This window comes from Chelmon rostratus, chromosome 2, assembly GCF_017976325.1.
Source record: "Chelmon rostratus isolate fCheRos1 chromosome 2, fCheRos1.pri, whole genome shotgun sequence".
NCBI lineage: Eukaryota > Metazoa > Chordata > Actinopteri > Chaetodontiformes > Chaetodontidae > Chelmon > Chelmon rostratus.
Genome location: NC_055659.1, coordinates 5,597,943 through 5,659,800, shown reverse-complemented (window position 1 = coordinate 5,659,800; position 61,858 = coordinate 5,597,943). Strand labels below are relative to the sequence as shown.

General features: G+C 41.7%; 5 protein-coding genes and 1 pseudogene across 5 annotated transcripts; 2 read left to right on the top strand and 4 right to left on the bottom strand.

Moving 5' to 3' along the window:
* Positions 1-12,630: 12,630 nt before the first annotated feature.
* lmcd1 (LIM and cysteine-rich domains 1) lies at positions 12,631-28,250 on the bottom strand. Its single transcript, XM_041957016.1, has 7 exons — positions 28,077-28,250; positions 19,946-20,022; positions 18,778-19,033; positions 16,239-16,388; positions 15,692-15,943; positions 15,159-15,377; positions 12,631-15,044 (listed from the first exon to the last, which is right to left on the bottom strand). The coding sequence occupies exons 1-7, from the start codon at positions 28,101-28,103 to the stop codon at positions 14,934-14,936; spliced, it is 1,092 nt and encodes a 363-aa protein (XP_041812950.1). The 5' UTR covers positions 28,104-28,250; the 3' UTR covers positions 12,631-14,933.
* Positions 28,251-30,335: 2,085 nt separating this feature from the next.
* LOC121612275 lies at positions 30,336-31,277 on the top strand (annotated as a pseudogene).
* An 862-nt stretch (positions 31,278-32,139) lies between these two features.
* Positions 32,140-42,348, bottom strand: gmppb (GDP-mannose pyrophosphorylase B). The gene is made up of 10 exons (XM_041950307.1): positions 42,248-42,348; positions 40,588-40,781; positions 40,331-40,411; positions 39,407-39,455; positions 38,443-38,585; positions 37,852-38,010; positions 37,606-37,684; positions 35,933-36,060; positions 35,668-35,850; positions 32,140-34,872 (listed from the first exon to the last, which is right to left on the bottom strand). The coding sequence occupies exons 2-10, from the start codon at positions 40,714-40,716 to the stop codon at positions 34,741-34,743; spliced, it is 1,083 nt and encodes a 360-aa protein (XP_041806241.1). The 5' UTR covers positions 40,717-40,781; positions 42,248-42,348; the 3' UTR covers positions 32,140-34,740.
* Positions 42,349-45,162: 2,814 nt separating this feature from the next.
* On the bottom strand, positions 45,163-50,498 carry pde12 (phosphodiesterase 12). The gene is made up of 8 exons (XM_041954295.1): positions 49,193-50,498; positions 48,356-48,783; positions 47,386-47,491; positions 46,998-47,142; positions 46,678-46,756; positions 46,448-46,570; positions 46,104-46,309; positions 45,163-45,814 (listed from the first exon to the last, which is right to left on the bottom strand). The coding sequence occupies exons 1-8, from the start codon at positions 49,759-49,761 to the stop codon at positions 45,695-45,697; spliced, it is 1,776 nt and encodes a 591-aa protein (XP_041810229.1). The 5' UTR covers positions 49,762-50,498; the 3' UTR covers positions 45,163-45,694.
* Positions 50,499-51,351: 853 nt separating this feature from the next.
* On the bottom strand, positions 51,352-54,145 carry atp6ap1la (ATPase H+ transporting accessory protein 1 like a). Its single transcript, XM_041945041.1, has 6 exons — positions 54,077-54,145; positions 53,752-53,820; positions 53,021-53,175; positions 52,559-52,609; positions 51,838-52,075; positions 51,352-51,609 (listed from the first exon to the last, which is right to left on the bottom strand). The coding sequence occupies exons 1-6, from the start codon at positions 54,143-54,145 to the stop codon at positions 51,352-51,354; spliced, it is 840 nt and encodes a 279-aa protein (XP_041800975.1).
* A 5,040-nt stretch (positions 54,146-59,185) lies between these two features.
* Positions 59,186-61,341, top strand: rps23 (ribosomal protein S23). The gene is made up of 4 exons (XM_041957107.1): positions 59,186-59,271; positions 60,281-60,440; positions 60,874-60,994; positions 61,152-61,341. The coding sequence occupies exons 1-4, from the start codon at positions 59,268-59,270 to the stop codon at positions 61,296-61,298; spliced, it is 432 nt and encodes a 143-aa protein (XP_041813041.1). The 5' UTR covers positions 59,186-59,267; the 3' UTR covers positions 61,299-61,341.
* Positions 61,342-61,858: the final 517 nt, after the last annotated feature.

The window sequence follows — 61,858 nt, the reverse complement described above, 5'->3', positions numbered from 1 at the left end:
AGCTGTTTTGACTGTTTTGGTCCTCTCTCACTGCTCTCAAAGCATCATTTATGACCACGACAGAGCTGATCTTGTGCAAAAGCTCTAAAAACTGACTGTACACACCCTGCAAACTGCAAACAAACACAATCAGCGGCTAGCTGGTCAACAAAGTGCATTTGGCAAGTAAAGCACCGTATATTTCCCTCTGGATTGGGTAGAGACCAAAAACAGAGCTAAAAGATAGTGATTTGTTTACATTGGCTTGCTTACTTTCATCAGATGGCCAGAAATACGACTCCAAACGTATGATAATGTTACTTAATAATTTCTGGATGGGCTGGTAAATAAACAACTGTTGACACAACACACTTATACTAAAATTTTGTGAAAAGAGATGTTTTTAGTGTGTTTTAAAAGAAGATCCTGTTGTAGCAGACAATTTCGAAAGAGCCACGGGTTGCCGACCCCTGGTCTAATGAGACTCTGCAGCGGGAGGCAAGTTAAGTTCACTGAGGTTCGGGTAAAGTCTGCATCCCTTCGTAGGTACCAGTCACATTAGCCCATGGCACTGGCTAGTTCATTTCTTTACACTTCAAGTCTGTTTTGCCTACAATGCATGCACAAACGCCAGATTCATGCACAATAAAATACATTTAATCAACAAATTTATCTACATTTTGCAAACTAGTCAGAGCAGAGTGTGCTGCTCTCTGGACAGACAGCAACACACACACACACACACACACACACACACACACACACACACACACACACACACACACACACACAGTTTGTGACTGCTCAGGGATTTTACAGGTCAGCTCTGAGGAGTTGTTCAGCACATCTTCAACATGAGCCTCAGCCTGGAGAGAGTTCCTGCCCTGTGGAAAACTTCCTGTGTGGTTCCAGTGCCAAAGAATGTGCATCCCAGGGAGCCCAACCACTTCAGGCCTGTAGCCTTAACTTCCCACCTGATGAAGACACTGGAGAGGACCATCTTCAACCATCTTCTTCACCTGGTGGGCAGCGGGCTGGACCCCCTACAGATTGCATATCGACCAGGCATTGGTGTGGAAGACGCTATCATCTACCTGCTCCATTGCTCTCTTTCCCACCCGGAGAGCTGGTAACACAGTGAGGATCATGTTTTTTGACCTCTTCAGTGCTTTCAACACGATCCAGCCGTCGCTGCTGAGGGGGAAGCTGGAAAGTGCTGGAGTAGACTGTCACCTGGCTGCATGGACAATCGACTACCTCACCAACAGACCACAGTATGTGAGGCTTTCTGACTGTGTGTCGGATGTGGCAGTTTGCAGCACTGGGGCTCCACGGGGTACTGTGCTCTCTCCTTTCCTCTTCACCCTCTACACATCAGATTTCAGACACAACACAAGTAGCTGCCACCTCCAGAAGTTCTCCGACGATACAGCCATCGTTGGATGTGTATCGCAGGGGAACGATTTGGAAAACAGGGAAGTCATTAACACTCAACAAAGTCACTAACTTTGTTGAGTGGTGTGGACTAAACCACCTGCACATTAATGCCGGCAAGACCAAGGAGATGGTGATAGACTTCTGCAGGAAAGCACCACAAACTACACCGGTATGCATCCAGTGATTTGACATTGAGATTGTGGAGGAGTACAAATACCTGGGTGTACACCTAAACGATACACTGGACTTGTCCACTATATAGAAAGGGCCAAAGTCATCTCCATCTCTTGAGAAGACTGAGGTCCTTTGGAGTATGTAAGACATTACTGAGGACTTTCTATGACTCTGTGGTTGCATCTGCAGTCTTTTACGCAGTGGTCTGCTGGGGCTGCGGAAGCTCTGAGAGGGACAGAAAGAGACTGAACAAACTGGTCAGGAGGGCTGGGTCTGTCCTGGACTGCCCTCTGGACACCACTGAGGATGTAGATGAGAGGTGGCTGTCCTTCATTCCAACAGCTGCCAGATTATTCAATTCCAGCATCACTTAACATAAGACTTTGTTGATGTTTGACAAATTACACTCATATACTCCATACTATTTGTGCAATATTAAATTTTTCCGTTTACATTTTGTGCAACATTACATATCATTTACTGGTTTGTATATTTTGTTCTCCTGTGCAATAGTAGTAACGCTATTTATTATTATTTTTAATATGAAGGCAGCATACATTGTTCGTTTTCCACAGCTATTGGGGAAATAAATACTTTTAACTTTTTTTTCTACACAGCTGATTTTTCTTTTATGTAATCAAATTTCAGTTTGCTCGTATAACATGTACATATACATAGTCTACTTTTTATTTTGTCTTTTTTTTTTAAAGTTCACTATCTCTGCTGCTATTTTTCTTAACGCTGCTACACATGCTGCTGTAATGCCCAAATGTCCCCGGCTGGGGATAAATAAAGTCTGATCTTCGCCTAACAACAATGGCAGCAATACAGCCACAATTACATTCCAGATGTCACCTTGAATTTCTATTGCAGAAAACACAAGACAGCCACTAAAAGTAAGCTATATTGTGATATTAGATATTCAAGTAAATACTGCACATACATATATAATAAACAGATTGTTTAATTCATTCATGAGGATAGGTCATCAGTGCATCAAGTAGGAAGTACAGTAGCACTGATTCAAGCTGAGTGGAGGAAAAGTAACTTCAACTAAAGCTATCAAAGCAACATAAGGAGCAGAATTAAAGTGAGTGGACATCCTGTGGTGTGGAAAAAATAACTCAAAACGACATACAAAGCATGTCTTGAAGAAGTCTGTGTTCTCATCTCCAAGAATGACAGGAAGGCCACGGAGGACTGCTGTTCGCTTCGCAGGAACATCTGTATTCTGATAAAATCACATCAAGCAAACATCACTCCTGTAGTAAAAGACAATCAGTTCATAGCTCTGCATACACAATGGGCTTGCATTTTATTGTTTCCCACATGATAAAAATGAATTACTTTGTATCTGAGAAACTTTGACAAGTTATTATTCAAGATGTTGTCATATTGGACCTACTTTAAAGAATAACAAAATACTAGGAATCTGTATCTAATCTTTGGAGGCCAGTGCAATACCGTTTCTGACCATGTGATTAAGTGTTTTCTTACTATTTGATGAGAAACTTCAGAACTCAGATTTACAACGATTACTTTCTAAAATCATGAAGTCACCCTCCACTCTCACAAATGTTTTTCTTATTGTTCTTGTTGACGTTGAATGTTTGGGCTTCACTGTGCAGAGTTCGATGATGAAAGGCGGTTTTCACATTCATCTGCAGAAAATATTGGGATTTCAATGAGTAGGAGTAGAAATAATTTGAAGGACTTTATCAAGACCGTCTGCTTTTTTGTGTAAAAAACAGAGAAATTATTATTCAAAGAAGAGATTTTATATGCATCTTAAAACATGTTTGAAGGGAATCTTTGAAATCTTAAGACTACTTTTCACTAGCAGGAAGCTGATGCTAATTATGGAAGTTAATCAAAGATATGACAAAAAATGAATTACATGAGAACTAAAAAACCTAATGCATAGAAGATAGAAAGAGTTTTATATTTCCTGACCCTCTGTGAAGAGTGCCGGCCGAAGTTTCTTCATCTCCACGACAAGTTCCTTTCGTTTGGACTCCATACTGGTCTCACCTTCACCATCAGGGAAATTGGATCGAAAATTGATTTCAAACCGTTTGGGTCTTTTGATGCTTCTCCGAGGAGCTTGGCCTTTTCTTTTCCCTTGATTTACAGCCACATCTGTACATCCAGCTCAACGTAGTTTGGTGCAATAGTTTCCCATTTTGTTTGTGATGTTGGCGCAAATGGGAAAAAAGTTAGTTCTGGGCAGGGTTCTTCAAAATTGCAAAGAGGACAATGGAATATCATAGAGATTTCATCAGCTCCACTCATCTGCCCATCATGTACTTCATGGGAGTGACTTCTTGTTAGATGCAATTTTAGACCATTAAACGACTTAAATGAACGCAGACAATCTGTGTGGAGGCATGGAATTGGAGTAGTTCTGGCGTAGCTTCCATGTTTTAAGCGGTAGTTGCTGAATAGTTGAGCCCTCTTTCCACAAGAAAACAAGCAGTACTTACACTTTCAATGCATAGCTAGGTTTCTGTCTTCAGAAATCAAAACCTACAAAAGAAACAACAAAACAAATCCATTAAACTGTTACATACGTGACCAGAATAAAAACGGACAACACTAAACTCTTCTTCCTCTTGGCAGTACCCCAAGAGGGGTACTGCCAAGAGGAAGAAGAAGCAAGACCTCCAAGTGGATTTAATTACAGCAAGTAGTATTCTGACTGAAAAGCACAGACTCGCAGCAACGACAGCAAAACGCCACTAACTAAACTTCATAACTTCGGCTACAGTCCCAGACATGGCTAAATCAAAAACATAAAGTTCACCTCCAAACCTGGACTAACAAATAAATTATATGACAAATATGTAAACTATACGTTTGCTACGTATAAAACCAGTGAAACTTACCATGCAGCAAGCATCTCCTCCTCCTGCTTGTTTGCCTCATTCAAAACATTTTGGCAAGTGCGCATGCGCATTCAACGACGGAGCCGAAAGCTGCCGAAAGCTGCCGAGTTTAAGTGACCAAGATCAAGGTACGCAATTATGACGTCAGAAGGTCTGTCTACGAGTCTATGACTTTATTAGTCTATGTTCAGGTAGATCATCTCTAACCTTTCTACACAAGTGACAACACCGTGAACAAAGGAGAGAAAGCAGTCGAGGCAAACCACTGACAGACAACATCATCATCTGTTCATCAGAGGCAAACTTCTACTGCACACAAAAGCATCTTTTGAGACTGATGGCGGACAGGAGACAAAGAGGCGAGGAGAGAGCGGCGGGAGCATGCAGGGCCCAGAGGGGGCCTCGCCGCCTTCAAGAAGTTGTTCAGGAAGCCAACAACCAGCTGGATGCAGAGATGGCCAACACTTCCAGCGAGGCGAGGACAACAGTGGATCTTGTCAAAGAGCTGGACAGGACCACAAGCGAGTGGCGCAGACAGAAAACCCTGAAAGAAATGTACATCAACAGGGGAAAAGAAACAAAGAGAGAGCTGGAGAGGCTGGAAAAGTACAGCAATCCAGAAACTCTGGACACTGCAAAGATTGCCACAATGGCAAGAGACACTGCCAAGAGGAAGAAGAAGCGAGACCTCCAAGTGGATTATGAGGAGCTACAAGTGGCTTACATAGTCAACGAGGAGAAATTCGCAGCTGAGCTCCAGGCAGAGAAGGAGGAGAACAAGGCTCTCCGCGAAGAACTGGAGAGAATCAGGGCTTCGCACCAAGAGGTCAGCCCAAGCTATCAAACTGATCTCATCACCGCCAGACAGCAGGCTTACACCCTTCAGTGTGAGCTTTGGAAGGAGCTCCAGCAGAAGAATCTCCTCCAGAAACACTGTGAGGAGATGCAGTTGGTGTATACTCTCAGCCATCAGAGGTACACAGCTGAGCTCCAGGAGGAGAGAGACAAGAACAAGCTTCTCCAAGATGAACTGCAAAGGACCAAGATTTCACACCAGGAGATCAGCAAATGTTATGAAGCTGATCTCATCACCGCCAGACAGCAGGCTGACACCCTCCAGCGTGAACTTGAGAAGGAGATCGAGCAGAAGAATCTCCTCCAGGAACAGTGTGAGGAGCTGAAAGTGGCAGATATAGTCAGCCAGCTGAGGTCCACAGCTGAGCTCCAGGAGGAGAAGGAGAAGAACACCCGTCTCCAAGAAGAATTGGAAAGGACCAAGATTTCACACCAGGAGATCAGCAAACGTTATGAAGCTGATCTCATCACTGCCAGACAGCAAGCTGACACCCTTCAGCGTGAACTTGAGAAGGAGATCGAGCAGAAGAATCTCCTCCAGGAACAGTGTGATGAGCTGGAAGTGGCAGATATAGTCAGCCAGCTGAGGTCCATAGCTGAGCTCCAGGAGGAGAAGGAGAAGAACACCCGTCTCCAAGAAGAATTGGAAAGGACCAAGGTTCCCACCAGGAGATCAGCAAAAGTTATGAAGCTGATCTCATCACCGCCAGACAGCAGGCTGACACTGAGCTCAAGTCTCACACTGACAAAGTGTCAGAATGCCGGCGTGTGATCGAGACCTTGAGGGCTGAGCAGGACGCACCTGATGAGAAGCTCTCAGAGACAACAAGGACTACTTCTATCTGGAAACGAACACGCCACTTTTTGGGATTAAGGAAACCAAAGAAGTGGAAGAAGTAGGAGACTTCACATCAGAGAGGAGAGGTTCCATTGAACGAGACAGGAACACAACATGAAAAAACAAGGCGGGCATGGTGGTGCACTGGTTAGCAGTGTCACCTCACACACCCACCATCTGGTTGGTGCCTTTCTGTGTGGAGTTCATATGTTCTCCCCATGCCTGTGTGGGTTTACCCCGGGTTTCCTCCCACATTTAGAATATGGAATTTAGAAAATTGTTATTATTATTATTATTATTATTATTACTTTGTTGTTATTATTATTATGTTTAATATATAAAATATGTGATATATTTTATATATATATAAACTGAAAATAAAATAAAATAAAATAAAATTCCTGCATATATAGTTGTATTTTATCGTTGTATAACCGGGTTTTTTAAGAACCTGCCGTAAAATGTCACACTACGTCTCTCACATTATGACTGCTGAGCCGATTGTAAATATGACTTGGGCCTGACGACTGATCGGACCAAGTTGGACCGGGTCTGTTCCAGTGTGGGCCAGTTGGTGTTCAAAACCACACAGCGTGTGATCTGTAGAGGTTCTCATCTGAAGTTTTCACATCCAGTCACTTCCAGCAACATTTTTACTGGCATCCACGACTGATCACATCACATATTTCACCCAAGGTAGACATACCGGTCAATAACAGCTTTAGCCGACCTGATGTTAGGTAAATGGTTGCTGAGGAGCCCTTCAATGGCATTTCAGTTTTTGCACATGGTCAGCCAGGTCTGTGCATTATCCTGGCTAAGAGGGACACACAATATATTTATTTTATTTAACATGACTAAGTCATATAAAGGGGAAAATGGGATGGGTACATTTCAAGCTTGTTGAAGTTGTTTGGCCTATTGACACACCAATTAGCGTTCGTTAAATGTTCTCAAAATTAACAAAGTGAATTGGACTTAATAGGAGGAGTGCATATAATTCTAGTCAGTCATTCTGCTGAGTATCAGCTGCGCTGGGTATTTAAATCAGCAAGGCACTGTTCTGATACCACTCGGGCCAAAAATCCGGACAAATGTCACTTTGATCCAGGAGCGATCGATTCTCAGTTGAGATCAGCTGATTTTGCACAGTGTGTGCCGATTTTTTTATTGCGATGTTTGATGATCATTTTCAGCTGTTTAAAATAGGTAAACGTAGTGAAAAGCAAAACTTCCGAACAGCCTATTTATGTTGTAAAGGCAATTAAGCTGAGCAGGCAGGCAGATCTTTCATTTTAAACGTTTTTTTTTAAGTTATTGTTTAATTTATTTAATATATTTTGAAAACTGGGTTAACTGAGCCATCTCCGTGACAATGGAGCAAAATAAAGATGGTAAATGGAAAAGGTAAAAAATACTTTTTTCCCCCCCCAATATTTATTATGACAATACAATAGGAACATAAAGACATACATCTTCTTGTAAGGATTTGAACATTTAGAGCAATCACATGTTGCCAAAACGCAAGGAAGAAACGAAAAGATTAGAGACCAAAACAAACGAGAAAAAGGGGGGGCCCTGATGCAAGGAACAACCAGAAAAAACACAGTAACACATTTGTAACTCACCAGACACCCATAAAACAAACAAACAAAAAAAAAAAACAATAAAAATAGCAAGGTCTTTGAATCAAAAAAGCAAGAATTCAGAGATATCTCTACTGTCAGGCCGGGACTCAGACGCAGAGACACACACAGATCTTTATTAGCGTAACCCAGGAGCCCCTTCGCTGAGTGTTAAACAAACAGGCTATGAAATTTACACTGGAAACAAGATGCAGACACAATATATACGAGAATAAAAGGAAAACAACAAAGTAACAAAAAACGCTCAAAAAGAGGATAAGAACTAAATCATTACGGCTACAAAATTAGAAAACTAAAAACGCTCCCGAAGGAGGAAAAAGGCTATGAAAAGGGAACTGACCAACTGAAAGCTAGATTTAAAAACTAACAACTCAAAATACACTCCAAATAACAAAAGTAATCAAACAGAAAATCACTCTTAAAGAGGAGAACCAATCGGCTACGCTATAAACTATGAAAAGAAAACAGAAACTAGGTTATTAAAGTTACAAACAACAAAGAAAAACTCACGAAGAGGAAACATTGGCTTACGAAAGAATGCTGTGGCTGTGGCAAGGGCAGGGGAAAAGACAGGTTCGGGTGAACCGACCGACGGACAAAGACACACTGGCACAAGACAAGGGAGACGCAGACTATTTAACACGTGGAGGGTAATCAGGAACAGGTGGAGACAACAGGTGATCGGGGCGGACACACAGGACACATGAGGAAGAGCAAGTGCTCTGAAACGAGAGGAGAATTAGACCTTCAAAATAAAACAGGAAATGACAAGACAAAACCCCAAGACGAGACAGACCTCACCACGGTGTGACATCAGCAGATCTTTCTAGCTATTTTGCTGGAATGCAGTTTTTTGAGGGACAGAAAAACAGTTTAAAATCATTAATAAACTAGAGAAAGGAAGGTTTACTATTTCTCCACTTAGTACAGTGAATATGATATTTACCCATTAAAATAATTAGATTTATCATATCAGAGATGTTTGACTTTAAATTATCTACATAAAGGAGTATGTGAGAAGATTCAAAATCTGGGACATCACTTATTCTAAGTGATAGCCAATTTTTTATTTCTAACCAGAAACTTCTGGACACAGGGCATGACAAAAACATATGCTCTAATGTTTCATCTGCTGAATTCAGAAGGTACTCAGGCCAATTTCAAACTTAAATCTGTTTTTTATAAATTCTGCAACCGGGTAGACTTTGTGGAGTATCTTAAAGTGGGTTTCTTTGGGGAGATGGGCCACTTAATGTATTTAGAGTGTGCTTTTTCCATCATAAGCACAGTCACCTTATCAGACACTTGAGCTGTAATTCCTCTGTTATAATCATAGAAAATTGTAGATTTCAGAGCACCACTAATCACTTTGTTATTACATGTTTTATCACTTAAGTTGCAATCATTAATAATCAGTTTTGGCAGTACCGATTCCACATTCGAGTATAGTAGGACATTCTGTATTAATTGAATCAGCAGTAAGGGGATTGCTTTACATATTTTATTATATTCTCTCTGAGTACAATTTATATCATATTTTCCTAACCAAGCCCTGTAGTCCAGAAGTCTTCCATCAGAATCCATTACATCCTTTACAAACAAAATACCTCTCTCACACCAATCTCTTTTGAAAATCGATTTCCTATTTATGGTGATCACTCCAATCTATCCAATTCCATAGAACAGATCCATGATGGGAGAAATTATGAGTAAATACCATTTTCCAAAATTGTAGAAAGCTTAACAGGAACCTTGTGTACATCAAAATCACATTTTAAAAGGAATTCGAGCCCTCCCATTTTTTAAACACAGAGTTTAAAAAAACTGTTCTGTGATTGTCTTTTTTTGGTGGGGCAGCTGCCTTGTTCAACAGTAGCTCCCCCTGGTGTTAAAACTAAGAAATGCAATACACTCGGGCAAAATGTGATTTCATGTGTTTCACATTGTGTACAGTGTGGAGGAAGCAAGACAGACAGTTTGATTCAGTCAAAAGTCAAAAAACTGACAAGTGTCAAACGAGCAGTCATCCAGAAAATCAAATATGAGCAGCAATCCAGGATGATGTTTGAGGTACAGTGGTGAACACCCAGAACATCTGCAGCAGCTGGTGAACACCAAGAACATCTGCAGCAGCTGCTGAACACTAGAACACCTGCAGCGTGTGACGGTCAAATTGAACAATACAGAGTGGTTCTGTCGATGTGGGTTGTTAGGTTGTTGTTCTGTCGGGTGTTTGGGATGGATCCAGCCTCCTGAATTTAAGCTTCATCTCCACGATTCAGCTTGGCCATCTTCGCCCGGAGGATCTGGATCTCCTGGCTGAGCTTCTCCCTCTCCAACAGCAGGTTTCCTCTCTTCACCTCCAGCAGATCCTCGTCCACAGCCACAAGCCGCTGTGGGTCCAACTCATGCTGCTAAAATCCAGACCTGCAGAGAAAAAACGCATAATCCACTGAGTCCTACAGAGCTACATCAGCACACGTTAGCAAGGCTGGCTTCTAAAGGAATAGAGCAACATTTTGGGAAAAACACTTATTCACTGTCATTTCTTCAGTTACATAAGAAAATCAATACCACTCTCATGTCTATCCGTAAAATAAAAGACTACCAAGACCAGGCAAATAGCTTAGCTTAGCAGAAAGACTGGACACAAGGAAACAGCGGGCCTGGGTCTGGGTCCAATGGGAACAAAATCAGCCAGCCATGCCCTTTTTTAACACATTCTTCAAATCATCCTAATGAAGACCCTGCACCGAAACACATGAGCAAAACATCAATTCTTCCAGTTAGTCAGCTAGTGTTGCCAGCCATCATTTAACAAGAACTAAACGTTAATTTTACAGCTGTTCGTCATAGTATTAGCACACAATCACACAATGATCAATATGTATGATTGTGCTGGTACCATCCTCTTCATGTGTTATCTTACTCATGGACTTGAGTTCCACCTCCACAGGGTAATGGTCGCTCACTTTCAGAGCCTGGAAAATGAAATAATTCATTGATTAGCAATAGCTGTTGTAAATTGTGGGCTTTTATATAAGTCTGGATGAATGTGAAACAAGTTGTGTTGGACAGGATCAAACCAGGTGCCGCTTGCACCGGCTGTTCATGACTTCAAACAGCATAATAATTCATTTCAGGCTTTGTGGAATGAAAGCATTAAAACAGCCACAGACCTTCTCCTCACTGAGTCTATACTCCTTCTGGAAGTTGAAGGGTTTGGCAGAGTTGGGTACCACAGCCTGGAGCATGTCGTCTCCGTAAACCACGATCCTGGATAGAAGATACACAGTAGTCAAGTCTATTTGTACAGCACAACAGACTCAACGTGCTTTGAAATAAAATGCAAACATGACAACAACTTAAGAAGATAAGAAGGTATTATTTTTAAAAAGGAAAAATAATCAAAGAAATACTGAATCTAAGATAAAGGTTTTACCCATTAACCATATCAACATAAAAGGAGATGATTTGTCAGCGCTGTGTTCAACTGCCCCCATGTGGCCCACAACTCATTTTCGCTCAATGAGCTCATTTTCTGATGTGTTTTATAAAATGATTACATTTGTGAGGATTTGTTTGTTTGCTTATTTGTTAAAGTTGTTATTGCTTTTATTTTGTTGTATTTTACCAGAGTTGCACAACAGGCAACACAATGCATTTACTTCAGTTTGTTTTATTTTTCTTGTATATGTAATTATGTCTATGTGCCTCCTGGGGGCTCATGGAAGAATAACTCCTAGCTAAATCCTTCAATCCATCACTGCGGACACACAAATGAGAATTTTCCATGTTCAATAAACTGGATGGATGACAGATGAGATTTTGGATGTACAATATTTCTAAATGTAGCTCTTCATAAACCAGGTCTAACAATATTAGGCCTTACAATCTTATAATCTGTGTATAAGAGGAAGTGCTCTTACTCTCACAGATCCTCTGAAAACCCGCCCTTATCATGCTGGGTGCTATTAAAGGCCATAAACCTCTGCTAACTAAATAAATTTGTCTCAGTTTGGAACTAAAAATATCCTTTTCTGGCTTTTCTTTCATGGTTCAGGAAGCGGTTGTCAGACGGTCAGCTGGGTGATGCAACTGCCCAGGAACGCTGGCAGAGAAACCACAGGAATACGTAACATTCCTGCTGGGAGTAGGTCAGCACACACGTACATCAATGGAGGTTTGCGATCCTCCTTCTCAAACTAATTCCCAATTTTCCTGACTTTAAATAAGAGCTCTGCTTTAAAGCCGTTAAACGTTTTGCTCCAGCTGGATGGATTCAGGTGAAGCTGATCTGAAACTGCATCACCTGATTTCTTTCTCTGAAACCTGCAGTTGTTAGAATTAAAGGAATGATTTTTGGACCTTAATCTTTGGATATTTGGTCCTCATTGAAGAAGATACTTTGAAATTCAACAATGCAGTGCAGTTTATCTGTTTACATTGTCCACAATTAACATGAATGTTTCCTTAATTTGAAAAAGTAGGGATGGGATAAATGTGTTTGAAATGACACTTCATGGCATGAGTTAGTACTTTAAACAATTAAAGCATATTCATATTTGTGCTTACAACTACAGTATAGATTATTGGATGTTGTCATTGTTGCTTATTAATGCTAAATGTGGGGGTTTATTTTGGCTCCAAAGTTCACCGAAAGGGGTTTTCATTTTTTTTATTCAGAAATGCAGGCAACTTGTCAATGGAAGAAAGCGTATATTGCTTCTCATATTAAACTTTTATTAGAAATATGCAAAGTTGCAACCTGTCTCTCTAAATAAAGATGATACACAACAGGAAGTTCAGTCAGAAGTCAGTTTAATTCCAACCAATCAGCTGTCAAATGCCAGCTGAAAAATCTTTCTCTAACTTGTGACAATTTTCCCCTGAAGAAATCGCAGATGCAAAAACAAACACCAAAGGACCACAGCAAGATTAATATCTTATCTGGTTGGGTTCATTTCAAAGGTGTAATACTTCATACCTGACTTAGCTAGTCTTCGCTAGCATGACTACCACTTCCAGTTTTTGTGCTAAGCTAGGCTAAACAAGGCATATTGGACACACAGAGATCAATAAATTTGATTTGCTACATTCTGTTGTATCATCTTGTCTGTCACAGATAACGTCATATTGAACAGTACTGTTCTCTGTGTGTGAAATATTTAGCAAATGGCGCCAAACAAAACTGCTAGCATGTCATCCCCGCTTCTGGATTAAACATTAGCGTTTTGCCATTGATTCATTTCATTTCATAGAATGAAAAGCCAAGCTTTAGCTTCTGTCTAATGTAGATTTTAGGGATAGGGATTTTAGCACAAATCAAACATACTAATTTTGTGGCCACAAAAATGCAGCCAAAAAGGTGTTGCAAAACTTTATCAGGAATAAAGCTAGCATAAAGCAGTGTTTAGCAGCAGCTGAGACCCATGTTCATGAAAGAGGTTAAATGCGAAATGGATCAGCAGTTTGACTGAAATAACACACCAAGCAGAGAGGACAGAGAGGAAAATGACATCGTGATGGTTAAGTAAAATTCATATTTTCTATCTGTACAATTGACAAACACAACCCAACTTCAATGGCAGGTCTTAAAAGGCATAAATTTAGTGTAAAATTTGCCAGAGGAAAAAAAAAAAAACAATAATAAATCCAGCAGAGCACTTTTAATCACTAATTAGTTATATGCCTTTTCCAGTCTTCTGCCTGTCCAGTTCACTTAGATTTAAATCAAACAATTAGATTATTTCTGCCTGAAATAAATGTTGGAAAGTGAATTCTGCACACATTCAAAACTGACATGCTTGGAATGAATTCAAATTGTAGACATATTTAATTAAGTCTTCCCAGATAAGTATATATCTATAGATTAAGAAATAGATTTTTTTGCAGTGTGCACCTTCAAAGTAAATCAGGTTTTCTTGACTTTTTCTCGTCCTTCAACCTTTTGGTTACCAATATTTTCTAATTCCCAGCAGGTTAACAGAAGTCAGGTCGCAGTGTGGGAATTTGAATTTATACTTTACTTTCTAGCTATTTTCAAAAGCATGAAGAAAGCTCCAATTACATCATACAGAAGTTATGATATACAGTACAGTATTTCACTCAAGTCACTCAACACGGAAACATGGAAAACTGAGAAACTCTTTTTTTACTTTGCTCAGGACGAAAAAAAAATCTAATTACTGAGCTCGAGAGTTCATTTGTAACGTTAGATGGCGCTCGCTTGGTTGTCACAGAACTGTTAAAGTTCATGACGTAGATGTTAAAACTTGTCCTGATGATGAAGACGGTGCGATGCAGCTGAAAGCTCCCAAGCTTGTAAGTGGACCATGAGTTGAGACTGCTTTGTCAAACTGCCCTTTCCAAGGACAAGAATGAACGCTCAAGCTCAACTTGAAAACAACAAGACTGGTTGAAAGCTCTGGAACCTGCTGGAAGGCTCAAGGACCTTGAGTTGAGATTGTTTTGTCACATGTATTTGTCAGTGGTTTTATTATCTTTTATCTACGTTCACTTCTAGAGTTATTTCTCATTTTATATGTTCATTTACTCCTTTGTTTCTTAAACTGTCAGGTCTGATTCTCCATCCTATGAGCTGCTGTTTGTATCTGAAACACTGCAGACTGAAACCATCACATCTGGCTCCGGTCACTGTCAGTACTTTAAGTGCTAATAAATCAACCAAATGTTTCTTTAAGTACTTTAAACACTTGTGTGTCAACTAAACATTTCCTTAAGTACTTGAAACACCAGTAGGCTCAACTGAACAAGTCTTTGAGTACTTCAATGTCAGCTAGATGACTTAAGTGTTTTAAACATCAATACATCAACTGGACGTTTTTTCTTTGTAAGATACAGTATTTTAAATACTAAATAGGTCAACTGAACATATAATTTAAAGTTTTTAAGTACTACTTATTTGGTAACATTTATTTGGTGCTTCTTTTGTTTTATATAAAACAAGCTAACCAACCATCCACGGCTGATATTAGATTTACTGACTTAATATCATTTGTCTTGTCTCACATTTTCATTTTTATTCAGTGCTTCTTCACTGTCTCTGCACTTCTTAAAAACCATATTGTGTTGAATTGTACATGGTGCATGAGTGTCTCAGTGCTGACACGGTGTATCCAGGTTTTGCCCACACTTCCAGCAGCAGTAATGATGTTGATGCCACGTCCGACCGTCTTTTGCTGAGTGAAAAGACTGGCAGAAGATCAACTGAGGAAGGGGAAGGAGGAGATAATTAAATTAAGAATGATAAATAAACATTGATATTTTTGATGCATGCTATATTTACATTAACTGTGTCTACAGGAAGTGATGTCGCCTCACCTCATCACAGCCTGAGCATCGCGGCCAGACCGTCTGACAGTAATGCCTTCCGCAGAATAACTTCTGATTGGACCAAAAGTAGACCAGGTCCACCAATCCCTGGCCACACTCCGAACAGGTGAAGCAGGTGGGATGCCACAGGGCGCTATGGTAACCAGCATGCTCAGCATAAACAACTGGATTCTCCTTGCGAACCTCACCTTGGCAACCAGTACACCGCTAGAGGGCAAAGACAGGACAGAATGCGACAGTGAAAGGTCATGTACCAAACTACTGTAACAAACTTCTACATTAAAATGGGTGGTGTCAGAAACATCACAGTGAGGCAACTTTCAGTGGCTGCTTAGAATATAATCCATATGTCCATGCACGGGCAAAGTTGGGTGGGGTTGGTAATTTATTCGGGCAACATTCAGGGGTCCAAAATCCTTTAGGAGTCTTTCCTGCCAGGGACTTTGGCCAGGTTTTTTGAAGCTGCAACCAATTTTACCAGGATTTGAACTTCAAAGATGTCAGACGTCTTATTTACTTACATATTCTGTCTTAGTGCTGTCATTTGTTCCATTAGTGGAGCCAGCAGCAGAGGCAGTGCTGCGATTGGTTGAGCCGTGGTCCTGGTGCTCCACAGCATCCTTCTTACTGCTGTTGCTGCGGTCCTTGGCCTCCTTCGCTGTCCTCTGAATGGCTGCTTCCTTCAGAGCTCCGCCCTCACCAGGTAAGGCCACCTCCCCGACTCCCAGCACCTCCTGTTTGTAGTGCTTCACAAACAGCAGCATGGAGGAGATCTACAAGAGGACGTGGAATGTTGTCTTATCAGACTTTTCCATCGTGTGCAAGTTTCAGCCATAAAAACTGATTTAAGGGCTCATGAGTAGCTTACACCAAATGTTAGCTGGGTAGCTAACAATAATTAGGTGGAGTTTGTAATGAGAGGAGCTGAAACACATTTGAACCACAGGAATATATTTTGTACATAACTAGTGAATTATAGCAAGATACAGTTAGCATGTTGTTTGTGTTGTTGACAGTCAGTAATGATTTGTAATGAGTCACGAAAAGTGTTTGGTCCTGGTTCTGTACCTCCTCCTCACTGGTCAGGCTCTGACACTTCATGGGGTCCTGATCGTAGACTGGGAGCTGACTGAAGAGCTGCCTGCGGCGCTCCAACGCTCCATTTGTCCCAGAGACAGGACGCTGACTCTCCGGGATGAGCTCCATGTACTGCATGGCCTGAGGGGAGATCAGGGGCTTTTTACTTTTGTTTCCTTTTACAGTAGCTTAAATGTTTTATTAATGTTGAGACGTAAAGCTGATGCATGAACCATCTAACTAAATGTGCAACAAGTGACAAATTCACTCATTCACATTTATCAGGCTGCAGATTTAGTATGACATGGAGCTGTTTGGTCACTATCAGATCAGTTCTACACCTGCCACTACCTACAAGAAAGAAATTACCTGCAGCACTGTAGACCTGCAGATTTAAACTATTCATGTCGCCACCTTGAGGCAAAGAAAGGAAAAGCTGCTGCAATTTTAAATGTTGTAATGAGATAGGTGCTGCAGGTTGGACTAGAACTGCAGATCACAAACTGACTGACTGTCATTTTATCACATTAGTGAGGCCTGGTTTGTACGGTGCTTTTTAGTTTTAGCCAGTAGTGGCAGAAGTATTCAGATCTATTATTTAAATAAAAGTAGTAATGGCACAATTTAAAAAGTCATGCACTCAAATTTTTAGGCTAAGAGTGCAGAAGTATTATCAGCAAATTATACTTAAAGAATCAAAAGCAGAAGTACGCATTATGCAAACACCCACTTTGAGTGCGTAAACAAAGTTTACAGTTTTAATGCGCTTTCTCGAAAACATGCATGATTGCCTAGCCGTCGTGACCATGGCTGGAGGACATAGCTGATCACGCCATCCAGGTGTCGTCAGTGACACATCTGGGTGCCGTCAGATGACTGCAGCAGAGTAAGACTGTGACTAACAGTCTAGAGCTTTACTAGCAGACTCTACATGCTGCAGCGTTCATGCCACAGCAGAATATAAACATGTTGGAGGAAACAAACAACATGCAGAAGGTCTGGAGCGCAGTCCCACTGCTGGATCTGGATCTGTCTCTACAAGTTCAACCGCAGTAATGTCCCCCGTGACTCCCCCTGCCGCACTGCAGCGCTCAATAATCACTGTCATCTTTATAATTGTAGGCTGCGAAACCTGAAACGTACTTGAGCCTGTTTTTAATGGAAACCAGACGATGTAGACGGGTCGACACGCAGGGGAGGCTGCAGAAACTAAACTAGAATAAGTAAACACACAGAGAGAGCTGCAGAAACTTAAACACACCAGCAAGTAAAGAGGCCAGTGGTAAAGTCCCAGTGGTAAACCTTTAGGACAGGAATCAGGTTTAGTTTTTAATCTCGATAACAGAATGTGTTTTTGTGTTCATCATATTTTAGGCATTTTTACTTTACGTAGGTGTGTGTCAGCTGAAACAACACAGTCACTTTCTTTGTTTTTGAGCACATTCGATAAGAGGCCGGAAACAAACGAACAGCTTTGGACAAGCACTGGTCTTTAATTGGTGACAGTTTCTGATTGGTCAACACCAGAACACCAATAAACTCCTGGGCTGTTGATACTGCAAGGAGTAAATGAACATCATGTATTCGTCCTCTAAAGATAATGTGTTTGTTAGCAAAAGCATTAGCATTTCTATGCTACATGTGTATGTGTAGCAGTTTTGTGAGTAGTGGGGATAAATCTAATGGGACAATACGTCATTTAGACTCGCTGTGTTTTGGATTTTCTGAGCAAAGTGGCTGCTGCTCCACTGAGTTTAAAGCAACATTATGCTAGAACTGGTATTTTTTGTGACTTGTGTGGCCTCGTGCTCAAGTGGCAATGAGAGAGGCCCCATTCTTCCTGTCACAAGTTGGTGTAGCATCAAAAGGATTTTGATGCTGTAGTTTTAAGCTAAAATAGTTGCATAATTACAGACTATTGATAAAGTAAGTATTATCTAATGGGTGTTTACAACAGATGGTTTGGGTTGTAATTTAAACATTTGTCCATGTGTTCACTTATAAATCAAAGATTTAGATCACATGATTGAGTGGTGGGTTTGTTTAAACCTCATTTATGTTGTGTGATTGCTTTGCATGTCTTTGGTAAAGCTCTATTCAGCGGAGTGATTTTGTTGTTCAGTCTTGCAGAGCCTGATGTATCTCCACAGTGCTGTGCCAGTGCTGAAGAAAGGTCTGGCTGCACGCACTGTCATTCTGGTACAGAGGAGAAACGCTCTGGCTTGTTTGTGTTAATCACAATCGTCCTGGGCAGCGCTGAACCCAGGATGCAGCGACGGTGCCCTTGAAAAACAGTGTCGGGTTGAACTTGTTATGGTGAAACATTTGATGAGACTTGGCATTAGCGTGGATTAAAGGGTTGTTGTTGTTGTTTCCTGTAGCGAGGAGGATTCTGGTGAGGCAGATGATTGTGGCCTCAGATCTCAGCAGCGTAGCTGGTGAGTAAAATGTGACTTCACAAGCTGAACAGACCAACAGACTGCAGCTTCATACGAACAACCAACCTCCTGCACTTCACACCGATCCTCACCAGTGTCTGGTTGAGGCCGGCCGGCGCCCAGTCGTATGTTGTGGTGTTGAAGGTCGGGTCTTTACGGGACACCACCGGATTAGTCACGATCATACGATTCCTTTTGTACATGCGAAGGCCGCCGCCTCCTTTAACCTTCGCTGTCAAATGGGAGCAGGGTGAGTCTGCAAGCAGGCGTCCCATGCGCTGGTCATCTTCGGCGTCACTCCCAGGAGCGTGGTCGACCGTGCTGCACCCGCAGGCTGTGCAGGCTTTCCTTCACGGCCGATAGGTGAAGAACAACAGGAGGAGAGAAAAGAAGCATTGAGTGATGAGACATCAAATTCATGTCATGTGAGCATCTTATAGAGGATTTTGAAGGCCATCTTGCCAGATTGGGAAGTTTTCTGTCTAATCTGGATACTTGAAATTGATTGAGTGGGTCAAATTTGTTTTGGAAACTTCGTGATAATTTATGACACTTTTTGGACCATTTGACTCATTTGTTACATCGATTCATTTAAGTGAAGACTTTTCATATTTAATGTAATTTATCCAGGAGAAAAAGAGATTATGTTCATTCCTGTAACCAAGGTTTCCATCATCTATCTGGCCAGCATTACTACGTTTTACACTGTCATGTGATGCATTAGTGCTAACGGTGCTGCCATACTGCTCAAGCTAGCAATAAAAGTTAAAGTTAGCATGCTAACTGGCAGTGGCTCAGCTGTAGGAATCATAAGCCTCTAAATACGACCAACCAGCTGGAGTCTCAGCTGTAGGGAGAAGTGCGGGATCCCTCACCGGCTTCCCACCTGTGAAAACTGACGACTGTGTCCACAGAGTCAACCTTTGCTCACAGATTACAACATTTTATGATACAAGAAAACAACCAAAATCAAATGGTCCTTTTTACAACCTGCATATTTAGTTCTTTTGTATAGTTTGTAAGCTTGTCTGTGCAGCTCTCATCTCATCCTCAGTCAGAGCCGTCAGTCCATTTGTTGAAATATGTAAAACCACTAACATGTCCCTTTAAGAGCAGAGAGATGGAGGAGTGGAAAAACCACTCACACTGTATCCAGCACGTTTGTTTTTTCTCTCTTCATTCCTTTCATTGATTTTCTTTTTGTTTCATTTATTGGGAAATAGAAATAGTTCTAGAAAAAAAAAAAGGGAAGAGTTGTACCTCCAGGAATGTGGCTGGAATCCAGAGCAGCTCCCGTCATATACACCTGCACCTCCTGCACTCTGCTTTACAGACATCTGAGAGGAGACAGGAGACCAGAATACAGCAAGAAAACAAAAGGATGTTATACATTCAGATCGCTTACAAACTTTGATCCCATGAGGTACAGTCTATTTGGGCTTCTATATTATAAACAACCGAAGAGTGAGAGTCAAAGATCAGAGATCACAACAGCCTGACAGGAGCTACAACCAGTAAAGAAAGCCATTTACACCAGGACAAGGAACATATGAAAAGGTTGGAATGATAAAATTAAGTCAAAATTATGAAACACTACTGTAGGTAGTATATATATACACGCACGCATACACACACACACACACACACAAATTGGGGCTAAATACAAACATATTTCCATCAGTAGGATGGTGTTTGTTGGATTGAGTCAAAAAAGAACAAATGTGTATGTGTGTGTGTGTGTGTATATGCGTGTGTTTGTGTGTGTGTATATATATATAATATGTTCAACGCCAGAAATATACATATTTGTAGTTACATGTAGATGCAGTTACACCATGTGTCTGTTGAGTAAGGTTTGCTAAAAACTACAGTCACCAGCTGTTTTAAGAAACTTTAAAAAAAGGAAATACATATATTTGCAACCCATTTTACAGATTTCTTTAGTAGTGGCTTGTGGCAGTAAGTAAGTCAGAAAGGACAATGAGAGACTAGCACTGTATTGATTTTGGTCTTTTTATGGGATTTACAATAAGAAAACTACATGATAGCACAAGGTTTACACTTCAAGTAAAATTATGAGATGGTCAGTAAAAATTTGACGTAAGTGTGATATCTTTGACTTCATTTCTCAAGCCAAATGTCTCACACCAAATTTAACCTCAAAGAAGTGAGTCAAAGCCAGAGATGAACATAAGTGACAGCAGCTTGTTTGATTAAAACAGAAAGCGATATTTTAAATGAGATATTTGTATGACACAAAGCTAACAGAGAGGAGACGATGATTATTCAGACGTGTGAGGACGTGTTGGATGAGAGAGAGGAGTTGTTGTTTTTAACTGAGAGAGGAAGAGAAGGGAGTGAACCCCCCCCCCCCCCCCCCCCACACACACACACACACACAGACGAGCAGGGTGGATGAGCTCATTGGTCCACCCAGTGACATCATCATCACAGTTCTGACAAACACTCTTATCTGTCGCCCCAACACTCAATTTTTCATCCCCTCCTCCTCCTCGGCTCTACAAACGTTCAGTCTTTTCTCCTCTTTAATCTGTTTCACTTTTTTTTTTCGTCACTCCTCTTCTTGGCTTCTCTTCCTGGCCTCGTTGTGCCTCAACTTTCCTTTTCACTCCATTTAAAAATACAAAAACATGCCCACAGTCCTCTTCAGTACCTTATACCCTCCTAGTATTATTTGTCACAATGATTAAAAATAATAATGTTTTGTGATCTGCTGTTTGTCATTACCTGTTGAAAATTAACAAATGTTATTAAAGTTAAAAAAACACATCTCTCAATCTTCATCAACAAAAGTTTGCGAAACTGTCATCATGTAACTGTGATCACCTGTTATCATGTGACCATAGTTCCATACTTAGGTCCCATGATGGAAACGGAGCAATCTCCATCCACTGATGAAGACTGTGAAATTTGGTTGAAAGCTCCATTAGAGTTGATAAGTTTGACTTTGGCAATCTGTTGGTTTAAATTTGACCTAATAAGAGTGATTTGTTTTTGGTTATGTGTGTGTGTACATACAGGTAACCTGACAACTGTTCTGCCAAAAAAACCTGCTGCCATTTGTCTGACAGAGAGACAGACTGTCCACCTGTCCATCTGTCAACAGGTATTAACAAGCCCATCTCTCTCAGGGGAGACATTCACACACACACACACACACACACACACACACACACACACACACACACACACACACTGTATATATACAGATACAGACATGAGCTCTATGAAAGTGATGAACTGGCTGCAGGGATTTGCTCCCTTTCCAACACTGATGCTGGGTGGTGCGATCTGGCTCACAGTCAGCATTCCAGTTCATCCTAAAGCTGCTGGATGGGGTTGAGGTCAGGACTCTGTGCAGACCAGCCAAGTTCTTCCACACCAAACTATGAAAGCTGTTCCATTATGGTCCTGACTCTGTGCACGGGGGCATTGTAGTGTTGAAATGGGGTCTTCCCAAACTGTTGCCACAATGCTGGAAGAACTCTGTTGTCTAATCAATTTCTGCTGCAGCACTCTCAGTCTCATGTCTGTATGCTAGATGCAAGGCCACAGAGACCTCTGACTTCCTGACTTCCAAGAAATAGCCTGGCACATAAACTCCCATGAAATAAACTTGAATTCTTGTACAGAATAAGTAAACAAGATATAAAGTGTTAATTAGTGAGCTTTAGAGTTGCTGTAAGATAGATTTTGCAACATTTGGACAGAGGTGTCCACATACTTTTGGCCATACAGTCTCATTTTTCTATAAACAACCACATAAGGAAGCTCCAGCTTTTTTTGTTGCTGTGTTGTTGCTCACATTTCTTATGTTACTAACGGGCGTAATTCTCAGAGGGAGAGAGAGCGCGACACATCAGACGTTATCAGAATAGAGAGACGAGCACTCATTAGCTGTGACACATGACAGATGAGTGTGTTTAGAGGTGTGAAGAGAGAGAGACGGAGTGAGTGTGTGTGTGTGTGCGTGTGTGTAGGTGTGTGTGACAGTGAAGAGGCTGGTGATCGGTGTGTGTTGAAAAGGTCACGGCAATGTCGGCTGGAACAGAGACAGCTGGAGAAGAACAAGACTTCATTACATTCCTCTGGAATACACTGACCGACACTGACTGACAGTGTGTGTGTGTTTTAATTATTGATGCTCTACACAGGAACCACCCCTCACGTAAACCAGAGTAATTCAAAAACAGCTTTGGTACATGATGTTATGATGTTTCCGAAGTCAGTTTAACATTGACGCCTGAATTTATTTAGAATTATATTTAAAAATTAATTCTTTGTGTTTTTGCTTTCAAATTGATCCGAAATTAAGAGGAGTTTGTTAATTTTCCTGTAGCACATACAATAGATATAAATTTAGGGATGATGCAAATTAGCGACAACAGGCGTTAATGCTTAAATGCAATAAAAAAACGTCTTTTTCAAAATTCATAAATGTGCATCATAAAAGCCATTTAAAACTAATTTATATCATCAAAATAGCCACCAAATTGGCTTACAACCATTACATTGTAACAACAAAACAACGGATGTAGTTTTAAAGGATACCTTTCGTTTTTTACAACCTGGACTTTATTTGTAGCATTAATTACAACCATTTAGACACCCCGACAACTTTGGTGGCATTTGGAGTCGTTTTGAAGAAATTAGCCCCAGAGGAGCGGCGCGTATATCCATATAATGCGAGTTATCGGGGCACCCGTGCGTAGCCATTGTCCACAAGAACACCACCAGTTACCGTCTACTCGTGGACGCGCAGCCGTTTGTTGTTGTTTGGCTAGCTGTTCCTCTCTCTGCCTCCGCGTCCTCCTTTCAACGAGCTCCTCGTCTGTGTACTCTAGCTCAAAACGGTAAGGACGTCCATCGTAAACAAAGTCATCGTCCACCACCTCAGAGTCGGAAAAATATTCATCCATTTTCTGAAAAATGACAGTCGCGAACTACAGCTAAACTAGCCGACCGGCGCAGAGTTAGCCGTGTTGTGGCTGGCTGCTCGCAGAAGTAGTTGTCTAGAGACACTGGATGTTGATAACATGCAACATATTGGAATATGAACGAGTTTCGCCGCAGATTATGTGTTTATAGAGGCTACGCACGGGTGCCCCGATAACTCGCATTATACGGATATACGCGCCGCTCCTCTGGGGCTAATTTCTTCAAAATGACTCCAAATGCCACCAAAGTTGTCAGGGTGTCTAAATGGTCGTAATTAATGCTACAAATAAAGTCCAGGTTGTAAAAAACGAAAGTTATCCTTTAACTTTGACCGGTCCGACGAGAAACCAGTGCTTGCAAAAGGTTCCTAGGTGTGTGTTGAATATGCACAAACCGGCATTAGAGGAATACATGTGCGATTCGGATGCAAAGTGGATTAAAGCGGTATGATGCAAATTCGCGACAATTGGCGTTAAGGGGTTAAACCCAAACCACCTTTGAAGGAGTATTCCACTAAAACGCTTTGTCTTTGGCACATTTTAGCATTTTAGCACCGTTTTCTTCTTTCTGTAGACACATTTAATAGAATCTTATCTGTCTTGTGTTCTGTGGAGTCACAGTAGTGTCACAGTATGAGCAGACGTGACTCAAAAGTTGCTTCAAACATAAAATAATCCTATTACTCATGACAGACTTTTACAACATTATGCCTTAAATGGATATGCAGTAGAGATATGATGGGAACCGAATAGAGAGAGGCGCGAAAGGACATGCAACAAAACTCCCTCGAAGGACTCTGCAGTTCACAATCACCGCTTTAACCTCCGGGCCACCAGGACGCCACAGCTCTAGTTCCTTCAGCCACAGATTTGCCTTAACACGAGCATGGACGTAAGCTGTAATTAAATATGTGGTTAGAAAAACAAGCTCATGACGTCAAACTCTTTGTCACACAGGACAAACAGAGCCAGTTGTGTGATTAATTGTTTTTGGCGCAGCTGGTTCTGCCTCGTTTGTCTCGAGTGACAAAGACTGTGATGAAACATGGCTTCACGTAATAAAACATCTCTTATTCAGACGGTGATTCAGCTCCGTAACCTGTTGCACAAAGCATCTGCGTTTAGTAGTGTCATGTCTGTCAGTAATGTCATCTGCTTTTATTGGAAACTGATTTACCGAGTAAATTCTTAAACAATGGGAATTAGAAAAGAAGTGGCAACAAATGAAAAGGAAGGTTAGCATGCCGACATTTCTAAAAAGTTAACATTATCAATTGCTGCGGACGTGGACGTACGTTCAGTCAGCAATCTTTCTTGTTGCTAAAGAAAAATTCCAGGAATAATCTCCAACGTTTGAGCTTCTCCTCTTGAGCTTCACTCAAACATTTGTTTCAGCATTTTAATAAACTACAGAGTGAATCAGCTTCTGAATGATTCACTGCTGTGCTAATGCTAATGCTAATGCTAGGTGAGAGAGTGGCTCTGAGTGGAGTTTGTGAATGAAAACTGGATTAACTTTATGTCTTTGGTTTTACTGCAGAACAGAGTCACATGGACACATATGAACCGTACACATATGAACCTGTAAACTAGCCTCATGATGGTTGAAAAAGATACCTGTAACCACGGTAACTGTGCACAGCTGAGGCGGTGGCAGTTGTAGCCTCAACATACTTAGAGGATGAAAGTTAGACAGTTTCAATGCCGAAAACAAGACTAAATAAAAATGAAATTACCAAAACTGAATTAAAACTAATGTATATTTTCATTAAAAGACTTTGTCTTATGATGCACAATAAAGTATTCTTATTCTGAAAATGTCATAATTCCATATAGCCTGCATTTACTTCAGTGATTATTTTATAAAATGTTTGGTATCCATAGTAATGTTTCAGTCCTCATCAGTAAAGAAACTGGCGGCTGCATAACAGAGATGAATTGATTGATGAATGATTTGAAGCTGTTTAGTTCAGCACAAACATTAATTCTGTGTAGCTCCTCTGTTATCAGCTGATCACTGACAACCTTCAGTTGCTCTGATGTAGTTATCTCGACCAGCACAGTATTATTAGTAGCTCTGACCGAAAATGTCGGCCAAGTGATACAAGAGCCTGACGAGAAATGCATTTTTTCAGAAAGAGGGAAAAGTGTGGCAGCTCTATATTTAGGAGTCAGATAAGGCGAGTATGTCGTAGCTGGGTCATTCTCGGCTGAGCCTCGCTGAGTAATTCGAAACATGTCGGCAATGTGAAGGGCAAACTGCAGGAAACGATGACAGATAAGAAGCCCGAGGTCAACGAGGCAGCGAGTCAACCTGCAGAACTTTGTCACATGGCATCCTGGTTATTTCCTGTTGTTCTCCACTCACTACAAAATCACACAGTACGCCACAAGCTTTCTGTTGTTCACAGTAGAGAGCAACTTGTCACTGGATATTGCTTCTTGTATGAGTTTTCATTTCCAACTGTGCGGAAATTAAACTGAAACCAGCCTCGGTGTTGCTGAATGCTAGAGCTGTCTTTGCTTTTTGTAAAACCGTAAATTCAATTTTAGAGCTGCAGCGATGAGTTCAATGACAGAAAAATCATCTGCAACTATTTTGGTGATCGATTAATCGCTTTTAAAGTAAAACTGTCCAACATGCCCCTGTGCGTATGTGTGTGTGTTGGGGGTTATTTCCATCCTGGTGATGGTAGCTTTTCCAGCTCTGGGGTATAAATTGGGGACAGGGGGATCAAACCCCTGACAGGTGACACTGATCCCTCAGGTTATCTGCCTCCGAGTGAAGTGACCTCTAGATGGACGATTACAGGAGTTATCTGCAGGAGACAAACTGTACACAGCTGCCAGAAGAGACCCAGCGGGGGGGATCAGGTCCTCGTGGTCATGTATTACCTCCACCGTCTGAATTAGAAATCTCCAGCTGTTTGAAATGATCTGAATCAACTCACAGAAAACTGGAATGATACATAAAATCACTTCCACTCCTCATGTCAGCTTTTACTTATTAGGGGGGGCTTTCTTTCCTCTGCAGTGAGAGTTTATTGCAGGTCGGACAAACAATATGACATATAAAAATCTGCTTGTTGATAAGAGCTAACTTGAACCAACACATTGCCTTTTTAGCTTTTTCTTTGGACAAATCAGCTCCAATAAACAAAGTCTCATCAATTTCAATTCATTTGGTTCCAAAGTAGATTGTTTTGGTTCATCATATAATAACATCATGTGAAAAGGAAAAGATGTTTTACAAACTGTTCAGCTGTGTAAACTAATTTGGCAGCTACGGTGCATTTTCTTCCACTGAGTTCTTTGGATCAAGGCGACTATTATGGATGTAGCCGATTGGTGTCTGCCAAAGAATCCTACGGCCATTTGGAGTTGGTCACAGGAAAATTCTTTGCTTTGCCTACAAACGTTAATGTGAGAGCAACTGATGTGTCAGTGCAGCTAAACAAGACTGAGGAAGAGAGAAGAAACGGCCTCAGACGCAGAGCTCATGATCCAGTGTTGTCTACGTCATCATGTCCGGTACATGCATGCATGATTTTCCGTGAATCCCACGCAGTGAAGCTGGACTCCACTGTGACGCCACTTTGCAGAGAGGCAGACAAACAAACACCTCCCTCACATGATCATATCAATCATTTTTAGATTGTTTTTATGCATGTGGACGAATTCTTGAAGTTTACAAACTTGCTTGCCTAAACTCTAGGAGCAAATTAAGTATTTTGCATTAAACATAAATATATCATTAACATAATATTTAGATATAATTTTAATAAATTAATAAAGGACCTTTGAATTTATGAGAAAATCTGAGATGTGGCAATTCAAACATTTCTGCTTTTGAGCTCATCGATGCCCTTTTTCCCCAATTAGAAAAACAACAGACCAATCAGAGCTAAGTAGGCGGGACTAAGAATGCAGAAATAACAGCTAAATCAAAATATTACACAAATCAACATGAAGCATTGGCTGGACTGCCTCCAACAACTGCAGTTATTCTAATGTGAACCAACAATCGTTGATTCTGTGTCGGGTGAAAGTGATGTTGGTGGGACGAATATGTTGTTGTTATGGCAACATAAAATAAAATAACCCACCTCTCAAACAGACATGAATCAACATAAACTCAATGCTGAGTGAATAATGAAGTGAAACAAAATGGCCATACATTCACGTTATCAGGCTGATTTTATAGAAACAGAAGAAGAGAGCAGAAACGTGAGAAGTTTCTGTTTGCAGGTAAATCATCTTTCATATTGAATTTGACATTTTATGACGCTGTGTGGTTAGTAAAGTCTCCTCATTCCCAGATAAAAGTTTCTCTAAATCCATCCACATCAGACCCTCTGACCCTTGACCTCCTCGTTACTGCTGTTAACCTTGATGCATCTATCAATGCACAGATGTAAATGTGTCTGTCCTACCTTCTCCATGGCTGAGCTCATGTCCATGCTGTCCAGTGGTTCGACTCCTTGGCTCCTTGGCTCTCTCTGCCTCCGCTCTTCCAGAACAATGGGACTTTAAATTCCTCTCCTGTCGACCGCACTTCCTCTCTCCCCGCCCACCGTCGCTCCTGCCGCCGCTCTGCTCCGCCGGCTCTCCACAGCCTACTGCAATTTACCCGTCTAGACTTTCATCTCATTCCTGCTGACTAACATCAACCAACTTCTTTACTTTTGACTCTCACTGCAAAGTTTTTTTCTCTTTTGTTCACCACTTTACTTTCAAACCTTTCTTCTCCTTTTTCTATTTGTAAAAACTCACCTTTCTCCTCTTCAGCTGCTTCTTCTTCTCTCTTTTCTATTTTTCCTACACTCTTCCCTCCTGATTTGTCCTGTTGCCAGCTCTCCTCTCCACCCTCTGCAACATGAACTCAGCAGGTTTCTTCACCTCCTGATTTTGCTCCAACATGCTTCCTGAAGGGAAGCAATATTTTCTGCCTTACAGTGAAGTAGCAGCTCCCTCATTCACCTCTGTTTCTTTACTGACTCTGCTGAGCACTGAACTCACATTGCTTTGCTACATATTAGAGATACCGCCTATGTTACAGTTGTAGGTCATGTGGCAGCGGACTGGCAGTAATCAGGGAGATTTATGGCCTTTAGAACAGCAGCTGTACTGTTGCTTTCTGCAGCAGAACAGCACACCAGGCTGTGAATTCAGTCCTGGTCTTCAGCGGCATGGAAGACTACCTGGAGCAGCGAGGCTTGACTGGACTGTTTGTGTTTTTAGTCTGAGACAAAGACAGCGAAAGCCCTGAGGGATTCCCTACTCACACTCCGCCAGCCAATCAGAGCGAGCCAGAAAAACTCCTCAGCCAATAGGAACATCAGGGATTCCTCCTCCTCCTCCTCTCAGTCTGCAGCTTTTTAGTGTGTGGCTTAAAAGAATGTAGACCACAAAGCCAGACAGGGCCAAACTGGGTTTAACAGAGCCAGGAAGGGCCAAATGGTGTTAATCCAGCCATAGCGGCTAAACAAAACTACTGGGACCAACAGGGATATACAGACCAAGGCAGGTCCAAAAGAGGCAGAGCCATACAGAACTCAACAGAGCCAGGCAGGACCAGCAGGGATTAAGACAGCCAAGCAGGACAACCAGAGTCAAACAATGCCAGACAGGCCAAAAATAGGGCAAGTAACAGCCAGACAGGGCAACTGGGTAGAACAGACCAAGACAGTACCCAAAAAACACTGGCAAGGCAGGGCCAAACAGAGCCAGAGAGTCTATAGAGGTGAAACAAAGCCCGGCAAGGCCAACTGGTCAAGTATGGCTAATCAGGGCAAAACAAAGCCAGACCCATCTATAAAGAGCCAGGCAGAGCTAATCAGGACCAGAATTAGCCTAATAACTGAGGAAATGGATCAGGTTGCTTAATTAATAATCCTAAAACGCAGACCAGATGAACCACTCTATTATGCCTCTGATTGGTTAATACTTGTTGCCTTTGTTGTTTGGGTTGGTTAGGCTTGGGTGTGAGGAGTAATGATTGGTTAGGGCTAGGGTAAAAATACCAGGAGAGGCAGAGTAGGGCAGGCCATCCATTTGCTATAGCGGCATTCATAAATTCAGGACCAAGGAAGAGCAAACATGGGCGAACAGACCTTTACAGAGCCAGGAGGACAGACCGGGGCAAAACAGAGCCAGGCAGGGCCACATTTGGTACAACACTTGGCCAAGAGGGTTAAAAGGGGCAAAGCAGGACCAAAGAGGGCTAAAAAAAAAAAAGGTCAGACATGGCAAAATAATATAATATATCACTGTCTATATCAAAAAAATCCTTGACAAGAAAACAGTATTGAGTTAAGTGCACAGAGGCAGCCACAGAGAGACATTTTCCATCAGGAAGGAAACCACAGAGCAAAGAACCAGTTGAACTCACAGTCTTACTCGCGTTAGTTCACATCAAGTCCCCATTCTTTCATGGAGATTAAGGATCCCTGTTATATAATGTCCTTCAGTTGTGTGTTGCTGTGACAGTCATTTGTTTGTTCATATAGCACTGCCCCTACAAGCTAACTAAATGATGTTCTTAGCTTTATGTTGTTTGTACGGGTTTACTTGACTCCTGCTGACTCCCCATGATAAACTGGAGTTTTAGAGGAGCTACGACTGAAGGTAACTCTCTTGACTGATTGATGTCTCTGTCCGCCTGCTGTGTTTCCAGCTTCACTGAGACACAAATGTTTTCTCAATCAGAGAAGGATCTCTCCTGTCCTGTGTGCCATGACATTTTTAGAGACCCTGCTGTTCTGTCATGTAGCCACAGCTTCTGTGACGACTGTCTGCAAAAAATAGGCGAGAGAAACCAACTCGGCATTGTGCGATTTCTGAGGTAAGAACCTGTGTGAGTCCTTCTTACTGAAGAGAGATCAGAGATCTTCAGCAGGATCTGAGGCTCTCTGCAGTCTGCACGCTGAGAAACTCAGCAGCCAGTGTGTGCAGTCTGTCGAGTCTCAAGAATACATAACAACCACAGATTCAGACCTGCAGATGAAGCTGCACAGGATCACAGAGAGGAGCTCCACAAAGCCCTGAAGCCCTTACAGGAGAAACTGAAGCTCTTTGAACAAGTGAAAGGAAACTGTGATCAGACAGCAGAACACATTAAAGCCCATGCTCAACACACAGAGAGGCAGATTAATGAGCAGTTTAAGAAGCTTCATCAGTTTCTACAAGAGGAAGAGGAGGCCAGGATCACTGCTCTGAGGGAGGAAGAGGAGCAGAAGAGTCAGATGAGAAAGGAACAGATTGAGGCTCTGAGCAGAGAGATAGCAGCTCTTTCAGACACAATCAGAGCCACAGAGGAGGAGCTGAGAGCTGAAGACGTCTCATTCCTGCAGAACTACAAGACTGCAGTGGAAAGAGTCCAGCAGCGCCCCCTGCTGGATGATCCACAGCTGGTCTCAGGAGCTCTGATAGACGTGGCCAAACACCTGGGCAACCTGGCCTTTAACATCTGGAACAAGATGAAGGAGATGGTCTCCTACACTCCTGTGACTCTGGAACCAGAATCTGCTCTTTCAGGGCTCATTCTGTCTGGAAATCTGACCAGTGTGAGACGTGGAAAGAAACAGCAGCTTCCTGAAAACCCTGCCTTGTGTGTGGGCCTCAGCAACATTTAACTCTTAGAGTCACAGCTGAGCTGCTGAGGTTAGTGATAACAAATCCAGGGGCCTCTGTGTGGTACAAGAGTCTGTTCAAAAGATGGGATGAATGCCAACTGGATACTGGGAGATGTGTTTCCTTAATGGAAAATAGCAGTCTTCCCATCAGTCACAGATAAAGTTCAAGTACATCACAGCAGAGGCTCACTTAACTCAGATCAAACTGTCAGACGAGAGTCACCTGAGGCCAAGTATGAACGTCCTTGTAAATGAATCAAGATTCCCTTCCTGCATTTTCCTCGGCTCAGATGTTTTAGGTGCTGTATTTCAGTGTACGATTTAGCTGTAATCCGAAAAGGTTTGTGATCAGGCCGTCATTGCTTCAAAGTCAAAAGGGCCAAAACCAAACAGCGGCCAACGTGCAACACATCACCAACCAGGGGGGAGCGCTGTGCTCCTGTGCAATGCATTCTGGTTGTTGTGAGTTTTCTGCCTTCTACCATGCAATACAACAGCTCTTTTTCTGTTTTCTCTGGTCTCGTGGCACCAACTTCAAGAATACTTGTCTTTCCAGCGGTGAAATACCTTTAAGTTTTAGTAGGATTTGATTGTCTGCACTTCATGTTGAATATAAGAAGGGTTTCATACTGGAGTCATTCCTTTCAGCCTTGACAGGATGAACCATCACAGAAAATACTGAACTGAAAAAACTGAAAGAGATAAACACAACAAGACTACACAGATTACTTTTAAGGTGATGCTTTTTCTAAAAAATACTGTTCCACTTGAAAAAATTCACACCACTGTACATACCAAGTTCACCTAAAACCAAATATTGATTTTAATTGTGATTTATTTCACACACTTGAGAGACAGACAGAAAACTGGTGTACTCAAAGCAGCATCCTGAATTGTAGTCCTTAATATTGCTGAAGCTGAATAAACTGAATTTCCCATAATGCAACTTCACAGCACCTTTCATTACACCCTCTCTGCCTGGTAAACATTAACATCTGTCAGACACCTCCAGTTTGTAACACAGACGTTCTGTTTTACATTTGTGGTCTCCAAACTCAAACCCTGGTGACATCACTGTGACATAATCAGGGTTATTTTCTCCTCCAGAGCTAAAGATGCCTCCAGGCTGAGCAGAACCAACCATGACCAGTAAACTGATGATCAGGTGCAAACTTAGCGGAGTGACACACAGAAAGAGACGGGATGTGAATGTGTTCAGTAGATTATATTATTCTCTTTAAAAAGACTTCATTACAAGGATCGACAACTTATTCATTCAGACACAGTCAAAGTCTTAACATGTTCAGTGTTCTAAATACTAACTGCAAAACACCTGTGGTGACAAGCTCCAGAAACCTTCAGCTGTAAAGATTTAACCATTTTTTTTACTGTATCAGGCATCTGATGTAACATTGTCCCTGTTCAACATTAAAATGGCTCATTTTTCCAACAAGGACGACAATCAAATCTGTCTTAAACAGGCTCTCTTTAATTAATATACCTAATTCATAATGTCTGATGTTACTTTCGGTACCATTAGTCCATCTGTCGGCTCAACACTTCAGTGAAGAGTGAGATCTCTTAGCAACTATCCGAAGGATTGTCATGAAATCTGGTTCAGCCATTAATGGTCCCCAAAGGATGAATCCTACTGACTGGTGATCCTCTGACTTTTATTGACATCTAGTGTCACTAACAAGACAAAGTTTGCCTTGTCAAACATTTCAGTTCATGACAGGATACTTCTAAAAGACTGACTTCCCAACAGCCTCAGCATGAGATGAATGCTAATTTTGGATTTTGGAGCTTCAGCACACCTTGCGGTAAAGTTGCTAACTGCACAATGAAGCCAGATGTAACACTACCAGGAATTGAACCCCTGGGATGGGAACATGGTAAAATTAGTATGTTAGTGAGCTAACATGCTAAATAATATACAATCAAATTAGCATGTTAAAATGCAATTGTTGCATGCTAACATGCTAGCTAGAGGTAACTGATGTACAGCTGAGATGACAAAGTACAGCTTAGACGGATGAAAGCAGAGCCACATCTGATGAGCTGACTATGAAATGTCCTACAATGGCCACCGTGTAGAGGAAAAATATTTTCATTTTAGGGAACAGCGAGACCTTGCACCACCCTTTGGACAAACTTTACATTTTTCATCCATCAAACAAGGTTGTTGGTATGTAGTTCCTGGTCTGGGGTTCATCAGTTTGAGGATTGAATCAGAAAAATAGATCATAGTTATATCTAGAGAGCAACTTAACAGCAGGCTGAAAAGCAGTGCTTTATTGTCTTCTCTGACTGAAAGTTGAACCACTGGAGGTCAGCGAAATCAGATCTTCAGGAGGTGTTTAGGTAATCTTTAAGTAACACTAAACAAGATGGTGAAATTATATTGAAACAACACATTATTTCAAAATAGAATATCCCAGATGGGGCCTGACCCTCTGAATGAAATATCTGTAAGCAAACATGATAAACTGCAGTTTGTTATAAAAAGCCTGCAACATTTTGTTCAGCAGTAACCAGTTTGTCATTGAAGTGCACAGTTTGCATGATAAAAAGAAAGAACAGAAAAAGTTGTTTACCAAGGCAATGAAACATACTCGACATTTAATCTATAACTGCACTAATCAATATTTTTATATAAAAAAATGATCAAATTACATTCAACTCATCAAGTGGACACAAACTTGGTAAGATAGGATGTTGATGTTCCTCTGTGTTGGCTGGATGTGTAAATAACTCTCTGCAAAAGCATTTGCCATAACAACTTTATGGTGACGTCACATGTTTACAGCATTGTGTTGTGCTGCCCCCAAGAGGCCAAAATCTGTTAATGCAGCTTTTAACTTGAATCAGTACTGCATTCCTGCATTTCTTAAATCTCAGTGTCGTCAATCATGATTCCAGTCTGTGCTACAGTAGATGGAGTATGATCCTTCAGTGCCTTTTCGCTGATACTCTGTAGCTGTCCAGGAAATGTAAATGCATAGTGAATCTAAACAGCAGTCTTCATATGGCTCTCTAACCCCACTCCCCCTTAAATACACTTCACATTAGTCCCTCCACCATCTGACACACAACCAGCCCAGACCCATCACCCCATCCATCACCTCTTCTCTATTAAAGCAGTGTCCACGTGAGACATTGATCATCTGCCACATTCAGGATATTAGCATTTGATGTTTTACTTGCAGAAGTTTAACAAGTGTAAACCTTCCTGATGGGCCAGGCTGCTTTTTCACAGATCATATGCTCTTCATTTCTGATTTATGGACGGTGCAGCCAAGCAGGGCTAAAAACAAGTCCAAATTAATAAAAACAAAAAGAAAAAAAACCTTCTTTTGTTCTTTTTTCTCTCCTCCTATCCTTCTGTCCCGCTCTCTCTGGCACAGTGTGGGTGTTGTGGAGTTCGTATAAAAAGCGCTGGGCTCTTCTGCTCCACCCGGTGCTACATGATGATTCGCGGCTCTGGGACAGACTCGTTGATGGATTTGTGAGGCAGAACGTTGGCACCATTCAGGTAAAGCTCGTCGTTCACGATCACATCCTCCCCCAACACCGTCACATTCTCCATACGGACCTGACGACACAGATGAACCCAGAGACAAGTCATCATCACACCAGACAGCAATCTTAACCTGGAAACGCTCTTTAGATAAATAGCGTTTGAGCAAGCAGATCAAGCTGATTAAATTCAAATCCATAACAGTTCCTGTTTTGTTGTTGTTAAGTTCTGGAAAATGTTGACACACCCAGTTATTGTGATTAAAAGAGAGATACAGATATGTGTCATCAGCATAATGGGATGTTATGTGGCAGCATGTGCACAGAGAATAGGAGAGGACCAAACATACACCTGCTCTGCTAAATTTCAGTAGTCCTAGTTTCATAAAAGCTGTAAATAGGCAAGTCATGTACAGGCTTTTATGAAAAAAATGCATTGCATTTATCACTGAGATAAGCAGTGCATCAGTGTTATTGCTGACTGTAGCTTTCTACACTATAATTGCTGTTTAATATTGCAGGCAGAAAATGTACAGGAAAAATCAGCCACAGCTACACATCTCCAACATGTTTTTATGGTAAACCACTCATGCTGTGTGTGCATCACACTGCTGCTGCGTCTGCAGAGACCCAGTCCTGTCACGGACCTGTTTTCAGAGATCTGCAGCATTTTTCGTTTGTACGTCTTTAACATTTGCAGGTGTGTCTACAGGTTCTTGTTTTTTTTAATGTGGAATTCCTCTCTCATGTTTTTAAACACTTATGCTAAAACCTCCAGGAGATCCTACACATTTTTATCACATGATGCATATCTTCTGGTTATAATGTAAGAAATTCTGCATTGTCAGTAATGATCTTTGCCTGTACTCACCCACTGACCAACAGAGGAGCTCCAGCCCACGATGCAGCTCTCCAGCCAGGAGTGCGATCGAACCCGTGCTCCCTTGAGCACCGTGCAGCGTTTTATCCTCACCCCGTCCTCCACAACCACGCCAGCACCGATGGTGACGTTCGGGCCGATGGTGCAGTTCTCCCCAATCTGCGCCGTAGGGTCCTGCAGAAGAAAAGCAAGGACGGGGGATTATTATTCGGAGAAGTCCCTTATTTGACATATAGCACCAATGAGCTGAACTCACCACCAGAACGTTGCCTAAGAAACCGGGTCCCGTGTGTAGCCTCTCAGGAGCATGTTGTCGTAGCGACTGAAGGTACATACACATCCCTGTCAGGAAGTCTTTAGGTTGACCGATGTCCATCCAGAAACCTGCAGACAGACAGACAGAGTAGTTAGTTACCACAGAAACAAAGACACAAAACCAGGAGTTTCCTCGTGATCTGCAACAGGTGAGGTACTGAAGTACGAGGTCACATGACAGGAGGTCAATGTCCGCTGATCATTTCACATTACTGCCAACCTGCAGAGTTCTTATATTTTCTTGCTCCCAATTGAAATTGAAATGCAATGATCTCTCTCTCTGAAAGGAATTTAAGAGGTGCCTGGAAGTAAGACAATCAATCTAAAACCTCAGTATGGGCTTTGGAAAATTATATATATATAAAAAAACATTCTTTAGATAAAAGAACTATAAATAACAACTATGCAAAAAGTACAAATGGAACCAGGAAATGAAATGTTGTGATCAATACTTAGCTGTGTAAGCTAGCTGAAACATGGAGTTTAGCCGTTTGTCTTCAAATTGACCAAAATTATGAAAAACAAATGAATAAATTTCAAACTGTATGAAATGTATACTCATGATGCACAGTTGCCACATAGCGAACTCTGAACTCTGCAGGTTTGAGCTGAGGACTTGTAGCTCTGACAACAGATCCAGATACATTTGAAGCCAGCTTTGAACAACTAGAAAGTCCAGGCTGATGGACTGTTTCTTTGTGCCATGATGAGCATGAGGGAAACAAAGCCACTAGGACCTGGACCAGAGTCCGTGACTCGGACCAGTCCGCCTGCCTGGACTACAGGACGGGAGGGAGGTTCGACTGCTCTGCTACTGTGCATAACAGACAAAGCTGATGGAGCCCAGAGAGGGATGAGGATCTAGAAATGCACCGATTCCAGATTCCGATTTTGATCACAGTTGGTTCTGATCTATTATTTTTATCTGAACACAACAGGATCCAGCTGTTTGTGGATAAAAGACGTCTGCCGGGCGTCATGTTCTGTTGGTATCGGTGCTTCTCTACAGGCGATTCCTCTCCAGGACTACATGAGTTCGGCTGTGAAGAAAAACCCGAACACTTACGTCTGGTAGAGCTGTGAGCTGTGAGACCAGAACAAGCACACAAGTCAGCTTCCCAAGATAAATCCCATTATCAAGTCACCATTGTGTTTATGATATAAAGAAAATCACTGGGAACACAGTCACATCACTTAAAGGAAAGGTTTGACATTTTGTGAAATACACTCATTTTCTTTCATGTCTGCACACCACATAGAAGTCAACTGCCAGCAGCCAGCTTAGTTAGCTTAGCGTAAAGACAGGAGACCGAGGGAAACAGCTAGCCTGGCTCTGTCCAAAGGTGATAAAATGCGCCTAACATCACCTCTAAAACTCACAAAAGCCAAAGTGTAAAATATCTTGTTCAGCAGCAGTGCCAACCAGCGGAGCAGTTAATGGTCTGCTGTGCTCAGTTAGCTTCATATTTAGCATAGACAGGTCAACAAATACAAGACGTGTTTGAAACGAACAGGTTCGACAAAACTCATTTGGAGGAGAAAACAAAGGTGGAATAAAAGACATCAGTGTATTTTAGATTTATGTGGTGTTATTGCAGTAGTGGGAATATTTACCCTGTAGCTCCATGGCGTACAGCTGTCCCTCCTGTGCCATGACAGGAAATATCTCTTTCTCTATGGATGTTGGTCTCAGCTGTGGGGACACACAGACACACACACGCACACACACAAAATTAAATGCTAGCGAACAGCAAAGAGCTCACTGAAGAGCACCTTCTGTGGAGTTTTATGGTGAAACTCCTGCTGCACATTTACCTCATCTAAAACTTTTGATGCAGAGTGTGTGTATGTGTGTGTTACCTGGATGCGGCTAAGCATGCTGGGATTGAAGATGTACATGCCAGCGTTGATCTTGTTGGAGACAAAGACTTGTGGTTTCTCTACAAAGCGATGTATCCTGCCGCTGTCCATCTCAAACACCACCACACCGTACTTAGAGGGCTCCTCCACCCGTGTTACCTAAACACACACACACACACACACACACACACACACACAACACAACACAACACAACACACACACAGCAGCCTTGAATAGTCAGTTTTACTGTTTTACTTACTAAAACTTACTGTGATGAAGCAGGACAAAACTAAAAACATTAATGCAAATCAAGACTGTGCTTTAAAAAAAGAAATAAAAATACAGAAACTTAGTCATGGCCTTAATCACACCATATTTGCCATTTTATCTGTTAATTACCCGCTGTCCCTTTTAATCCAAACTGAGGATAAAATTCTCCTCCCCTGCCTTTCACCCGATTCTCACAGTCAACTTTCATCTAGGACCGCTCAAAATGACCAAAACATGACCGGTCAATCTGCAGTGGTCTCCAGGCTGCATCTGAACAGATTAACTCAGGAAAAACACTTTGCCCTCTCTGACTCTCTCACCACGATGGTTCCCTCCTTGCCGTGGTTGCGATGGAACTGCAGCAGGTCTTTGAAGGGAAAATCACAGATGACGTCCGAGTTGAGGACGAAGAACGGCTCGTTGTCGATGTTCAGCAGCTCTCGAGCCAACGCCAGGGGGCCAGCTGCACACAAACACACATTTTCATTTCAATTCATGTATAGTTTTCATTCATTATATCAAGCTTTCAGTTATGGCTCTAATGGGTATTACACAACAATACACAGCACCACTTCTCTGGCAAAATGCACTGGGTATTTTATCATGTCATAAAGAGTGTCATTACTGTAGAAATACCCTGAAATATTGTGATATTATTTTAGGGCCATGTCACCAACCCCTCAACTGACTGGAGGCAAATCAATGCAGGACCAACATGTTGGGTGGAGTTAACTTAAGGTCGATCCCTGGGCCTCTTTTATTTTACATTTACACATTTCCATGTGGCCAAATAATGCAAAACAATAAAATCCAAAGACCCACATTTCCATTTGTCCGTTGTCAAGTAATTACAGCCCCATAAATCATCTCCACAAGTTCACTGAAGACACCTAAATGACTGGATGTGCCCAGACTTCCTTCACCATATATGATATATATGGTGAGAAGAGATTCTGATTTACTCACTACACTGTTCATGCTGTGGTATCTTTATAGCATCTCTGACTGTATTATGACATCTCGGATAATGTAGCAGGACCATAATATACAGTTCTTTTGCATCAATGTGATGAAATAGCTTTATTTGTCAAGTAAATAATGTACTGGATGAGCTCAACTTAGTAAAAAGCTAGTCGTTTTTCTGCTGTGGCCATTGAATATCCAACAAAACATTGCATATAATAACCCTGTGACAGAAGATCATCCAGATTATTACTTTGCAATATTTAATTTCACTTGTGGTAGAGACAGTTTCCTGTTTGTCTGTAGTGAAGAGAAACTCACCAGTTCCCAGAGGCTCCTTCTCATGAGACAGAGAGATACGAATCCCGAGCTAAGAGAAAACAGAGAGACATTTAGGATACTGAACACTGAGCACAATAATCAGTACATCAGAGTCTATAAAAATCTCGAGTATAATAAAAATCCTTTAACATTGTATGCTTGACACCAACACACAGCGTTAACCACTTCAGGAGTGCAATTACTGTTTGTCTACGTTGTTGATTAAGCTGTTGATTTTCCTTTAAAAAATGAACACTGTAGAAAACAGTGAAAAATGTTTAGCACAATTTCCCAGAGTTCAAGTTCAAGTTTTATTGATGTTTCACACAGTTTCCCGGTCCCTCCCCTTCAGGGCAATTCTCCACTTATCCACCAGATGCCCTCACACTTTCTCCCCTTTCCTCATCACCTGACTGCCCCACCCAACCATACACCTGTTCTCACTTCCCTCTGCTCTGTTTTTTCCTGGACTTCCAGCGCTCATTCCATCATCAGCCACTCACCACATGACTGGTCTACTTCCTTTGTTCCTTACCAGCTTGTTCAGTCAGTACCATGAATGTTATCTCTTGACTCTTAAGCCTCTGAACTTTTATGTTGTTTATCTGTTACCTGCATCTAGAACGTGTTTTTCCTGCCTGACTTCCGTGTTTGCCTAATTACTGAACTTTGGATTCCTGCCTGCTCCTTATTGTATTTGCTTGCTTATGTTGGCCTGCCTTCCGGTTCTGGTTATGACCTTTGCCAACCTGCTGGGCTTTGTGTCATTTGTGTGAACTGACTCTTCAGGGAAGCAGTGGAAAATGAATGGTTTGACCCACTGCTTTGGTCCTGTACACCATTAAAACATCAAGTGTGTGTTGTGTATGCTGATGAGTATCACAGCTGTAATGGTGTGTCAGTGCGATGGTTTGTTGTACGTACTCTCTGCTCCTGGACTCTCATCTCTCTCTCCAGCAACTCCGACATGTAGCTCACCGCCAGAATCACATGATCCACACCGGCCTGCACGCACGCATGGGCACAAACACAAACACACATAGAGAACAGTGACATTAAAGCCCCTGTCTGTCAGATTTGAAAACTTCTGACTTTGGCGACGCCCAGTGGTAGTCTCACAAAACTGAAGCAGACGGGAAAGCAGCAGGGTTCACGCTAACTGAACCCCACCTCCTCCGTACCTTGACCAGTGCCTCCACCTGGTGCAGCAGGATGGGTTTGTTGCAGAAATCCACCAGCGGTTTAGGGACGCTCAGAGTGAGCGGTCGCAGCCGCGTCCCGTAGCCCCCGACCAGGATCAAAGCCTTCATGCCTCTGCCGTTAGCAACTGTTACCAAGGTGACCACAGCTCATCAATGATGAGACAGCTAGCAGCCTGAACGTGAGAGAGGATAGTCACGGTGACGAAAGTTGATGGTTTTCAAAGCAATGATAGTTAACATCACATATGACATGCTGGTTTCTGTGATAGATTATCAACTTCAAGTAACTTTCAAATCAAGCTGATTTTTATGACTCTGAAAAGAACATATTCATCACACTCAAAGTCTGGACTCCCGCTAACAGTCTCTACAGGCTCAAATGTTACATTACAAGCTGCAAGACACAGTTTGCACAGAACAAACAGGTGTATCATTTCTGTATTTGCTCAGACTTACCAGTAGTCAAGGCTCATGAACTAAAAAAATAATAATTTTATCAGTTACATTGCTACTTTCCAATACTTTTTATTTTCATATAAAATAACACCTCGGTATTTGGCATTTGTTTTTTCTCCTGATGGTGATGATAGAGGACGTTTTGTCATTAAAAATGAAAGGGTTTATTCTTTAGAGAGCATGACAGTTAAGTTTCTCCACTTATTTGTTCGACTTTTTCCTTTAATCAGTGAAGTTGGCTCCTCACTCTGTTGTGACCAAAGTTCATATTTTGGCCTGAGAGAGGCGCTACTGAGACCACCTAAACAAAGTCGGTCACCAAAAACGACTGCTCACTTGTCACTTGCATCCTTGTGTGGGTCAGAGACAGATTTGCACGTTGTAAAGCCTGAACCTTGAACTTCATTGTGTAATGATGAGGAGTCTGAATGTGGTTTCAGAAACACGATACGGTTTGAACGGTTTCGTTGTATTTGCTTCTGTATAACTTTTACAACAGCTCCTCACCAGAACTCTAACGATCGGCTAAATAAACAAGCAGGTAATCCCATGAGAGACAGAAACCGTGTCTGCCTAATGAACCGGTTGTTCAACCTGTTGAACGGGTTGTCGGTCATAGTATATATTGTGTCGATGCCCAAGACAAATTTCTCGCGATGGAGCTACTAAAGGCTACTATAACTCTCCGGCATATCGCCTCAGATCACAAGGGTTCATTCATTCAAAAGTCTGGCTGTACTCTCATATTACTGTACATGGCTTATTTTAGTTTCTGTAACGTAATAGTGTGAATACAACAGCAACATACACAGGAGATAAAACGATACTACACAGTCACAAACACAGACTAAATCAGGTGCTATTTCCAGCAGCTAACTTAGCCATTTTAGCAACACAGTGACAGAGCAACATTACTTTCTCTAACATGAAATTGCGACAATTTAAGTATGTGAACACGCTTAAGTCTAAGTTATGAGCGCTGAGATAAAAACAGACTGTCGTCATGTTTTGAACTCTGACACAAATAAACTTACAGTGATTGGAGCTAACTCACGTTAGCTAAGCTAGCTAACGTACTCCTGACTTAATTCACAGCACCTAACTACAAGATGTTGCTAACTAGGTGCAATTACGCTCCTGTCTTCCGTCTGTGTGAAAGTGAAGAAAGAGGATGAAAACTTACAGGGATTTGTTTACCAAAAGTCTCCGGCAGATTTCTGAATCACTGAAACTCTGGGAATGACACGTAGGATCGTTCAAATCTGTATTCATTGTTTGATTTCCTGTCCAGCCGAACAGCGTCAAGTCAGGCAACGTGGCATGCGTGACATCCGGTTGGGAGTTTCAAAATAAAAGCACTGCACGAGTCGCTCGTTTCCTAAATCGTTTGACCTTTTATGCTATTATGAGGTTGTGGTTCTACAGTCTGGAAGTGAAGCAAAAGCAAAAAAAAACCCCAAAACAAAACAAAACAAAACAAAACAAACAAACAAACACAAAACTGTCTGAAAAGTATTGTCAACATTGTTAAAAGATTACTAGAGTCAAAACAAGGTATTTGAGTTCTAACCCAACATATAATTAGGAAATCCGTGAGCACATGGCCTATAACCTTCCTGACCATATCTTACTTTGTGGTAAGGTAGGTAATGAATTGCTGTGCTCAATCTGCAGTATCCTGAATGTCTCACTGTTTTCTCCTCAGATGGGGGATTATATCTCTCTGTCTCATGAGAAGGAGCCTCTCAGAACTGGTGAGTTTCTCTTCACTACAGACAGATCCAGACTGACTCTGGTCGACTACTGCCTGTGATCTCCTGTGTTTTTGTTTTTGTTTTTGTTTTTTTTGCTTTAGGAATACAGACTATTGACTGGTTATGTCCTCTCATTCAAGATTCAAGATTCTTTATTGTCATTGAGCATGACATGTCAATGAAATTTGCATTACAACCCCCATGTTAGAAACAAGATAATAAGAAAGATAAGAAAGATTATAAAATAAAATTAAGCTACTAGAATAAAATAAACCAACACGCAATAAAAATATTCCTAAATGCAATTAAAAAAAATACCAGAAATAAAAATATAGTAAGACAAAAATATACTAAACAATAAACAATAGACAATAAAATATACCAGTGAAATCTACAGACAGCAGCTGAAATATACTAAAATGTATATAAACAGTAAACAATAAAAGTGTGTGTGTGCTTAAATGTTAAGTACACAGAAGGTGCAGGTGAAGGTGGAGGTGGAGGTGTAAAGTGCAGTGTGCAGTGGTTCACAGTTCTCACAGTCTCTCACTCCAGTGAGGGGCTGCTGGGGGTGATAGCTCTGACAACTCTGTGGAAGAAGTTGTCCCTCAGTCTTAGTGGTGGTGCGGATGTTCCTGTACCGCTTTCCTGATGGAAGCGGTACAAACAGTCTGTGGCCCGGGTGGCTGGGGTCTGTGGTGATGGATCTTGCCCTCTTCCTGACCCGGCCTTCATATATAGAGTCTAGGTCAGGAAGGGGGCAGCCCACGATGCCCTGTGCAGTTTTAACCACCCCTGCCAGTTGTTTCCTCTCCTGTGCCGTGCAGCTGCCATACCACACTGTCACATTGAGGCAGAGGATGCTTTCAATTGTGGCCCTGTTTCAGTTTCCTGAGGAAGAAGAGCCTTTGTTGTGCCTTCTTCACCAGGTGAGAGGTGTTCATGGACCAAGAGAGATCAGTGATGTGGAGGCCCAGGAACATGATGTTGTCCACATGCTCCACCACTTCTCCGTTCATGCGGAGGGGGGCGTGATCCGTCTTTCTGGACCTCCTGAAATAGACATCTACAAGCATGATGACTGTGGTCTGCGATGTGTTAAAGTTAAACTTTGAACACAGAAGACATATGGCAATTTTATCAGTCTAGTTTGCCACTGTTTTTTTTTTTAATTGGCTTGCTGTGTCTTGGACAAAAAAATAACAAAAACAAACAAAATGCCATTTGATAACCACCCTCAACCACAAAATGGCAATTCAAATATGCAACGAAACTCAGCAAATTAGAATTACAGACAATTACAGTCACCCAGGGAAAGAGTGACTGACTGCGAAGGTCTAAAATCAACCTCTTGTACACAGTATCTTGCTTATTAGAAGGCAGAAAAGCTTGCTCAAAATGCGATTTTGAGATAACCTCCCTAATTTTAATATATTAGTGACAACAAATCCAAATCTAATCTTCTCTGTTTTTATTTTATTGTAATTTCGATGCCATATCCAATTAAGTGGTTACTCTGTAATAGGGCTTTGGAGCTCTAAGCTTCAGGACAGAGAATTTGTGTTTATGCTTTTATTTTAAAGGCCAAATCACCCAGTTTCCGGGCCTAGCTGGTTGACTCCAGCAAACTTGACGGTCTGCCTTTACTGCTGTCAGTGACTTGGGGATGGTCCAGTCCTCCGGAGCCTTAGCTGAAAACACAAATCTCCCTTAAATTTACAAAAATAATGCGAGACACGCTTTATTCTTTTTGTAATTATTTTCTCTTGGTGAAAAGTAGGCCAAATTGTCACGGCTGTCCCACCTATTTCGTAACCTTTATTCAAACCTTTCTCTGCGCCCCTAATATACGACACAATGGTATGTCCAAACTCACCGTTCCCGCCTCTCAACCACTTCTGACCAATCATAGAAAAACAGCGTGGCGATCATAAGTGGATGTGCCATACGATGACCGTATTTACATACTGTGAGAAATAGAGAACAAGATTAGATAAGTCAGTCGGATCTGACCGTTTGCTTAGCTACTTCCGGTTTCCCATCCGTTTTAACATCCTTGTTGATGTATTACCGTATCCATGGAGACATTCACAGACAGTCTTGTTTGGCCCTAAGTTTTGTTGGAAGTATCAGATCTTACTTAACTATTTTTTTCTTCCATTAAGTGATTGGACTTCTACTGGATTATGAGATGTGTTTAAGTAAATTTGTTGTCCACAGAGAGAAAAAGTTAACCCAAACAGGCCACCGTATCATGGAGACATTTGTGCTGCCTTTTATTGTTGTTAGAAGTATCAGAATTAAAAAGAGTGGGAAAGAATGAGTGAAGAATCTGACTGTCATGCATAGACTCAAACTTTATTTAAAAACTTAAAGGACCACTGAGCAACTTGTTTGGCAATAATAATAATAATACCTTTATTAAAATGTTGATATTTATTTATTAAGCACGCCATAACAACAGTTTTGAAGGAGGAGGCTTAGCCAGCAGAGGTCCCTGTTGGTAATATGAGGTCAGACAGATAATAATCATCAACCTTGTATGATCCAGTAATGCAACTTATCTTTCTGTAAGGAGTATGTACCAATCAGAGTAATTAATTACTTAACAACCTCAACACTGAATATCAGTGATTGGACTTAATTAATTATTGTACTGTTAATAATACAATATGAACTTAATCACAACATTTCAGTCATGTGAGATTCTCTGCTCGTCCATGTTTCTGCATTCTTTCATTCCTTTCCAGTAAACCTGCAGAAACATGTTTCTGTGCTCGGAGTATAAAGAAATCCAGAGTCAGAATGTTATTTGCTGGAGCAACCGATGGCCCAGTTCTCAGTGTCTTTTTGTTCAGGTGGTTTGGGGTCAGAGGTCAGGGGTTCCAGCGCAGGTCACAGATCAGGGCGATGTGGTCGGAGGGGTGAGCCACGCTGGGCAGAGCCTTGTAGGTGGTGACCTCCTGGTGGCTGGGCAGAGGAATTACCTGCTCCACCTGCACAAACAACAATAACTTCTGTTTTATGTCACAATTTCTTTAAACCTGCAATAACTGTTTTTTTATCCACTTTGGGAGTGGAGACATCACTATCATCACCTCATAAAATGTTTCTGGCGTACTAACAGCTGCTGCCTATCTACATATTTAAATACTCCAACACGTTCACCAGCTCATCTGTAAGTTTGTCTATCTGCTGCTCAGTGCTGAATATGTAGTGTCCGGTGGGTTTTTTGGGGGCTTTTTTGCTGAAAACAGCTGCTGCTGCTGGAAACGGTATCAGTACCTGCATGCTGTCCGGCTGTATGAAGATGTAGTCCAGGCAGCCGTGAAACCCTCCCACATAGTTTGTGTAGGCTGGCTGGCTGCAGGCGCTCAGCAGTGGGGGGAAGGCAGAGAGCAGCTCCATACAGCAGGACTCCTCCGGTCCAAAGCTGCTCCAGTCTGCATGATGCTGAGGAACCGCAGCCTCACTGACCAGCTGGAACACACCTGCAGACAAGAATAAGAGAAAAAAACATTTCCATCAAAACAGGAAGTGTATTTCTTAAGTCAGCCGTAAATGACAGAAGAAGCGAAGGCTGGCAGAGACCGATGCTACTGTGGCCTTGCCTGAAGGTGTGGAGTTACCTGAGTCAGGGGAGGAGTTGAAGTCCCCACAGAAGACCAGAGGGGCTCCAGGTGCAACCTCGCTGATCACATGACTCAGGTGTTGTAGCGCCACGCCCATCTGCACCAAACGAATGTTTCCTCCTTCAAAGAAAATGAATTGGTTTTTCAGGAATTTTAGGGCACAGATCTGTCTGCTCTCTTATATCAACGACTCAGGTGTGTTCATACAGAGGAATGACTTGTTGTACCTTTTGGGTGCCAGTACAGGTGAGTGTTGGCCACACAGACCTTCCTGCCCGGTTTATTCAGGTCCTCAAGCACACTGACCTGCACAGAAATGAGTTAGGAAAGACACTGGGACTGCAACATTAATGATTATGTTTGCTATTGGTTATTTTGTTTCTTTTTTCATTATTAATCAATTAGTTCATTAATGTCAAAAGTAGCAAAAATGCTCAAAAGTTTCCCACAGCCCAGTTAGAGGGGCGAGACCACAAGACAAAAACCCAACAAGTCTGAGTCCTCTGCTGAGTGACTGTCAGCTAGTGCAGCAGGTGAACAGCAGTACCTGCAGGGTGGTGGACCTCTGCAGTATCTTTTCCTTCAGAGTGCTGTTAGTGGAAACCCCCTGCAGCAGCTCGGAGTGGATGGGGTCAGAGGTCAATGCAGCTTGCAGCACGATGTCATGACAGCTCAGCAGCTGAAACTTGGACCTAAAAAGACAAAATGATGTTATTTCTAAATTACCTCACTTAATCCCGGATTAAAACGTTGCACATCACATCAAAATATCTTGGACTGAGAGAGGAAAGAGGGGTCTGATTGCATCATTGACTCAAACAGCAGGTATTAAAGGGTGTTTGAGGCTAGTCAAATAGCCCAGAACAGGACTGCATCAGCCCTGGACAGCACTGAAACAACACTTTTTGCAGCTTCTGGCTGCTGGCAGACCTGACCTGCGGTAGAATGTAGCCAGTCCTTCATGCTGCTTCTCTTTGATCCGAAAAACACCATCCAGACCGAAGGCATCCAGAGCTGGAGTCAGACTGTCAGTGAACACTCCTAAAAAGTCCAGAGAACACAGAGCAAAGTCAGAAAGCAGACTCGCACATCCTCTAGCTGAAAGCACTTTACATAAAGGCGGAGACTAACTTTTAAAGCATGGACTCACATCAGCTAATCAATCAATTCAATCAATGGCAATCACAAGCAGTACAGAGGCATTTTATATAATAGGATGAGAAGCAATTTGGATATTATCTCCTCAGATGTAATATTAAACAAAAAACACCACAAAACACACAATTAACATTTTTGTTACTACCAAGAGAAATAACTGGCTAAGCATACAGTACATGACACTGACTGACTCCGATAATGATAGCAGAAAAAGTCTCAGTGATTTTAAATATTAATGATAAACATGAGGCTTCGGCGTCAGTCCCTCAGAATCCATGAACGAGGGCTTCTTCTGCACAGTTGCACCTGTACAACTTGATGCAGTCCAGTACAGCCCAGCAACAAATCCTTAGTCTAGTTTAAGAGCGCTGAATGACAGACCACGTCCATGACTACAGGGACTCAAATAAGTCAGGTAATGTGTTGACTGACACCTGTTTCCCTACTGCAAAAACAATCAACCAATCACAGCTTTGCCTGCGGGATTGAGGTTGAGGATGCCGTCATCCTACGTCAGATAAAACCACGAATTTCCACCAAAATGTTGTCAAGCATGGATGAAATGTTTGCAGCTGTGGAGGTAATTAAAAGTTTACTTGCAGAAATAACAAGCCTTAAATTCTCATGTTTCTTTGATTAACACGAACAACCAACCACAGCGTCTGTGTGGCCTGAAAATGAACAGCCCCTCGGAACAGAGAACAGCTAACGTGAACAGTTCATCTGTTAAATTGTTGTTCTAATGACCTTTGTCGACCTCCTGCAGACAGATGATGTCAGCGTTGTATCCGGCCAGCTCCTTCTTGATCAGGTTCTGCCTGTAGTCCAGCTGCAGGGCATAGGGGGCACAGTACGGGTAAAGCACATTCTTGGACAGTTCAGTCTGGGCGTAGACATCAGCGAGGATGTTGTAAGACACCACCCTTACAACCGGCCACTCCGCCTCTTTCACAGTGTAAGCGTGTCGGTTGTCGTACGTGCACACGCCTGGTCCGGCCTCTACGGCTACCGCAGAGACCAGCTCCTTGGCCGGGCCACTGCGGCTCCCATCTTTAGGTGTGCAGCACAGTTTGAGCCTGCAGCCGATGTCCTCGTTGGACGGGACGTGGACTCTTCCACATCCTACCTCTGTCCAGCTGCTGTCCTGACCTGGAGCTTCTCCAGCAGCTTCAGGGCTAGGAGAAGAACAACGAGAAAGATAAGGACAAAAGTGTTGGGTGTCCCATAACTTGTTTAACTGAAGGACATTTAATCTGAGACTGTTCTGTGAAAAATATAAGGTGGAAAGAAAATAATCTGTGCTGTTTTTTTCTTTATGCAGCCCAGTTCCCAGCTCTGGTGACACATTTATGATCCATTACCTTGGATAATAAGTGCTGGGTTTCTGAGGCAAATACGCACATTGATATTTTTAAATAATGATGATGATGATGATGATAATGATGATGATGACATATTTGCCAATATTTTTTAAGGAAAACATAAAGTAAACAAATCTTCTTTATATAAATTTGGTTATTAAAATTGTGACCAAAATACATCAAGTCTGTACCATAAACACCAACCTTTGTTTAGTGTATTTACCTTGTGTTTGGGACACTTTCTTTAAACCACTTGAACTCGCAGTCTTGCAGGTTCCCGAACTCCACTTTCAGATTGGGGCAGACGGGGAAGCCGGCCAGCAGGGACACCGGCAGCTCCGCGGTGGTGAAGGTGGGAGCGTTCCTCTGCACCGAGTATTTAACGTCCCCCACCTGCAGCACGGCTCCGTCCTGCCACGCCTCCGAGTTCAGCACCGTGCCGGCCACCTCGTCCCCGCCGTAGTACAACTTCACCACGGGGGCCTCCGGGGTTTCACACGGCTGCTGTCCCTTGTTCTTCTTCGACTTCTTTGCCTTGCCTTGACCCTTGGAGCTGTTGTTAGAGATCCGGAGCAGGACTTTGCCCACCGCTTCGTCCTGGTCCCGCAACATGTGCCTGTAGCTGCCGTCCAGACAGAAGGAGATGGTGAGTTTGTGCTCACCGGGGATGCACCTCACCACGGCCGGCTCCATCGTCCCGAGGAGGCGGCAGCCTCTGGTCAAAGCGCCCGGTGAGGAAAAGAGCAGGCGGCGGGGAAGCAGCGTGAGAGCAGCGGAGAGATGGTTAAACATGAAGTCCCCGGCTGAGGAAGGAGGCAGCTACACCTACAACTACACCGACATTAAACCACACCGGCAGCGGTAACGGAAGACAGGATGGTCCTCTTCCTGTTGTGGAACCGTCCGACAGCTACACCGGCCACAATGCTAAACGAGAAAGCTAAGAGAGCTCAGAAAAAAATGGCAAAATGTCCAGTTTAATTCAACCTCCGGATATCTAATTTCAAACTTTAACAACACACAGGATGCAAAAATCAAACTGCTTCTTTAAATAAAGTGTAGAGTTGTAAGGGAAGTTACGTTGAATCGTGTACATGTGACTTAGTCATGTTGCTTTCCCTTAATGTTTGATCATGCTGAATCCTGAACAACATCACCTACGACTGAATGACATTTGATCTGATTTCCTAAATTAAGGCGCTGTTGCGCACCTGGATGTCATCAGAAGATCCTGACCTTTAGCCGAGGAGAGAACAGAGGCTTGCAAGATGCTAACTGACAGAAGCAGCCGACCACACGGGGACGACCGAGCCGAGGCAATCGGTGTGCATATTACGAACTGACCATTGTTTTGTCTACAATACTCTGAGCATTGAAAGTGTTATGATACTATATTTTGTTCCGTCCCTTACTGTAATAGTGGGATATCAATTGCCAAGACAAGTAACGTTATATAGTCACAAAAGTTGGTACACTTGCTGTCAGTTCTTCCCCTGAGGTCGATATGAGCGTCTTCTTCTTCGATAAAATATGGCTTCATGTAAACGCTTCTGCTCGTGTCACTGCCACCCACCGGACAGAAGTATAATTACCCCAATCGCTATTGTTACATGGAGAACAAAACCTTTCAACATTCCATAATTTTAATAAACGTATTAATGACATGTATATGTTTATCTTTGAATATGTATGGTTTATATGTATATCCTATATATGTTTGCTTTATATCTATTTTTCTAATATCATGAATGAGTGTATACAATAACTATATAACCATTAAGATGTCCAATAAATGTTAGCTCAGCTCAGTAGTATGAAATATTGTTTCATCCTGTTTCTTTTACAAAAACAGGCTTATTATAGTTCTGTTTATTTCTGTCTGGCAAAGCTAGTTTGTGATTAGTCTACACAAAAGGAAAAAGGAAAAAAATAAACTCTGTTATTATGAAAAGAAGTTGGGTGAAAATAGATTTAATCATAAATGATTTTAAAAGATATATTGGATTATTTCACAGTTTTGTTGTTATATCGTTGGGCTAAATTTATTCACAATTAATTATTTGATAATATCTTATTTATGCGCAAAGGTTCAAGCACTTCTTAAGGCTATTCTTAATTCTACTCATATAGTTGATAAATGTCCCCACATGCGTTTGAGTAATTTTTATTTAGATTTTATTAACTTTGTTATAAAGACAAATGCAGAAATTCACTGGGCAAATTATAAAACACTAGAAATATATATTTAAAAAATCTAATCCTGAGCTGAAAGTCATACCAGAGGTTTGGTGCTAGTTGTCAGCATCAAATCAGCATCAAGCGTCTGCTTGGAGCATAACTGTAATAAGTCTCTAATTTACTTCTAATTATCCTCTTATTCTTCTACAGAATATTTTTCTCAGTGACATTTTCCACGCAGCAGTTCTCATGCTGTTCAGGGTTTTGAGGGAAGTAAATGTCGGCCTTGTGTTCGTCGTCATGCTCGATGTGTTTTAGGTGGATGACCATGTGCAGGGCGTAGGCCAGGACCAGCAGCAGGATGAGGGAAGTGATGAGGCCCATCAGGATGGCCGGCGTCAAGAAGGTGGCGCAGTCACTCGCTGGAGAAAATTTACTGGAAGTGACGTTGAACGCCTGAATCTGAGAAGAAGACAGTGTTTGGTTTAAGAAAGGCTAAAAAAAATTATTACTGTTGCTTAGTAATGATTGGACATTCACTTTTGGATGGAGGGATTTCATGACTGACCGACTGACTTAAAGGTGGACGATAGTTTCTCCAGATATCACTGATCGAGCTTCGTCTATAATAAACAATATATTCCCTTCAAAATATCAGATAGTGAGTTGGCTGGGCAGACGGACAGGTACCTGGAAGTTGGTGAAGGTGATGGCCCAGCGGCGGGCGTGCTCGGTGCTGGGCAGCAGCAGGGTGCTGTAGCGCTGCAGGCTGCTTACATGGAGGCAGTGGTAGGAGGAGGAGGCTGGAGCGTACACCTCGCTGGCATTGAACACGGCCTCTTCAGAGGTGTTGTAGAGCAGAGAGACGCTTTCCACCGAGAACCACCACTGACCCGAAGACTCATAGAAAGTGTTGGACAGCTGCAGTCTGACACCAGAGGGATGAAACTGTCAGTCCAGACTGTTGACCTTTTAGCCTTAAAGGAACCATGTGGCATTTTGACCTCTAGTAGTGTTGTTTGGTTATGAGTGGACCCCATTTTGTCCCCAATCTTATCTTAAATAGTTCATTTATAACTTCATTGTCCTTATAAGTACACGATGATCTCACATATATCCCAGCGTAACAGTAAAAAGTAGGTATTTCCCTCTGAAATGTAGTGGAGTAGAAGTACAAAGTAGCATAAATTGAATGTATTTAAAGTGCCTCAAAATTGTACTTCAGTACAGTACTTGAGTAAATGTACTTTGTTACACTCCACCACTGGTTTACAAGAAAACTCCACAGGGAACATGCGAACATTTAGAACAGATTTACAGTCAGATCAGTGTGTTAATCACACATTTGACTTGATTAGTATGATGAAGTTATATTTTACTGCATATTCAGCAGACAGATAATTTGACTGACCTGATGGATAGGCCTCTCACATCCTCCACATCTCCAAACCTCATGACCAGCCTGATGAAGACAGACAGACAGACAGACAGACAGACAGACGGTCAGACTTAAGTAACAAAAGACCCAATGTTTTGAGCTGATGGACTTTTTTCATCAGCATCCTTCGTTGGACACATCACTTTGGACCTGTTTTACTGGACACACTGCATTCGGCCTTGTTATATCTAAATGTGAATGTACTCTTGCTGTATTTCAGTTATTGGAAACCTACCTTTAATCCATCTACATCTCCAACAGCTCCTCCAGCTGTCTGAGGAGGAATATTTGAGCTCTATCTCGAGACGTTTCTCCCATCAACATCCGAAAACAGCTGAATCTAAATGATTTGTGTTTTCCGACGCTTCTAAAGGTTTGTGTCCATCAGACAGACAGGTAGACAGATGAGCCGTCCAGACAGACAGGTGTACATACGTGGCCTTATCCTGGCGGCAGACGGATTGGCTGATGTCGACAGGTTTCTGAGGAGAAAAGGCTCTCTCTGTCAGGTCCAGCTGCTTCTGTCTCTCGTAGCGGAGAGACAGCTTCCTGGCCTGGAACAGGATGCATGGCTCCCCATTGGACAACACCTGGTGGGCAGAGACAACTATATTATTGGACAACACCTGGTGATACCAAAACTGAGGTTATCCATTGTGAATGTAGAGAATAGCAGCTTCTCATGTTTGCCTGACAACCATCAGTCGAATAACAAGCAGGTGTAGATAATATCTGGGATGTTAGAAATATGTAAATTTAAAAACTTTATTTGAATTAATCCAGTGCTGTTTGGATAGGAGCAGTGTGAACTGGCACTAGGGGGGGGGGGGTGCCGGAGTTCACCATCTAGCCTCCTGGAGGTGTAGTGGGACTAAGTAGGCGAAACACCGTTGAAGGGAGGTTTCCACCTGATGACCCCCAGAGATGTGTTAGGAATCACTGCTCTTTGGCAGGTATAGAGGCAGATTAGAGCTCCAAGGTTCTTCACTGAGAATGAATCCTCTTTTTGAGCACAAGTATCTTGTGTTTAAATTAACTACACCACCAGTTCAATACAAACTGTTTCAAATGTTCCCCATGACTGTGTGTGCAAGGTGTTTCTTATTTTCTGAGCTGTTGTAATTTTTACGGTGCTACAGCAGCTGGTTAATTGGAGATAACGCCACCTTGAGGGGAGGGAAGGGGAGTGCAGCTCCTGGTGTCTGAAGTAACTTCCGTCGTGATACATCTGAAGACTGGAGAGAGAGAAACTACCTTTAATCAGGTAAACATTTCTCATTATTATTATTTTATAAACATAATGTGTAATAAATTTACTTAGAGGTATGAATGGTTTTCAGACAGTTCACATACTCACCTGTGTATTTGTGTAAAGCATATTTTATTACATGTTATAATTGGTCACTGCTATTTGAATGATTACTGACAGTACTAATACTCTTTAGAGGAACAGTTACTTTAGGAGAACAGTCTCCTCCACTCAGAGGTTACCTGCAGTTGTCTGAAGGGTTGGTCTACAGGAACCAAACGCATCCACATCCCTCGATCACTCTGTGCCATCCTATCATCTGGAGAGTTGATAACAGGATGACTTTTACTCATGTATAGGTTATACAGTAACTCACTCTAAATAGTCTACAGCAAGTAAACATCACTCAGAACCTTTTGGACTTTAAGGCCAATTCATGTTATTAATCATGTTACTGTTTTTCCTGGAAAAAAAACATTTTGGAGACACAAGGCTGCACCTGATGATAGCAATTAATAATTGGTACTTTTTTGGGGGCGCCCCCTGGTGGCCCTAAGCAACCATGTGGTGTGCCTACACCTCAGGCCAACATGATAAATATCATATATATGTCATTCACCATCGGTGACTGGTAACATACTGGTATATTTATACAGGTATTCAGGGTTAGCCCTGTTGAGGGTATGCAATTTTGAATTTTCTGTCATGCTGCTGCATCTACTTACGTGTGCTGAAAGAATGGTATGAAACATCAAACAAGGCAGGTAGATGGTAGATAATTAATATACAATGAACCATCAATATAATAGATAGATAGATAGATAGATAGATAGATAGATAGATAGATAGATAGATAGATAGATAGATAGATAGATAGATAGATAGATAGATAGATAGATAGATAGATAGATAGATAGATAGATAGTTCTTACCATTGACTGGAGAGACAGCAGCACTGTGAACAAAAGTGACAGTATCATTAAAGAACTTCACATTTCATTTCATTTTTTCAGTATCTTCAGGTTACTTATTAAATAAATGATCACATCTCGCTTCAGTCATCTGTCTTATATACTTATGCATAACATGCTATTGTTTATATACCAGCAAGCAACATTCTGGGTTTTTTTTCCTTGTCACTGAAGTTTTTTCATTTCTCACTTGTAATGCTGATTTGTTATAATGGAGAAACCTTTAACCACTTAGCAGACATATTTCCAACAGCAAAAGAGAATCTCATTCAAATTAAAGATTCAAATAAATTGTTACAGTCACAAACCCCTCGTAACTGCTGGATTTAATGTTCAATATCAAAATCAACCTCAGTTTAAACTTTTAAAAGAAACCAAAACAAAAATCATTTTCAGTCCTAACAGTATCTTGTGCTTATTAGGAAAAACAGAATGGTGCTTCTTAAAAGCCACATTTATAACTACTGCATGTTAGAACTATTAACAGTTACTAATAAAAAGATAAAAAAGTATAATGTAACATGCTAAATTGCCCTAAACAACAATAAATTATGAAGTTTAGAATCATGAGAGAGGAGGATGACCTGTGAGGTTTCAAGTACTCAGAATGCATCTGGGTAGTCGAGTGACCCAGACGTTCATCCTGTAGATTAGTGTGGAGTGATCAGTCTGGAACAGAGATGTACTGTTGCCGAGAGGACCCACTCTGACCCAGATTACAGAGACACTCTCATAGTAGAAAAATAATGGATCTGAAGATTTAATATTTGAATCAGTTTAACACCAAACAGTAGCTCTGATTGCTTTCATAACAACATGCAGCACATTCAGGTTTTACTTAAAGAATGAGCCTGTGTAGATCAACAGATAGAGAGAAGAAATGATAGGAAAAGAGCTCTAATGCATCCTTGGATACTGAATTGTGTCTCCTTAACATCAAATATTCATGACTAAATAAGAAATAGTTAAAGTTCAAGTGAAAAACATCCTTTGATATTATTTATTCATATTTTAACACTAAAAAGTCATCAGGACTGTGTGTTTTTTATCAGAAGACAACACAAGCAAACAAGCCCACAGCTGTGAAATCAGTCTGACTGAAATGCTCCTAAATTCTTGATCATGGTTCATGCTTGACTTTGCTGTCTGTGAAATCCAGAACAAAACCGGTCACTGCACTCCTGGTCATCAACCAGGAGTCAGTGGGCAGCCAGAGGAAGGAAGCCACCATCTTTGAACACCTATACAACCACCTGTCATCCCACCTGTTTAGCTAACATGACAACTGAGCAGCTCCATCTCCAACGAGATGTAACTGAAAGCTTCAGAAACAAGTAAGTTGGGCCTGGTGTGTGGAAGTTTCCACCATCATGTTTTCCATGTGCGATGGATGTCATCTGCTGAGGCCCTGAACACAACATAGCTATAGTGACTTGTTCTTAACAAAATAACAAAAATGAACCTAAGCCACTGAGGGGCTGCTGCTACCTGCGGGAACTTGTAGTTGACGCGTCCGTCGTCTTGCGGGTCCAATGAATCCAACACTCGTTTGCAATTATCAACATTTATTTATAGATTTACGTTCTTGCCACTATGCGCCGATACTGAACTGTGCATACAAACAAATAGGCTCACATAAATTGTCACAACGTACAAACAAAGTCGACAAACACAATGTGGCGTGACCTGGCGTGGCGTGACGTGACGGTCAAAAAACTGTTTGCTCTCTCTCTCATTCAGCAGCACACCTGCTGAGTAATTACCTCTTACTCTATTTAATAATTTCTGCCCCCAACAGTGCAGAGCGCCCCCTACTGTGGCTTCCAGACAATAAACAAAATAAACACAAATACACATTACCCAAAAAATGGCTCTAACAATAGCAATAAAGCTAACATCTGTACATACAGTAGAGTATGTACAGTACAGATTGTCCAATATAATACATCATTGTTTCACAGGCAAAATGTGAAGTATAGACTCACACATTAGACTGGGGCATAAAGGGGGACTCAGCATATGGGGCCCTCGTGTGAGGAGGGCCCACAAAGATACTGGAATGAATAGGCGTGAATGTGGGGAAGGGCCCATACAGACTCCATGTATGTCTGAAAAAAAAAAAAACCTTTTTTGTCTACTGTGTTCAGTTAGGGAGGAAAATGCAAATAATCTGTTTTATCTCATCTAAATGAACCACGTGGATGCTCAATCTCTCTTCAGGGGGTTTCAGCCACTCAGGCTGAAAATCCTCTCAATAGATGAATAAAATGTGTTTCACATTTCTCTCAGCGCATATTAAATATATTGTATATGTATTTTATACAACAATAGGCATAGAGTTGTCAAATCCCCATTACTCCCTACAGCCAAAAAAGGGTTTAGCTCCTTTTGTGTATTGGGTCAGAGCACAGTACTGTGGATTGTAGGATTGCACAGATTACATAATCATACGATCAAGAGCATGCACACGCATGCACGCATGCACACACGCACAGTTAGGTCATGAAGGATGGGGCGGCTCTCAGCCAAAAGGAGATTTTGCAGCTTCTCTCTCTCAAAATCAGCAGCTGCACACTGTAAAAAAAGACACACTGCAAACAGCTGCAGACACACAGCGACATTATCAGCCCATCTGAGTTTTGTGTGTGTCAACACTATCAACGAGAATGCTGATACCGAACAACTCTCCAAAACCTCAGATTATGTCCAGTGCCAAGGTTTGTGCATCTCTACAGCATCTGTGCATAGCAACTATCATATGGTTAAAGTTCAGGAAAAATCCTGCCTATGGCAAAAAATAGTTACGGCATGATGACTTAATTAAGCTTTTGGAAAAATACGGAACAATAAACACAGGAACATCAACTTAAGGTATGCAACAGGTCCCAAACACCTGCACAAAAGTCAGATGTGCTATGCTGTAAATGGAGATTCTGGGATGGTTTGTATCCATGTGATTAAATCCAGTGTTCAGTCTTTTTAGCCAAGCTCACTGTACGGTTCAGTGTTGTTTCCAGCCGCAAACAAGCTCAGATAAACCCACTGTACAATCCCAGCCCAGCATCAAACAGCATACAGACTGTTAGAGAGCGGCTGGTACGGAAAGTGGAACACATAGGACTTACAGAGACATATATTTCTCTCAGGAGTTGGTGGAGACCAAACCAGAGCTACACTCATCAGGTGGTCACAAACTCAACTCCAGTGGGATGGTAATGTTGCTCTGTGTTTCCGGGATGTAAAAGTAGGTCTATGTGTTAGCAAACTGTCTAAGACTGCTAACACATTTGTTGTCAGATGTTGGGTTTCAGCTTGTTCCTCTGCAGTGACCAATAAGAGAATCATTTAATGGTGCTTTAAAAAATAACGAACACAATCAAAGAAACGACCCGCAGGCCCTGGAGGACCACACAGTAGAAGCCCATCAGTAATCTTTGAGCCGAGCGTGTCAAGAGTCAAAGATTAAAGAGTCAGGAGAGGCCAACAACAACAAGCGTCAAGGTAAAACATCATCTCTGTTTCTCTGTCTCACCTTCCAGCAGGTTTTTGGTCGTGACAGGTAGATGATTGCAGATGGAGGATGAGGAGAGAGTGGAGGAGGATGCAGCAGGGTTTCCATGGTGAAGCCATTGCTGTGATGACCAGAGTGAGATGCCAGCCCTCTCTCTCTCTGTCGTAATCTACTTTAATCAGCCCACCGTCCCTAAGCCCCCCGACAGGCTGATGAATCAACCAATCGGGGCAGAGCACAGGGTTGAGAGAGTCCTGCCTCTGCACGGTGGTTAATGACATTTGCTGTTCCTATATTTTCTCATTTTCTATTCACCAACAGATTAATAGTATATATGTTGGAGTCAAATGCTTTTCAAGCAGTCTGGTGAAAGCCTTAAAACTTTCCTGGAATACAAACATGGACCTGGTTGGTATTGAATTTGGTCCTGTCCTACTTTACATAGTGAAGGTTCCAATGTTGCCTTTGTGCTAATTTTGGTACAAACTAGCTTCAATAGCTGTTGCAACAAGGTCTTTATGCTGAATTTTATGATATTAGAAATACCCACTAATTTCACCATCTTCACCATATAAAATAGCCTGTAAAATGATGAAAAAGTAAAATAAAAATTTTAAACAAATGATAGGCCTATTTAATAAAACAAAGTATTCATGGATTGAATGTAGGCTAAGATGAAAAGCCTCAGTTTGGAGTAACCTTTAAAAGTCTACATTCACGTACATAGCTGTTATATAGATATGGAACTAACGCATTCCATGTTTTGTTCTGCATAAAAAAATAATAAAGTTGTACTAAAAATGCAGACAAAAAAATCGGTATTGTTCTCCATTCGTGTGATAATTTCAGTCAGGCATTTTTATAGCCACGCCCGAATTGGGTCCTCCGACTAGACATTGCCGCGGTGCATCCTGGGTCCTTCCTTTCCATCCCAGGCTCGTTTCAGCAATCATGGGTACGGTTCTAACTCAATCCTAAATACCGAGTAATTCTTTATACTGCAGTGATTTTTCATGTCGATGTCGTATATGAATGTCTAAAAAACTATTTTTGATGTGTTTATCAAGGAAAAACTCCACTGTCAATTAAAAAAAAACGGACCGTTTACGGGTCCCTCTCCCCGCAACGTGGAGCGGCCATAATACGTCTGAACTGCGAAGCACTAGCGGCATGTTAGCATAATTAGCTGAACATAGCATACGATTCTATTCCAAATGAGATGGTTGCTGGTTATGTTATAGTATTGAATTGAATTGTGTGGCTGGATAAAGAAATAACCAACTTCACTATTTAACTATAGAAATTCTTGGACTGTGACTGCCTGCAAGGCTGAATAACGTAATTCTTAAGTTAGCGCCCCTCGCAGTTGCTAATGTTAAGCGTCGTACACTTGTCTCCGTGTAGTTGTCATAACCGGCGGTAGGTTTTGGGAAAATGCTGTGATAAAACTCAGAGGGTAATTATGCGAGTGAACAAGATCACAAGATCATGTAAGTATTAATGAACTGTAAAGTCAAATGTCGTAAACTCAGGCAGCTTAACAAGGCTGTTAAGATAGCTGTAGTTAGCTTGACTCAATGCATTTAGCTGAACTCTGACAGATCGTCACTCAGTGTTCAGTCCGTCTTTACTGCAGTTTCTCGTGTAGTAATTATCTGTAGATTTTTTACTTTGTGGGTGTGTAATCGCTGTGATATCTGTATAAACTATCCATGTATGTGGCAGACATTGTCAGGCAGTGGTCACAGTCCATCTCATGTATAACATTACACTCTAGCGTCTACTGGTGTTATTGAAAAATATATTTCAAGTTATGTCTCCTGGGACATTTTGTGAAATTATAAGAGTTTGTTAAACCATGAAAACCCCTGTTTTTGGTCCTGTAAGGGTCATTTTAACCTTATTTTTATTGATAATTGTGTCTTCTTACTAACTTTTAAATCCGTCTTGTCTGTTTCTCACAGGAAAGTGTCGTGGTCTGCGCACAGCCAGGAAGCTCCGTAACCACCGCCGTGAGCAGAAATGGCACGATAAACAGTACAAGAAGGCCCATCTGGGCACAGCCCTGAAGGCTAACCCCTTCGGAGGAGCCTCCCACGCCAAGGGCATTGTCCTTGAGAAAGTGTAAGCATCATGACACCTACCGAACAGCAAACTTTTGAAGAGATGGCTTGTCATTTTTGGCTCTTGACCTTTGCCTCTTTCGATAAAGTCACCCCCCCTTTTGCAGTCAATGTTAGTATTCCTGTGAAGTATTGAGGTACTTGTTTGCAGTTTTTAACACCTTCATGTTTTTAGTTTTGACACTTTGCCGCATTGCGGTGTGTTCTACCTCTTAAGAGCTGTTATCAGGGCCAAACAGGTCCATTTGAATTTTATCTATTTTCTTGTTTCTTCTGATTTATTGCTGACTTCATGCCCTGTGAATGAAAATCACAGGAAATAAGAAAACCTGTGCAGAGGGTATTTACAGGACAGACCTACATGAAACATGTATGCCCCTGTCATTTTCTTCCGTGCAGTTTCAGTTAAAGAGTGTTGTGTTTCCCTTCTGCAGTGGTGTAGAGGCTAAGCAGCCCAACTCTGCCATCAGGAAGTGTGTGAGAGTTCAGCTCATCAAAAACGGCAAGAAGATCACTGCCTTCGTCCCCAACGACGGTTGCCTCAACTTCATTGAGGTAAATGCTCGTCCTCCATGCATTTCAACACCTGAACAAGCAGTAGTGGTGCAGCTTGTGACTTGTTTAGTTATCCCCGCTTAGTTGACATTATTTGTCACTCATTTCCCCTTCCTTTTCTCTCCCTCTCACCACCCTCTATCCTTTGGTCCTGCAGGAGAACGATGAGGTTCTGGTGGCAGGATTTGGACGTAAAGGTCACGCCGTGGGTGACATTCCTGGAGTTCGTTTTAAGGTGGTCAAGGTGGCCAATGTGTCCCTGCTGGCACTCTACAAAGGCAAGAAGGAGAGACCCAGGTCATAAACAGTTGATGCAGAAAATAAAATAAACACATTTTCAAATATAATCTATTCTCTGTTCTCATTTGTTTGTCACGCACAGTTGTTACTTTCAGTGGACTTAAAAGGCATTAAAATTAGTCTAAATACTTTCAAATTTTTCTTTCTGAAGCAAATTTGTGTGCTCAGTGCAATTTTTTTCCAAGCTCCCAGTCATCTGACAAATTCTTCATTTAAAGGCTGCAGTAATCCATCAAGCCAGAGTTGGGAACGTTGTTTTTACTGAAATGGGTTGTTGCATGATTTGCTTAAAATTGTTATTTTTTGAGTATTGAGCCCAAAACAAAAAATTGGAAGGAAAATTATGGTCCTGAAAGATCTCATTTTACATGTCATTTAAGTAAACTGCATTTACATAGCACACACACTGAAATGAGTACATTTTGATTTTCCAGTATCCTTTATAACAATGCCTTGTATACACACAAAACATTTTGTGACATTGGGAGCTCTGTAGTAAAGAGACTAAGCTTGAAATTCTGCTTTTGGGGTATATGTTCACATGGCCATTGTAGACTGCTGAAA

Excerpts from the sequence above, each read along its gene's own strand:
- rps23 (XM_041957107.1), top strand. Across the intron at positions 60,441-60,873 it reads GGCATTGTCCTTGAGAAAGT|TGGTGTAGAGGCTAAGCAGC; the intron begins GTAAGCATCATG and ends TCCCTTCTGCAG. Across the intron at positions 60,995-61,151 it reads GTTGCCTCAACTTCATTGAG|GAGAACGATGAGGTTCTGGT; the intron begins GTAAATGCTCGT and ends TTGGTCCTGCAG.
- lmcd1 (XM_041957016.1), bottom strand. The coding sequence starts at position 28,103 with ATGGACATGAGCTCAGCCATGGAGAAG. Across the intron at positions 20,023-28,076 it reads TGAGCTCAGCCATGGAGAAG|ATGTCTGTAAAGCAGAGTGC; the intron begins GTAGGACAGACA and ends GTCTCCTCTCAG. Across the intron at positions 15,378-15,691 it reads ACAGCACTAAGACAGAATAT|CGGTGTACTGGTTGCCAAGG; the intron begins GTAAGTAAATAA and ends TTTGCCCTCTAG.
- gmppb (XM_041950307.1), bottom strand. The coding sequence starts at position 40,716 with ATGAAGGCTTTGATCCTGGTCGGGGGCTACGGGACGCGGCTGCGACCG. Across the intron at positions 40,412-40,587 it reads AGGTGGAGGCACTGGTCAAG|GCCGGTGTGGATCATGTGAT; the intron begins GTACGGAGGAGG and ends GCGTGCGTGCAG. Across the intron at positions 35,851-35,932 it reads TCTTAGGCAACGTTCTGGTG|GACCCTACGGCGCAGATTGG; the intron begins GTGAGTTCAGCT and ends TTTCTTCTGCAG.
- pde12 (XM_041954295.1), bottom strand. The coding sequence starts at position 49,761 with ATGTTTAACCATCTCTCCGCTGCTCTCACGCTGCTTCCCCGCCGCCTG. Across the intron at positions 47,143-47,385 it reads CTGGCTACATTCTACCGCAG|GTCCAAGTTTCAGCTGCTGA; the intron begins GTCAGGTCTGCC and ends TTGTCTTTTTAG. Across the intron at positions 46,310-46,447 it reads CAACTCCTCCCCTGACTCAG|GTGTGTTCCAGCTGGTCAGT; the intron begins GTAACTCCACAC and ends TCTTGTCTGCAG.
- atp6ap1la (XM_041945041.1), bottom strand. The coding sequence starts at position 54,145 with ATGGCACAGAGTGATCGAGGGATGTGGATGCGTTTGGTTCCTGTAGAC. Across the intron at positions 53,821-54,076 it reads AACCCTTCAGACAACTGCAG|TCTTCAGATGTATCACGACG; the intron begins GTAACCTCTGAG and ends CTCTCTCTCCAG. Across the intron at positions 52,076-52,558 it reads GTGAGAGGCCTATCCATCAG|ACTGCAGCTGTCCAACACTT; the intron begins GTCAGTCAAATT and ends CTCTGGTGTCAG.